Raw genomic sequence first — 72,089 nt, forward strand, 5'->3', positions numbered from 1 at the left:
TGGCGGTAATAACAAAAAGTGTTCTTTGCATATAGTGATATAAGGCACAGTTTGAGCACTAATGTGTTAGCTAGATGTCCATACTGAACAGTTTGGACAATGGGAAATTCTGTTATTGAAAGAATGTTGTGTGCTCATCTAAAAGCAGACTTTGACTGAGATGTTTCAATTGGGTAGCTACTGTGCAGTACATGTTTCCCCCATTTTCAACAGGGCCCTCAACTTTCTCAACTTGGACAGTGTGTCCAATATAACGCAACATTGCAGAGATATGTGCTTCCTTTCAAGCACACCCTTCTCATTAAGCTGTGGTGAGCTATTCACAATTGTTGATGAACAAATAAGGTTTTATATGTAAGATGGCTAAATAAAGAGCAAAATTATTGATTATTATTATATTATTATTTGTGCTCTGATACTGTAAGAGCTCTTTGTCACTTCCCACGAGCAGGGTTGTGACAAAAACTCATAATTTGAGAGTGCGCTGACCCTGGTGCTAGAGGGGGTACGCAGCTGGAGGTTGAATGTTTGAAGGAGTTCGGGACTATAAAAGGTTTGGGAACCACTGTTCTGTATTATGTCATGTTTCATGTTTTGGGTGGACCCCAGGAAGAGTAGCTGCTGCTTTTGCAACAGCTAATGGGGATCCTAATAACATACCAAAAATGCTCATCTGCCCCCTCAAAAAGAAGCTCCAAGCTGTAACCAGCGCCTTCAATCTGGTTCAAGTCATCAGTCTACCTACCAAGGCATTTACAAACAGAACAGGAACGAATTCATTCACGTGTATTGATCACATCTTTACTAATGCTGCAGAAATCTGCTCTAAAGCAGTATCCACACCCATCGGATTTAGTGATCCTAATATAATAGCCAAATCTAGAAAACCCAAAGTTCCAAAGTCTGCAATTAAAATTGTGTATAAACAATCATACAAGAGCATTGATTCCTTTGTCGAAGATGTGAAAAATATTTGTTGGTCTGATGTGTGTAATGAGGAAGATCCGGACGCTGCACTTGAAGAATCTATGAAACGGCTTCTTCCGGTTGCTGATAGACATGCACCCATCAAAAAACTGACTGTTAGAACTGCCAAATCCCCATGGATAAATGATGAATTGAAAAACGGTATGGCTGAGATGGATGAGGCAAAGGGAATAGCAAATTAGTCTGACAACACAGCAGACTGGCAAACATAGAGATAATTGAGATATCACATAACTAAACTAAACAAAAAGAAGAAACAAAGATACATAAATAATTATAGTAAAAAGCTCTGGAGTATTTTAAATGAAATTCTCGGCAAGAAAGCAAACTCGGATCCATCTTTCATTGAGGCAGATGGCTTGCTCATAACAAAACCCTTTGATATTGCCAACCACTTTAATAACTTTTTTGTTGACAAGATTAGCCAATTTTGGCATGGCATGCAAACAACAAATGCTGAGCCTTCATATTCATGCATAATGGACCAAATAATGAAAGACAAGCACTGTAGATTTGAGAGGTGAAAAAATTGTTGCTATCTATAAATAAGGACAAACCACCTCGTACCGACAACCTTGATGGTAAATTGCTGAGGTTTGTAGCGGAAAACATTGTGATTCCTGTTTGCCACATCTTAAATTTAAGCCTAGAAGACGGCGTGTGCCCTCAGACATGGGGGAGGCAAAGGTTTTTCTGCTACCCAAGAATAGGCTGACCAATCAGACTTTTACAAGTGCTAAGCAAAGTTTGGGAAAAATTGTGTTTGATCAAATACATAGTTATTTCACAGAAAACTAAGACTTTCAGCATGCTTATTTTTATTTTTTTATTGAACCTTTATTTAACTAGTTAAGTCAGTTAAGAACATATTCATATTTACAATGACAGCCTACCCAGGCCAACCCTCCACTAACCCGGACGACGCTTGTGCTCCGCCCTATGGGACTCCCAATCTTGGCCGGTTGTGATACAGCCCGGGTCTGTAGTGACGCCTCTAGCGCTGCAATGCAGTGACTTAGACCGCTGCGCCACTCGGGAGCTTATAGGGAAGGGCACTCAACATGCTCGCCACTGACACAAATGACTGATGATTGGATGAAAGAAATTGAAAGTAAGTAGATTGTGGGAGCTGTTTCGTGAGACTTCAGTGCAGCTTGTGATGTCATTAATCATAACCCATATGCCTTATTATGGATTGAGAGTTACCTATCTAAAAGAACACAGAGGGTTTTCGTTAATGGAAGACTCTCATGCAAATTCAGTTGAGTGTGGTGTACCGCAGGGCAGCGGGCTAGTGCAATAATTTGTTTTCTGTTTTTACAAACTAACCTTGAATTAAGCCTGTCTGTCTATGTACGCTGACGACTCAACAGATTACACGTCGGCTGCAACAGTAAAATAAATAACTGAGACACCTAACATAGAGCTCCAGTCAGTTTTAGAATGGGTAACTAGCAAAAAGCTAGTGATAAATATTTAAAGAAACAAAAATGTTGGTACAAATCACTCGCTCAACGCTAAACCTTATTTAGATCTATTATTGAATAATGTTGCTGATAAGAGACTAAACTGCTGGGTGTAACCGTAGATAGAAAGCTTTCATGGTCAAAACCTATAGACTCAATGGTTGCTAAAATGGGAAGAGGTATTTTCCATGATAGGGCATTGCTCTGCCTTCTTGACATCTCAGTCAACCAGACACGTCCTACAGGCCCTAGTTTTGTCACACCTGGACTACTGCCCAGCTGTGTAGTCATGTGTGGCAAAGGAGGACATAGGTAAATTGCAGTTGGTCCAAAACAAAGCAGCACGTATCTCACTTAGATGTACATGGAGGGAAAGTGTCAGCAACATGCATGGCTCAAAGTTGAGGAGAGATTGACTGCATCACTATTGGTCTTTGTGCGAGGTATTGATGTGTTGAAGGTACCGAACTGTCTGTTCAACCAGTTGGCACACAGTTCGGACACTCATCGGTACAGCACAAGACATGCAACCAGAGGTCTCTTCACAGTCCACAGGTGTCTGGGAAACACACTGTATTAAATAGAGCCATGACTACATGGAACTCTCTGCCACCCCAGGTAAAGCAAGCTAGCAATAAAACCAATAAAAAAACAGATAAAAGAACACCTTACTGCACAAAGGGGACTGTGAAAAGCACAGCTATTTTATATATGTTGTATTGCAATTTGCACTGTATTAGACCTAGATATTGTGTGTATGTACTGATATGTGTGACATTTCACATTTATGTATTTCAGTCCCTGACTAATACTGTTCTGTACTATGTATTATGTCATGTTTCATGTGGACCCCAGGAAGAGTAGTTGATGCTTTTACAGCGGCTAATGGGGATCCTAATAAATACCAAATATTTGGCAGAGCAACTTGTACAGAAAAAAGAAAAGCAGATAAAGAAAATAGGTTTGTAAAAACGGCAATAGCAGTTTGTCATGCATAGGCATCACATGAAGAAGTTGACAGAAGTATGCTGACATACAGTACAGAATGTATTTACTAGTAAACAACTGTTACACAACACTTTAGCAAATGTACCTAGAAAGACAGATGAATACAGATTCAGCCCTTTAATTGACCCGGTATGCCTTGTGGTGCATTATGACAACGCTGTTGCAATATAAATCAAACAACTTGTGTACATTCTTGAAAAATAGAACTTATAAATGTCTCATGAGTGTAGTTCAACTGTCGTACCCCATCAGAACCCAAAATATGAACTTGTTTTACTCCAATGTTTGTAAACAAAGTAAATGTTAACACTATATAACCTCAAAACATGGTTAAAACTATAATTTTTATATCATGGATGGTCAGTCCTTGCATCCATAGCTCTGTCTATGAATTTGAGCGTGGTTACATTTCTCCAGCCCCATCCCTCAGATTTTTACAGAAACAGGGCGTGCAGAACTCTGTTATTGTTTCTATTGCTGATTGCCGCTTTAAAGCTAGTACCCTGGTAAAACTGCCACATCGGTTTTTGGATATTACAACAACAAAGAAGTTACTGCAAACAACAAACAGTTTTTCCCCCACTCTGACGTCATTGCATGCGGGATTAACAGAAGAATATGTACTGCAATGTTTTTTGCACCATTCTGCCAGACGCTACTCTGAACAAAAATAATAACAGGCGCTGTGGTGAACAGTTGCGCTGTTTACCCAAATGCGGTATGATCTTTAAGAGAAGGATGATTAGAAAACTTATAACATCTTTTTTAAGTGCAGAACACCTTACACTGCATTTTCAAAATACATTTATTAAGCAATGTTCCTCCACCCACTTTATAGACTATTTTCAATGCAAGGCACCATTTAAAACACATGGTGGAGTATCAATTTACATGTAGCATAGCAACCAATTATCACAATTACCATGTTCATGTTTCAAGACAGATTCAATTAATTGCACTGATTACTTTCAATTTGATTTGATTGAAATCTGTAATATGAATAATTTTGACTAATCTGTCATTGCAACATGAACTCAGGTTAAACATGGTTTGTTATGATAAAACAATTACTCCCAGAACATCAATAATATCAGGATACATAAACATAAAGTTACAAACACCACTCCCACTACAAATAGAAAACACAAACAGTAATCTGACAATCATAAGATGTAATGGGTTAATTAAATTGATCCTGCATTAGTATATACAAGTGGGTCTTATCCCATCGTTAAATAAAATACACAAAATGCCATTTGGGTATTGTAAAAAACCTTCTACTACAACCTGGTAGGCTTCCCTCACAGGAGAGGCTTCCAGTTGTCAGAACTATACCTGTGTCAGCAGGCAGTAAGTAGCCTTCTGTCTGTGTCAACATAGAATCATGTCTACTGCATAAACACTTCCATTACAGATTGGGTCAATAAAATTTCCAATTTAATTCAGGAGGTAAACTGAAAATCCAATATTCCTCAAGGCTTTCCAGTGAGATGTGATCTCCAAAGTGCAAAGGGCATGAGGACTTAAGGTTGACATTAGGATTGGGCCAGAGCTTATCTGGTGCCATGCCACTGCCTAAACAAAGCTACCCTGTCTTCTGTTTTCCTCTGTTTCTTTCTCAGGAGGATCATGGTGAAGACAGGCCTGAGACCTCAGCCATGCTACTGCCTGTCTGGCCAGCACCTAATCCAGTTTGGACATCCTTTGTTGTTCTGACAAGAAGCTTTTTTCAGTTTTTGTCCAATGTTTATTAAATTTACTGAGGGACTCAGCAGATCCTTGTTTTTATCTGTTATTTCTACTCTGGTCCTGCTGGCACTGTTTTTTACTCCCACACATCACCACAGAGGAAATGTCATTTGACCAAACTGACACATTTGAAATAAACCCAAACCCTGCTTCCTTTAAACAAACAACAGCTGCATGCATTTCCAGTCTGTAAATGGTAGAATCTGAAAAGCCGTTGATGCCATGCTTTCTCCTTTCGCCCCATCCCCTCCTGCCCACCACAAAATAAACCACATAATACAATATACTGTACACAACACAAATGTGGAGGCTTGCAGTACACCAAAGCAGCATAACGCCATAGCAACCATACTGTGTAAAGACTAACACAAACATTATTCAGCAGATATTTTTGCAAGCAAGCCGCTTTGATATTTAAACAGTTTTAAATGAGGCTGTTATCTTTTGTTAGATTGTATTTGTCTTATCAGGTTATGGTTTGTTAACTTGTGTTCTATAAAATAATATTGAGTTTTGTAAGGATTTGCCAGATGATTAGCATTAAAACTATATTAGTAGTCAATTAATAGGATCTCTATGGGTACAGTAACCATAACGACATTGCTTAACAATGACATATGGAATAGAAAAATAGCAATTTTTATGTGTCATATCTCTGACCTGAGCGTGCTTTTCAGTTGAATTAGTGCTCTGTCTTTTCAGCACCCGAGTAAGTCTACCCAATGATGTACGGTGGGGTTGAAATTATTGACACCTTTCAAAATAACAGTATAAAATAAACAATTAAAATACTAAGTTATATTGTATGCTGGAAGAAATTTGGAAATTATATTATTTTATACTAATTCAGAGAAAGAGATTGTTTAATAACAAGTAATACTTTTTTATAAAAAAAGGTAGGGGTCAAAATTATTGACACCCACATTTTCAATACCTTTCAATACCTCACCTTGCAAGGATAATGGCACTGAGCCTTTTTCTAAAACATTTTATGAGTTGGAGAACACATTGGGAGGGATCTTAGACCATTCCTACATACAGAATCCTTCCAGATCCTTGATATCCTTTCTCTGCGCTTATGGACTACCTTCTTAAATTTAAACCACAGGTTTTCAATGGGTTTCATGTCCGGAGACTGAGCTGGCCATTGCAAAATGTTGATTTTGTGTCCAAATAACCATTTCTTTGTGGATGTTGATGTTTTATGTTTTGTATTAAAATGTTTATGTTAAGTTCAAAGTATGCATTAAGGTGTCTGTAATAAAATGTTGTTCGCAAAACTAATGTACACATGAATAAATATTTTTTTTACAATAGTGGAGGAATACAAAAATGGCTGCGTAGTGGCTTCAAAACAGCAGCCCCTGTCAGTCCTCTAGTGTTTATACTAATGATGTATATAAACTCTAGATTGCTGATGCTATATATTGGCCAATGAGAGGCTTTGAAGTCACTGGTCGACCATATTGATTCTCCTTAGAAGAAGCAGTCCTCCAAAGGAATAAATGGAATTCTACAGGATTTCAATTAAATGTTTCAAGCACACAATGACATGTATTTAAGTATTTTTGTCATAGTGGGGACAGTAACATTAGGTACTGTCTAGAAATTATACTTTAAGAAAAATGTTTTTACATATTTTTGTATTTTTTATTTGTATGTTTAGCTCACATAATATAATGTAAAGGTAGCCTCAGTGATATGATATAGATGCATAAAGTAAACATTGTAGTGGGTAAAGAGCGTTGATGTGCGAGGCTCAACTTTTCCGTTTTTTTGTTGCCCTGGCTACTACGCTGTGAACAGCATGAATGGCACCCCCCTGTCAGTCATCTAGTGTATATATAAATCATTGCTTTATACCAGGGGTTCTTAAACTTTTTCAGTTTGAAACCAAAATTAGAAATGTAACGTCCTCCCATGACCCAAATCTTCCTCCAATGACCCAAATTTAGAATAAATAATGTGTGATTAGAGATGTATTCTCATAACTCGTGACCCACCTCTCACATGCCCAGGGCCCACTTAGGGTCACGATCTATAGTTTAAGAAACCCTGGTTTATACACATACATCTAGGCAAGGCATATTAATATTTCCCTAGTTAGAAAAACTGTCTGACTAGCCCTTAGCAATATTTGTGAACGTTTGTTTTGTTTGACTCAGCCCCTTTTGGCGTTTTCATCAGTCCTATAGAGTAAGGGCATTCTCAGAAAACTTTAATAAAACCTTACATAAAAATACATCTTTCTCACTCCTTATTAAACTGATATGTTTGTTCAGTAACATGTACAAATGTATTAATCAATAAATAGTTTGGTCCCTGTTTTCACTATTTATTTTTATTTTATTTAACCTTTATTTAACCAGGTAGGCAAATTGAGAACACGTTCTCATTTACAATTGCGACCTGGCCAAGATAAAGCAAAGCAGTTCGACACATACAACAACACATAGTTACACATGGAGTAAAACAAACATATAGTCAATAATACAGTGAAAAAAAAAAAAAAAAAAATAAGTCTATATACAATGTGAGCAAGTGAGGTGAGATAAGGGAGGTGAAGGCAAACAAATATATGTATAAATAAATAAAAATATAAAAGGCCATGGAGGCGAAGTGAGTACAACACAGCAAGTAAAATAAAAACTAAAAAAAAAAAAAAAAAAAAAAAATATATATATATATATATATATAAAAAAACAAAAATAAATAAATAAATAAAAAAAAAAAAAAACAATGGAATGGTTGGTTTGCAGTGGAAGAAAGTGCAAAGTAGAGACAGAAATAATGGGTGCAAAGGAGCAAAATACATTAATAAATAAATACAGTAGGTAAAGAGGTAGTTGTTTGGGCTAAATTGTAGATGGGTTATGTACAGGTGCAGTAATCTATGAGCTGCTCTGACAGCTGGTGCTTAAAGCTAGTGAGGGAGATAGGTGTTTCCAGTTTCAGAGATTTTTGTAGTTCGTTCCAGTCATTGGCAGCAGAGAACTGGAAGGAGAGGCGTCCAAAGGAAGAATTGGTTTTGGGGGTGACTAGAGAGATATACCTGCTGGAGCGCGTGCTACAGGTAGGTGCTGCTATGGTGACCAGCGAGCTGAGATAAGGGGGGACTTTACCTAGCAGGGTCTTGTAGATGACCTGGAACCAGTGGGTTTGGCGACGAGTATGAAGCGAGGGCCAGCCAACGAGAGTGTACAGGTCGCAGTGGTGGGTAGTATATGGGGCTTTGGTGACAAAACGGATGGCACTGTGATAGACTGCATCCAATTTATTGAGTAGGGTTTTGGAGGCTATTTTGTAAATGACATCACCGAAGTCGAGGATTGGTAGGATGGTCAGTTTTACAAGGGTATGTTTGGCAGCATGAGTAAAGGATGCTTTGTTGCGGAATAGGAAGCCAATTCTAGATTTGACTTTGGATTGGAGATGATTGATGTGAGTCTGGAAGGAGAGTTTACAGTCTAACCAGACACCTAGGTATTTGTAGGTGTTCACATATTCTAAGTCAGAGCCGTCCAAAGTAGTGATGTTGGACAGGCGGGCAGGAGCAGGCAGTGATCGGTTGAAGAGCATGCATTTGGTTTTACTTGTATTTAAGAGCAGTTGGAGGCCACGGAAGGAGAGTTGTATGGCATTGAAGCTCGCCTGGAGGGTTGTTAACACAGTGTCAAAAGAAGGGCCAGAAGTATACAGAATAGTGTCGTCTGCGTAGAGGTGGATCAGAGAATCACCAGCAGCAAGAGCGACATCATTGATGTAAACAGAGAAGAGAGTCGGTCCAAGAATTGAACCCTGTGGCACCCCCATAGAGACTGCCAGAGGCCCGGACAACAGACCCTCCGATTTGACACACTGAACTCGATCAGAGAAGTAGTTGGTGAACCAGGCGAGGCAATCATTAGAGAAACCAAGGCTGTCGAGTCTGCCAATGAGGATGTGGTGATTGACAGAGTCAAAGGCCTTGGCCAGGTCAATGAATACGGCTGCACAGTATTGTTTCCTATCGATGGCGGTTACGATATCGTTTATGACCTTGAGCGTGGCTGAGGTGCACCCATGACCAGCTCTGAAACCAGATTGCATTGCGGAGAAGGTGTGGTGGGATTCGAAATGGTCGGTAATCTGTTTGTTGACTTGGCTTTCGAAGACCTTAGAAAGGCAGGGTAGGATAGATATAGGTCTGTAGCAGTTAGGGTCAAGGGTGTCCCCCCCTTTGAAGAGGGGGATAACCGCAGCTGCTTTCCAATCTTTGGGGATCTCAGACGACACGAAAGAGAGGTTGAAGAGGCTAGTAATAGGGGTGGCAACAATTTCAGCAGATAGTTTTAGAAAGAAAGGGTCCAGATTATCTAGCCCGGCTGATTTGTAAGGGTCCAGATTTTGCAGCTCATTTAGAACATCAGCTGACTGTATTTGGGAGAAAGAGAAATGGGGAAGGCTTGGGCGAGTAGCAGAGGGGAGGGCAGTGCTGTTGTCCGGGGTAGGGGTAGCCAGCTAGCGACAGGGACTAGATTTCAGTCCAATACTGCTTCTCCAAAACAGTTATTTTCCACCCGTATACTTTTTAATAGTTGTTTAAAACGTATAACTTATTGTGTTATTGTCATTACTCTTATTTAGATTTTTAAAAATATTTCACTGCAATGTTGAGGTAGGTCGCAAGTAAGTATTTAATTGCACCATTTACCTGTGTATACGATGAATAACCTTTGATTTAATTAGATACCATTTGATTTGTTGTGCTCTGCAGTATCAGATAATGCACTTCCCCTCTGTGCTGCAATTTCTTTTGCTTCAAGTTTCAAAATTGAATTGAACCAAACTGCCTTTTTCTGAGGCATTATGTTCTTTGAGAAATTTTAAATGTTGATTGCTTATATTTATTGGTTTCTCATCTGTATTGTTGACAGTGTTCAGATTGAGACTACTTTAGGGCTAAAACGTTGACATTAAACAGTCTCAACTATATCCCCTCTCGTTGTTTTGCTGACAATGTTCAAAGAAATCTTCACTGAGCAAAACAGAATTCATATTCCACTAATTCATATTACAAGCAAAAACAGACTAAGGGCATCACCATGATTGATGTCTTTGCTTTGATTTGCTTTGTTCTCTTTCTTTTCAAATCTATCTTTGGTGTTTGGAGAGTACTTAGTGGCTCTTAGATTATAGTTTGTCAGACATTTTCAAACCCCTATACGATCTAATCTAATGTTGAGATGAGTCCACTTCCCTCGCAATTTGAGTCCACACATGCCATGCCATCTGAAAGAAAAGAAAATAAGATGGTGCCTATCTTTTCTATGCATTAAGTATGCATTTAGATTGTAAATGTAATGTACATCTAAACGTAAAATATTATTAGGGATGCTGAAAGCACCTCCACGGTTTACATCCCCACTAATGATCCCAGGCCTGACAAACTCCCATTGGGCTGGTCTGCTCGTCAACCTGTAGCCCCTTTTTGTTCATCCCATTTCCATTCCCTATTCCTCCACCTGCACCAGTCCCCCCAACCTCAACATGGACCGTGTTGCTTCCCACCTTAGAATTCTTCTTCAACTCCAGCTCAAGGTGGACAGAGTGCATTACATTACCGTCGGTATACACTTTGTTTCTAGCCCCAAATGGGAGAGGATTGGGGTTGCTTGTCGGCTCCCTCAGGCCGACTCCACCCTCTCCACCATTACCCCCACCCCCTGCTCTGCCTTCCCGGTTTCCCCTCCCTGCTACCTCAACCCTATTTCCTGGGCGGCAGCAGGAGTTGGTCTGGTAGACTGCCTGGAAGCCCCTCTTGAAGTTCTCATTGAAGTATCCGTAGATGATGGGGTTGACAGAGGAGTTGGAGAAAGCCAGCCAGTGGGCGAAGGGGAAGATGTATCCGGTCAGGAGCTCCAGCTGCTCCTCGTCCAGCCCTGCGTAGTCTGTCAGCAGCATCAGAGTCCACAGGGGCAGCCAAGACAGCATGAACAGCAGGGCTACTACGATCAGCATCTTGATCACCTTGATCTTCTTCTGTGAGATCAGATGCCTGCCCCCCTCATGCCTGGCTGGAGGAGCAGGATGTGCTGCATCCTGAGGCTCTCTTCTTGACACCACGGAGGTGTAGAGCTTCACCCCGATGCGTCCGTACATGACAGTGATGAGAGCCAGGGGCACCAAGTAGATGTGGGCGAACAGCACTGTGGTGTAGACCTTCCGCATCTTCGGGTCGGCAAAGTTCTCGTAGCAGGAGTACAGGGGGTAAGTCTTGTTGTAGTCCTGGTTATACACCATGTAGTGATCGGCCACTTCCACCACGGTCAGGGCAGCTGCTGAGGGGCACATGATTACCACAGCCAGGACCCAGATCATCGCTATGGTCACCTTGGCAACTATTAGGGTGAGTTTGGGCTGAAAAGGGAACACAATGCAGCGGAACCTGTGGAGAGCGGAAATAGACAGAGGAAAAGGAAGAACACTTGCTGTTTGTTTTTTGGGGCAAGGCAAATCAATTCCAAATCTGTGTGAACTTCCATATTTTATCAACAGCTCTGCAAATCTTTCTCTATCCTTCCTGTCTCTTCTATCTATCCAGCCATCCAATCAACAAGTTTAAACAAGGTTAAATACTGAAGCAAATAAACTGTAAAATAGGTAGAGGAAGAGGCATTGGCATACCTAAAAAGAAAAACAGTAGGTAATTTATGGATCAAATCTACTATTCTCCATTCACCACCACCACCTCTCCTTCACACTACACGCCCCTGCCTCTCTGTAGATCTCCATCATACCAACCTGTCTACTGCGATGGCCACCAGGGTGAAGACTGAGGCAGCTACAGACATCCCCTGCACCAGACCACTCATTTTACACACAGTGTTGGTAAACGGCCAGCCTGTCAACAAAATAAATGACAATTACCAACAACATCATCTTGTAAAATAATTGTAAATAAAGAAATATAGACTTTCCCAGCAGCAATTTGTATAACCTGAGTGTGTACAGTACTAGGCCATATACAGCACAGTGGTGAACACGTGTGTGTTGAGTGGTTAGATTCTGCACAAATGGGAGTATAGATTTGACCCTTCTTCATAGAAGATCTGTGTTCAGTGAAATTAATGACCTTAATGAATGATCTGGCTTATAACCTGGCCTAAACGCCAATTGAGTATAGTATTAACATACTCCCAATTAATTTGCATCCAGTTATTTATTTAAAAAAAATCTTTAACCTTTATTTAACTAGGCAAGTCAGTTAAGAACAAATTCTTATTTACAATGACGGACTGCTCCAGCCAAACCCTAACCTGGACGACTCTGGGCCAATTGTGTGCCGCCATATGGGACTCCCAATCACAGCCGGTTGTGATACAGCCTGGAATCTAACCAGGGTCTGTAGTGACACCTCTAGGACTGAGATGCAGTGCCTTAGACCGCTGTGCCACTCCGGAGCCCAAGTTAGTATGGCTGCAGGCCAGGGAAACATTATAACTGCAGAAACTGCTTTAAAGGCCCAGAGCAGTCAAAATTCAGTTTTTACTGTGCTTTGTATCATATTGTACAACAGCTAATGAAACTAACACTGTAAAAGTGGGATTGTTTTTTTTATCAGTGTTATTTCCTCATAGTTGATGTTTAAAAATAAAATTCACACAGGCCGTTCTAAATCAGCAGGTTTTGCATGGGTGGAGTTTTGGTTCCCTGGTGACATCACCAGGCGGTATAGTCCAGCGGCTAAACATCAAATTTTTTGAAAATTGTGGCTTTTGTGATAGAGGCATCACATTTTACACAGCTAGGAGAAGTCCTTATACGTATTTTAAGCTATAGTGCCATCACATATGTTTTCATATTACCCCAGCTCCCTGGGGCCATATTAGACAGGAGTCACATGGCTATATCATCATACATTATACAGTGCCTTAAGAAAGTATTAATACCACATTTTGTTGTTACAGCCTGAATTCAAAATTGAATACAATACCCCATAATGACAATTTGAAAACATGTTTTTAGACATTTTTGAAAATATATTGAAAATGAAATACCGAAATATCTCATTCACATGAATATTCACACCCCTGAGGCCATACATATATGTTAAAATCACCTTTGGCAGCGATTACAGCTGTGATTCTTTCTGGGTATCTAAGAGCTTTGCCCACCTGGATTGGTTGTCAATCATTGCAAGAGAACCATTTTCAAGTTTTGTCATAGATTTTCAAACTGATTTAAGTCAACATTGTAACTCGGCCACTCAGGAACATTCACTGTCTACTTGGTAAGCAACTTCAGTGTAGATTTGGCCTTGTGTTTTAGGTTATTGTCCTGCTGAAAGATGAATTCATCTCCCAGTGTCTGGTGGAAAGCAGACTGAACCAGGTTTTCCTATAGGAATTTGCGTGAGCTTAGAGCCTTTTCGTTTCTTTTTTATAGTAAAAAACTCCCCAGTCCTGAACAATTACAAGCTTACCCATAACATGATGCAGCCAACACTATGCTTGAAAAAATAGAGAGTAAAACTCAGTAATGTGGTATTATATTTGCCCCAAACATAACTGTATGTCCTGAAAACAAAGCGTTAATTGTTTTGCCACATTTTTGGTAGTATTACTTTAGTGCTTTGTTGCAAACAGGATGCATGTTTTGGAATATATTTTTATTCTGTACAGGCTTCCTTCTTTTGACTCTGTCAATTAGGTTAGTATTGTGGAGTAACTACAATGTTGTTGATCCATCCTTAGACTGGTTTCCTTCCTCTCCTGCAACTGGGTTAGGAAGGACGCCTCTATATTTGTGGTGACTGGGTGTATTGAGACACCATATAAAGTGTCATTAATAATTCACCATGCTCAAAGGGATATTCATTGTCTTTTTTTTACCCTTCGACCAACAGGTACCCTTCTTTGTGAGGCATTGGAAAACCTCTATGTTCTTTGTGGTTGAAACTGTGTTTGAAATTCACTGCCTGACAGAAGGACCTTACAAATAATTGTGTGTGGGGTACAGAGATGAGGTAGTCACTATTATTGCACACAGAGTGAGTCCATGCAACTCGTTAAGCAAAATGTTTACTCCTGAACTTATTTAGACTTGCCATAACAAAGGGGTTGAATAATTATTGATTTAAGTCATTTCAGCTTTTCATTTTGTATTCATTTGTAAAAATTTCAAAAAACATAAATCCACTTTGACATTATGGGTTATTGTGTGTAGGCCATTGAGAGAATGTCCCAACTGATTCCATACATTGAAACTAGTTCAGTGGAGTTTACTCTTTCCCTCTTTCTCCCTGTAGCAAGCCTCGCTCTTCTCCGCTGTGAGGAAATGGGTGTTTCAGAAATCTGTGATTCATGGAAAAATACAATGTTTTACTGAAAGCTTACCGCCAAATTGGCTATTTTTATCAAAAGTACTATCGGTTTTGTCATGCCTACTCACGCTCCCTCTCTCCGGCGCTCGATGTCGCCGGTCTACTAACCACAGGCCCTGGCAACCATTATTACGCACACCTGCTCCCCATCATTACGCACACCTGGACTTCATCATCACCTTGATTACCTTCCCTCTATTTAGTTCTCAGTAATAAGGCAGTATTGGTGTGTTTTCATGTTCAGTACGCATCCCCTGTTTTGTTCATTTGCCTTGCATCATTGTTATTAACCTCTCCTTCTGCACCTACTTCCTGAGTCTCTGCGTATATGTGAAAACTTGAGTCAGGAAATGTGTACTTTTCCACCTATAACATTTGAAATTATTTTATAGCATTATTTTATGTGACCATCTGACAAGACCAGAGACGGGTAACAGCTGCGCATATGCGCTTGTTGGGGAATCCCTGCTATGTAAAAGGACACTACATCCCCTTACTTTTTGGTGGGAGAAGGAACTGGTTTATGAGAAAAGAATAACCTGCACACTCCTCTTGCTAGTATCACTGCTCTTTATTAAACTTTACGTACTGGCCTCAAGGCCGTCGTCAAAGCTTAATAAAGAGCAGTGTGCGGGTTTGTTCTTTTTTCTCGTGTTATTCAACTGTTACCATGCACCTGCAACAAAGATAGCTCAGCTGTGCAAGTGCCTTTTGAACGAACTGGTTCAAAAGTTTAGAGAGTTATCAAAGGTAAAGTTTGATCTGAAATGTGGAAATCTGAAGAGCTGGTGTTCGGTCCCTGGCTGCAATTTATATATGCAATCTAGGGAAGGCACAAAATGTCACAGATGCAGAAAATTGTTCATAGCAATTAGAAACAAATACGATGTAAATATTACGTTGCTAGGTGTCTGTAGTAAGTACTTAAACGCCGATGACTATGAAATAGATCAAAAATGATGGGGACAGATCCCCGAAGAATACTCAAAGATACAGCTGTTCCTTCTGTATTACCATGGACTGGATCTGGTGCAGGGCCAAAATACAGAGCCGTGTTTGAGAAGAAAAAGCAGCAAAGTGATCGTGTGGAGGTTCAGGTGCGGCCAAAAATATTGGCACCCTTACAATTTTCTTAAATAATTCCCTCTTTATTCTAAAATAAGTTGAAATTGAAAATAAATGTTGGTCTCCACACCTTGGTATTGGATTCCCAACATGACAGAACCAATTTTATTTTTGTAAATTTAAGTTAAATAAAGACAAAGGGCATGGTCAAAATGATTGGCAACCCAGAGCTAGTACCTGGTTGCACAGCTTTTAGCCAAGACAAATGCTGCTTGTAGCCATCAATTAGCTTGTTGCATATTTCTACTGGCAATTTGGCAGCAAACTGCTCTAATTCTTTCATGTTTGAGGGATGCCCTCCACGAACTGCTGTTTCTAGATCTCACCATAGCTTATAGATGTGATTCAGATCTGGACTCTTCGCTGGCCACTCTAGAACAGTCCAGCATTTCTTCTTGAACTATTCCAGGGTGCTTTTGTGTGTTTGGGGTCGTTGTCCTGCTGGCAGGTCAACAACCTTCAACAGAGACAGTTTTTGGACACTGGGTTGAACATTGCACTCCAAAACACCTTGATAATCTGCTGATAAACTAATTTGGGTCACTATACAAACATGATTTCAGTCTTGGAGGTGTGTTTACTGATCGATTCCACAATTGATTAATGATGTTTGTCCCCCATGAGACATTGTAGATGCAGAAGCATATTTCACTTTCTCAAAATAACCAAAATTAATCTAAGATAACGCAAGAAACGTGTAATAAATTGACATTTTTGCATAGGATGTTTTAGCAATTTTATATCTAACTACGGTGTTTGGTGCAGTATTTCTCAAGTTCAAAAATGCGCAAAATGTTGTCTTCTGTAAACAAAGTCAGAGCTGATGGGAAGGTCTGTCTCACTGTATGTTATTGGATAGAGAGCAATCACTGCAGTTGTTCACCCCATGTTAGTGGGCAAATGGACATTTTCAAATCAAAATCCAAACTTAATTTGCCCATTGTGACGCATGGACGTTGCAAACTCTGTTTTAGACAAGACTGACTTCATGACCAACATTATCTTATTACACTTTGTACACAATTTTGAAACTAGAATAGGGATTTGTTTCAAAGGGGTTGTTGCTTTTTAAAGGCAGTCACTCTTTAAAGTAGACCAATATACGGCATATTTGTGTTCTCCACATCACCCCACACATTTTAAGGTATCATTGGGCTTTATTTACCTTTTATTTATGGAGATATGACATGTGCCTACTGTCCAATATTGCCCCATGGAGCTGGTTGGTGGCCATATTGGAAACGGTTGCCAGGGGGGGGGGGGGGGGTAATGGACAAACTCTGTGATGGCACTATAGCCCAACGTAATCATTTAGACATGCCCTAGCGGTGTGTAAAATTTGGTGCCTCTTATTACAAACTTGTCCCTTACAATCAGACCACTCCCAGACAGTCCAAGCCAGGCCTAATTACAGTTTTCACTTAAATCGGCTTGAAAATCTGTGGCAATACTTGAAAATGTCTGTCGAGCAATGATCAACAACCAAACGGACAGAGCTTGCAGACTTTTACATTTACATTACATTTAAGTCATTTAGCAGACGCTCTTATCCAGAGCGACTTACAAATTGGTGCATTCACCTTATGATATCCAGTGGAACAACCACTTTACAATAGTGCATCTAACTCTTTTAAGGGGGGGGGGGGGGGGTTAGAAGGATTACTTTATCCTATCCTAGGTATTCCTTAAAGAGGTGGGGTTTCAGGTGTCTCCGGAAGGTGGTGATTGACTCCGCTGACCTGGCGTCGTGAGGGAGTTTGTTCCACCATTGGGGTGCCAGAGCAGCGAACAGTTTTGACTGGGCTGAGCGGGAACTGTACTTCCTCAGAGGTAGGGAGGCGAGCAGGCCAGAGGTGGATGAACGCAGTGCCCTTGTTTGGGTGTAGGGCCTGATCAGAGCCTGAAGGTACGGAGGTGCCGTTCCCCTCACAGCTCCGTAGGCAAGCACCATGGTCTTGTAGCGGATGCGAGCTTCAACTGGAAGCCAGTGGAGAGAGCGGAGGAGCGGGGTGACGTGAGAGAACTTGGGAAAGTTGAACACCAGACGGGCTGCGGCGTTCTGGATGAGTTGTAGGGGTTTAATGGCACAGGCAGGGAGCCCAGCCAACAGCGAGTTGCAGTAATCCAGACGGGAGATGACAAGTGCCTGGATTAGGACCTGCGCCGCTTCCTGCGTGAGGCAGGGTCGTACTCTGCGAATGTTGTAGAGCATGAACCTACAGGAACGGGTCACCGCCTTGATGTGAGTTGAGAACGACAGGGTGTTGTCCAGGATCACGCCAAGGTTCTTAGCACTCTGGGAGGAGGACACAATGGAGTTGTCAACCGTGATGGCGAGATCATGGAACGGGCAGTCCTTCCCCGGGAGGAAGAGCAGCTCCGTCTTGCCGAGGTTCAGCTTGAGGTGGTGATCCGTCATCCACACTGATATGTCTGCCAGACATGCAGAGATGCGATTCACCACCTGGTTATCAGAGGGGGGAAAGGAGAAGATTAATTGTGTGTCGTCTGCATAGCAATGATAGGAGAGACCATGTGAGGATATGACAGAGCCAAGTGACTTGGTGTATAGCGAGAATAGGAGAGGGCCTAGAACAGAACCCTGGGGGACACCAGTGGTGAGAGCACGTGGTGCGGAGACAGATTCTCGCCACGCCACCTGGTAGGAGCGACCTGTCAGGTAGGACGCAATCCAAGCGTGGACCTTGCCGGAGATGCCCAGCTCGGAGAGGGTGGAGAGGAGGATCTGATGGTTCACAGTATCAAAGGCAGCCGATAGGTCTAGAAGGATGAGAGCAGAGGAGAGAGAGTTAGCTTTAGCAGTGCGGAGCGCCTCCGTGACACAGAGAAGAGCAGTCTCAGTTGAATGACTAGTCTTGAAACCTGACTGATTTGGATCAAGAAGGTCATTCTGAGAGAGATAGCAGGAGAGCTGGCCAAGGACGGCACGTTCAAGAGTTTTGGAGAGAAAAGAAAGAAGGGATACTGGTCTGTAGTTATTGACATCGGAGGGATCGAGTGTAGGTTTTTTCAGAAGGGGTGCAACTCTCGCTCTCTTGAAGACGGAAGGGACGTAGCCAGCGGTCAAGGATGAGTTGATGAGCGAGGTGAGGTAAGGGAGAAGGTCTCCGGAAATGGTCTGGAGAAGAGAGGAGGGGATAGGGTCAAGCGGGCAGGTTGTTGGGCGGCCGGCCGTCACAAGACGCGAGATTTCATCTGGAGAGAGAGGGGAGAAAGAGGTCAAAGCACAGGGTAGGGCAGTGTGAGCAGAACCAGCGGTGTCGTTTGACTTAGCAAACGAGGATCGGATGTCGTCGACCTTATTTTCAAAATGGTTGACGAAGTCATCCGCAGAGAGGGAGGAGGGGGGAGGAGGGGGAGGAGGATTCAGGAGGGAGGAGAAGGTGGCAAAGAGCTTCCTAGGGTTAGAGGCAGATGCTTGGAATTTAGAGTGGTAGAAATTGGCTTTAGCAGCAGAGACAGAAGAGGAGAATGTAGAGAGGAGGGAGTGAAAGGATGCCAGGTCCGCAGGGAGGCGAGTTTTCCTCCATTTCCGCTCGGCTGCCCGGAGCCCTGTTCTGTGAGCTCGCAATGAGTCGTCGAGCCACGGAGCAGGAGGGGAGGACCGAGCCGGCCTGGAGGATAGGGGACATAGAGAGTCAAAGGATGCAGAAAGGGAGGAGAGGAGGGTTGAGGAGGCAGAATCAGGAGATAGGTTGGAGAAGGTTTGAGCAGAGGGAAGAGATGATAGGATGGAAGAGGAGAGAGTAGCGGGGGAGAGAGAGCGAAGGTTGGGACGGCGCGATACCATCCGAGTAGGGGCAGTGTGGGAAGTGTTGGATGAGAGCGAGAGGGAAAAGGATACAAGGTAGTGGTCGGAGACTTGGAGGGGAGTTGCAATGAGATTAGTGGAAGAACAGCATCTAGTAAAGATGAGGTCAAGCGTATTGCCTGCCTTGTGAGTAGGGGGGGAAGGTGAGAGGGTGAGGTCAAAAGAGGAGAGGAGTGGAAAGAAGGAGGCAGAGAGGAATGAGTCAAAGGTAGACGTGGGGAGGTTAAAGTCACCCAGAACTGTGAGAGGTGAGCCATCCTCAGGAAAGGAACTTATCAGGGCGTCAAGCTCATTGATGAACTCTCCAAGGGAACCTGGAGGGCGATAAATGATAAGGATGTTAAGCTTGAAAGGGCTGGTAACTGTGACAGCATGGAATTCAAAGGAGGCGATAGACAGATGGGTCAGGGGAGAAAGAGAAAATGTCCACTTGGGAGAGATGAGGATCCCAGTGCCACCACCCCGCTGACCAGAAGCTCTCGGGGTGTGCGAGAACACGTGGGCAGACGAGGAGAGAGCAGTAGGAGTAGCAGTGTTATCATTGGTAATCCATGTTTCCGTCAGTGCCAAGAAGTCGAGGGACTGGAGGGAAGCATAGGCTGAGATGAACTCTGCCTTGTTGGCCGCAGATCGGCAGTTCCAGAGGCTGCCTGAGACCTGGAACTCCACGTGGGTCGTGCGCGCTGGTACCACCAGGTTAGAGTAGCAGCGGCCACGCGGTGTGAAGCATTTGTATGGTCTGTGCAGAGAGGAGAGAACAGGGATAGACAGACACATAGTTGACAGGCTACAGAAGAGGCTACGCTAATGCAAAGGAGATTGGAATGACAAGTGGACTACACGTCTCGAATGTTCAGAAAGTTAAGCTTACGTTGCAAAAAATCTTATTGACTAAAATGATATAGTACTGCTGGCTGGTGAAATAGGCTAGCTAGCAGTGGCTGCGTTGTTGACTTTGTTTGAAAGTGTAGCTGGCTAGGTAACCTCGACAATTACTCTAGACTACACAATTATCTTGGATACAAAGACGGCTATGTAGCCAGCTAAGATCAAACAAATCAAACTGTTGTACTGTAATGAAATGAAATGTAATACTACCTCTGGAGCGAAGCGGAATGCAACTACTCGCTCCAACCCGGAAGTGCGTATCGTAGAGGGAGAGGCAATAGAAGTGTTGTTTCTTGTATTATTGTCTTTTGTGTCTTTAGAGGACTGCTTCACCTTAATGTCCCCTTTCCCTTTTCTTCTGTCCTTATTTTGTCCCACTTTGTCCCTTCTTTGTCCCTTCTGCCAACTAGACACTCCTTGTTAGCTAGCTAGCTTCTTCCAGGAATGTCCCTAGCAACTGCCTAGCAACAGGTAAACAACTTAGCTAGCTAAGAAAACGGTATAATTTTATGAAAAATTGTTACTTTTTCAAAAGCCTTTCTTCTTTGTTAGCTGCTTGTTTGGTCTCCTATTCAGTTTGCAGTTTTCTTTTGATTTTTTTTCGATGTACTTTACTCTAAAAAAACATTTAAATTTCAATATTTGTAGGAGCTCATCTTTTCAGCTGCTGCTGCTTAATTTGGAACTCCGGAACAAAATTTTAAATAGAATAATGTGCAAAAAATGGTCAAAGTCATAGACTGTTAGGGTATAGACTGTTAGGGTCATTTGAAGTCACAATGAATATAGGAATACACACCCACACTCCGTCTCTGAAGCGTTGTAGATGAGTGTGTGGCGACGGCAGTGGGGATAAGTGACAGGGCTTAAGACACCCATTAGCTAATGGATCTCTGAGAGAAGAGAAACTTCCTCTCTCTCTCCTCCCTGCCACACATCACACCCCCACTGCACTTAACCCCACCGGTCTCATCCCGTCCCTCCCCTCCTCCCTCTCTCCCCTTCCCGTCCCCCTTTCCGTCTATCAGGCTGTCAGGGGTTGGAATGGGTGGGGGGTGGGGTCCTGCCCTCCTCCTAATGCAGGCATGTGATTGATAGATGACTAAGTGAAGATATCATTTAGCAATCAGGGCTGCTGGGCTATTTATCCTGGCTGACAAGGGGGCCGTTAAGCATAGAGCATGCTTGACCTGTGCCTGTGAGGAGGCTGTCGCGGGGTAATGAGAGGGAGGAGGTCTAAATATAATACACTTATAGCTGCCATTCAAACAACACACACTCTGCACCAGACAAGGTGCACTGATGGCCCTAGGATCACTAGTCTAACCATGCTTTCAGTGTGTATGACAGTTCTCTCAATTCTTCTCTCGTCCCCTCTTTTTTCTATTCCACCTCTTTCTCAATGATAGTGTGGGACTATGGTTACCCACAATGCTGTCGGGGGTACGCCAAATAAAAATGTGATTCACATTTTCAAAACTGGAAAATATAAATGTACTGTTTTGAAAATGTGATTCACATTTTCAAAACAGTACATTTATATTTTCCAACGGGGCTATACATTTGGGTGACATTTTTTTCTCGCCTGAGTAGCCTTGTTTCCCTGCTAAAAATAAAATTAAACCATCTAGTGTTCAGCGAAATAACACCACAATGTCAAATACAGGTAGCCTAGTCAAATAATTAACATCTAATCACATTAACTGTCACGTTCTGACCTTAGTTCTTTTGTATTTTCTTTGTTTTAGTATGGTCAGGGCGTGAGTTGGGTGGGTTATCTATGTTTTGTGTTTCTATGTGGGGTTTTTCGTTTGGCCTGATATGGTTCTCAATCAGAGGCAGGTGTTAGTCATTGTCTCTGATTGGGAACCATATTTAGGTAGCCTGTTTTCTGTGGTGTTTTGTAGGTGGTTGTCTTCCGTGTTTGTGTGTTCCACACGGAACTGTTTCGGTTTTCTTATTCTATTCACTTTGTTATTTTTGTCGTGTTCAGTATTATTAAATATAATGGACACTTACCACGCTGCGCATTGGTCCGACCTTTCTTACTCCTCGTCAGATGAGGAGGACGAATTCCGTTACATTAACCATTACTCTCTCGCGGGAAACTTTCACTCTTGCGCAGACATTTTGAAATTAAACATAACAATTTGAAAAATAAGCCACAGCAGTTTTTTGAGCGAGAATAAAGACGACTTGAGTAGTAAGACATGTATAAAAGCAACAGATACCATTAATAAGAAGGGGCTAGAAGCATCTTATATGGTGAGCTACCGAGTGGCTCGGACAGGCAAGCCCCAAACTATTGTGGAAGACTTCATTCTTCCTGCTACCGTGGATATGACTGGGACAATACTGGGGGAAAAGGGCCAGAAAATTATACAGACAATGCCTTCATCAAACAACACTGTTTCACAACGCATTAGTGACATGGGCAGGAGATGTTTTGAAACAATTACTGCTTTGCGTACAAGCCAGTGAATTATATGCGTTACAGCTGGAACTGTAATTCTCTGGGATTCTCTGCCTCTAACCCTATTACAGGGGCTGAGTCACTGGCTTACTGGTGCTCTTTCATGCCGTCCCTGGGAGGGGTGCGTCACTTGAGTGGGTTGAGTTACTGACGTGATCTTCCTGTCTGGGTTGGCGCCCCCCCTTGGTTTGTGCTGTGGTGGAGATCTTTGTGGGCTATACTCGGCCTTGTCTCAGGATTGTAAGTTGGTGGTTGAAGATATCCCTCTAGTGGTGTGGGGGCTGTGCTCTGGCAAAGTGGGTGGGGTTATATCCTTCCTGTTTGGCCCTGTCCGGGGGTTTCTTCTGATGGGGCCACAGTGTCTCCTGACCCCTCCTGTCTCAGCCTCCAGTATTTATGCTGCAGTAGTTTGTGTCGGGGGGCTAGGGTCAGTTGGTTATACCTGGAGTACTTCTCCTATCTTATCCAGTGTCCTGTGTGAATTTAAGTATGCGCTCTCTAATTCTCTCGTTCTCTCTTTCTTTCTCTCTCTCGGAGAACCTGAGCCCTAGGACCATACGTCACGGCAAACCGGGCATGATGACTCCTTGCTGTCCCCAGTCCGCCTGGCCGTGCTGCTATTCCAGTTTCAGCTGTTCTGCCTGCGGTTATGGAACCCCTACCTGTCCCAGACCTGCTGTTTTCAACTCTTAATGATCGGCTATGAAAAGCCAACTGATATTTATTCCTGATTATTATTTGACCATGCTTGTCATTTATGAACATTTTGAAAATCTTGGCTCTCTCTAATTCTCTCCTTCTCTCTTTCTTTTTTTTGTGAGCAAATTAATATTATCTTACGGACAATGTCAAATGTTATATAGCGAAGCACCTGAATGAGCTGAGTGTGCAATTACACAGGTACTTTCCCGAAACGGACGACACAAGAGAGCCTCATCGAAATTGCAACAATCGATTCTGTGAAAATATAATTTAAATCAGAAGCCACTGCCAGATTTCTGGATAGGACTGCACTCAGAGTTGCCTTGGCAAATCACGCTGTTAAGACACTGATGCCCTTTGCAACCACGTACCTACAGTTGAAGTCGGAAGTTTACATACACCTTAGCCAAATACATTTAAACTCAGTTTTAAACAATTCCTTACATTTAATCCAAGTAAACATTCCCTGTCTTAGGTCAGTTAGGATCACCACTATATTATTAGAATGTGAAATGTCAGAATAATAGTAGAGAAATGTATTTATTTCAGCTTTTATTTCTTTCATCACATTCCCAGTGGTTCAGAAGTTTACATGCTACCAAATACTAATTGAGTGTATTGCCTTTAAATTGTTTAACTTAAGTCAAACGTTTCGGAGAGCCTTCCACAAGCTTCCCACAATAAGTTGGGTGAATTTTGGCCCATTCCTCCTGACAAAGCTGGTGTAACTGAGTCAGGTTTGTAGGCCTCCTTGCTCACACACACTTTTTCAGTTCTGCCCACAAATTGTCTATAGGATTGAGGTCAGGGCTTTGTGATGGCCACTCCAATACCTTGACTTTGTTGTCCTTAAGCCATTTTGTCACACATCTGGAAGTATGCTTGGGGTCATTATCCATTTAGAAGACCCATTTGCGACCAAGCATTAACTTCCTGACTGATGTCTTGAGATGTTGCTTCAATATATCTACATAATTTTCCTCCCTCATGATGTCATCTATTTTGTGAACTGTACCAGTCCCTGCTACAGCAAAGCACCCCCACAACATGATGTTGCCACCCCCATGCCCCATGGTTGGGATGGTGTTCTTCAGCTTACAAGCCTCCCCCTTTTTCCTCCAAACATAACGATGGTCATTATGGACAAACAGTTCTATTTTTGTTTCATCAGACCAGAAGACATTTCTCCAAAAAGTACGATCTTTGTCCCTGTGTGCAGTTGCAAACCGTAGTCTGGCTTTTTTTATGGCGGTTTTGGAGCAGTGGCTTCTTCCTTGCTGAGAGTCCTTTCAGGTTGTCGATATAGGACTCGTTTTACTGTGGATATAGATACTTTTGTACCTGTTTCCTCCAGCATCTTCACAAGGTCCTTTGCTGTTGTTCTGGGATTGATTTGCACTTTTCACACCAAAGTACGCTCATCTCTAGGAGACAGAACACATATCCTTCCTGAGCGGTATGACGGATGCGTGGTCCCATGGTGTTTATACTTGCGTACAATTGTTTGTACAGACGGACTTGGTACTTTCAGGAGTTTGGAAATTGCTCCCAAGGATGAACCAGACTTGTGGAGGTCTACAATTTCTTTTCTGAGGTCTTGGCCTATTTCTTTTGATTTTCCCATGATGTCAAGCAAAGAGGCACTGAGTTTGAAGGTAGGCCTTGAAATACATCCACGGGTACACCTCCAATTGACTCAAATGTTGTCAATTAGCCTATCAGAAGCTTCTAAAGCCATTACATCATTTTCTGGAATTTTCCAAGCTGTTTAAAGGCACAGTCAACTTGGTGTATGTAAACTTCTGACCCACTGGAATTGTGATAAGGTGAGTTATACGTGAAATAATCTGTAAACAATTGATGGAAAAATGAATTGTGTCATGCACAAAGTAGATGTCCTAACCGACTTTCCAAAACTATAGTTTGTTAAGAAATTTGTGGAGTGGTTGAAAAACAAGTTTTAATGACTCCAACCTAAGTGTATGTAAACTTCCGACTTCAACTATGTGAGAGTGGATTCTCGGCCCTCACTAGCATGAAAATTAAATACAGGCACAGATTGTGTGTGGAAAATGATTTAAGACAGATTCTCTCCAATCTAACCCAACATTGCAGAGTTACGTGCATGTTTTCAAGCACACCCTTCTCATTAACCTGTGGTGAGTTATTCACAATTTTTGATGAACAAATAAGGTTTTATATGTAAGATGGCTAAATAAAGAGCAAAATTATTGATTATATTATTATTGGTACCCTGGTCCTATAAGAGCTCTTTGTCACTTACCACGAGCCGGGTTGTGACAAAAACTAACACTCATTCTTATGTTTAATAAATGTATCATATAGTGTGTGGCAGGCTTACAATGATGGCAAAAAACAACATTTGAGAGTGCGCTGACCCTGGTGCTAGAGGGAGTACGCAGCTGGAGGTTGAATGTTTGAAGGGGTACAGGACTATAAAAGGTTTGGGAACCACTGCTCTAGAAAATCTCCCACGACAACAGGTGGGTTTTAGTCTTCCATAGTTTTTTTAATTTTAATTTAATTTAACCTTTATTTTACTAGGCAAGTCAGTTAAGAACATATTCTTAATTACAATGATGGCCTACACCAGCCAAACCCGGACGACACTGGGCCAAATGTGCGCTGCCCTATGGGACTCCCAATCATGGCCGGTTGTGATACAGGTTGGAATCGAACCAGGGTCTGTAGTGACGCCTCTAGCAATGAGATGCAGTACCTTTGACCGCTGCGCCACTTAGTTACCTGTCCTCTCTTTATAATATAAAAAACAAACATGTACAAACATTTTAAATGTATAACGTATTTGATTCATACATATTTCTTCGGCTCGTATCACCAAAAGAAGCCAGATTCTTCAGGTCTGGGATGGACTAATTACCGGAATCTGTGTCATCCCTGTCGTAGCTGAATCAGAATTAGTTAGGTAACATAGATAAATAAGATGTTTTATTTACTTTCATAATATGCTTATGTGAGATACTTGTCATTAGAATGTTTCTTTTTGGACTATACTGTCAGCAGTTGCATTTTTCCTTTCTTCTCTAGGGAAAAGTCACTTGGGGCCCAGAGAAGGGAGAGGTGAGGCTTGTCTTTTACATGTCTGGTAATATGCAGAATATCAGAATGGAACATTGTCTTCATATGTGAACAGAATGGAACATTGTCTTCATATGTGAATGTATCTGTTAAACCATGTGAAGGGATGATTAAGGGGGAACCAATTATCTCTTGGCTCCACAATGTCTGTGCACAAGTCACTCCCCTCAGTGAGCTTGTCCAGGAGGGGAGAGAAGAGGTGGTGTATTTGAGATGGGAGTATCTAAAATTGACAATTGATATATGCCATTGGATGAGGTAATGTTTTGGTACTATGAAGTACCAAGAACGAGAAGTAGAACCTCGTTTTAGAGACCAAACTGAACGATAATTTATAGCTAATGCTATCTGGCTATGGGATACTCCTCTCTCAAGTAAAAGGCCATTTGTGAAGTTTCTGAGATCTGTGGTTCGTCATGTAAGTTGAGAGTGGTGTATCTTGGCTATAAAAGATACTAGAATTATTTTGTAAGCACTCTCAGAATTCCTTTATAGACACTGAATTGATCTGAGAGTCAAAGGGCTATGGTGAAGCTCATATAATTAAAGATGAAGTTTAAAATATAACTCTGACTTGTGTGTGGTTTGTAAACTCTCCTCATTTAGTAATACAGGAAATTACCACGACATCCCCCATTCAAGGAACATGTTATTCAACGTTGCTCAGTGACCTCCCACCTTTTAAGTGAAATGTTATCCTACAGGTTGCTGTTGTCCACTAAGGAAGAACAGCTCCACTCCAAGGTAGGTCACCATGTAACACTACAGCCTTTGTGTTCTGTCGAGGGGTCAGGCGTAACTAACCAAGTGTGTAGTGGTGCTGGGCCCTAATGGGGTCAGGAGAAATACTGAAGGACAAAGTTGTCATTGTATAACATTGCTGGGAAAATTGCTGCATCTCTATTGGTTTTCTTCTCTCTGTTCTCTGCTTATCTACATTCTACCCCTGGCATGTTGTGTAACAAAGCTTTACACAGGACAATACATATGCGTTGATCACGGATGCTCAACAATTGTGTTTACTGGCAGTTTATTTGCATGTTTAGACATGAAGCGCAGCGAACCTATTATTGTACTGTATACCTTTTACATCCAGTCATGGTGGTTACATCTTTACCTGCCTCCCACCCTCCTCCTCTATCCATAGCGTGGATCTCATTATGGAGGAAGTTTGCAGCACTGATGTTGCCATGTCCCTGGTCCATTCATTATTCATACATCAACAGACTGAGACTGGCCTGACCCACAGAGATAAAGGCTGGGGAGGAAGGAGGGATGAGTGGTGAAGAGGGATGAGTGGAGGAGAAGAGGAAGGCAGACCCAAGTCATAGACTGTTCTCTCTGCTACCGCACGGCAAGCGGTACCGGAGCGCCAAGTCTAGGTCCAAAAGGCTCCTTAACAGCATTTATACCCCCAAGCCGTAAGACTGCTGAACAATTAATCAAATGGCCACCTGGACTATTTAAATTGACACCCCCCTCCCCCTTTTGTTTTTACTCTGCTGCTACTCGCCCTTTATTATCTATGCATAGTCACTTTACCCCTACCTACATGTACAAATTACCTCGACTAACCTGTACCCCCGCACATTGACTCGGTAACAGTACCCCCTGTATATACAGTAGCCTCGTTATTGTTATTTTATTGTGTAACTTTTTATTTAGCAAATATTTTCATAACTCTATTTATTGAACTGCATTGTTGGTTTAGAGCGTTTAAGTAAGCATTTCACTGCTGTATTTGGCGCATGTGACATAACGTTTGATTTGATTTAAAATGGGCAAATGTTCTTAGAGACTTACCCAGAAAACTCACAGTTGTAATCACTGCCAAAGGTGATTCTAACATGTATTGACTCAGGGTTGTGAATACTAATGTAAATTAGATATTTCTGTATTTCATTTTCAAAAATTTGAATTCAGACCGTAAAACAACAAAATATGGAATAAGTCAAGTGGTGTGCATACTTTCTGAAGACAGTGTACTTAATTGTGACCCAGAAATGATTTAATATTGAGACTAATATTGGGCTTTTAATAGTATTTTATTCATTATTATTCTGTTCTTTTTTCAAATGGTAATAGTTCATTGCAAAACTTAATTGTGCATTCATTTAATACAGTACATTAAGTGAAGCGCATGCTAAGCTTTGTGCAAAATGTTCTCACAAACTCAAGACCAGGCTGTTGTTTCATATGCACCAAAAAGTTAATTTTGCACAATCTGGACATTTGCATAGACACATAATCATCACTCACAGATGGTGATAGAAATACTGAGTAAACTTATTTTATGTTTGCTTTGAAGGATTTGATGAATAAGACATAAGCAGTTAATGAAAAATTCAAATGTGTTTGTATAATGGGGAATCATAACACAAGTGTCATTTTCTATGTCAAATCAAATCCAATTTTATTGGTCACATACACATATTTAGCAGATGTTATTGCAGGTGTAGTGAAATGCTTGTGTTCCTAGTTCCAACAGTGCAGTAGTATCAAACAATTCACAACAATACACACAAATCTCAAAGTAAAAGAAAGGAATTAATAAAGTGACCAGTGATGCCATGTCTATGTACATAGGGCAGCAGCCTCTAAGGTGCAGTGTTGAGTAACCGGGTGGTAGCCGGCTAGTGATGGCTATTTAACAATCTGATGCACCTGTACTGAACTCACCTTCTGGATAATAGCAGGGTGAACAGGCCGTGGCTCGGATGGTTGATGTCGGATGGTTGATGTCCTTGAGAATTATTTTGGCCTTCCTGTGACATCGGGTGCTGTAGGTGTCCTGAAGGGCAGGCAGTGTGCATCTGGTGATGCGTTGGGCAGACTGCACCACCCTCTGGCAAGCCCTGCAGTTGCAGGCGGTTCAGTTGCCATACCTAGCGGTGATATAGCCTGACATTGAGGCTCTCAATGGTGCATCTGTAAAAGTTTGTGAGGGTCTTAGGGGCCAAGCCGCATTTCTTCAGCCTCCAGAGGTTGAAGAGGCACTGTTGCGCCATCTTCCCCACACTGTCTGTGTGGGTGGACTATTTCAGATTGTGTACGCAGAGGAACTTGAAGCTTTTCACCTTCTCCATTGCAGTTCCGTCGATGTGGATGGGGCGTGCTCCCTCTGCTGTCTCCTGAAGTCCACGAACAGTTCCTTCGTTTTGTTGACATTGAGGGAGAGGTTATTTTCCTGGCACCACTCTGCCACGGCCCACACCTCTTTGTAGACCAGGCCTGGGCAATTCCAGTCCTTGGGGGCCTGATTGGAGTCACTTTTCCCCCATCCCTAGCAAACACAATTAAACTAATTGCATTTTTACCTGAAGATCATGATTAGTTGATTATTGGAGTCCAGTGTGTTAGCTGGGGCTGGGGGAAAAGTGTGACACCAATCAGGCCCCTGAGGACTGGAGTTGCCCAGGCCTGCTATAGACTGTCTCGTCATTGTTGGTAATCAGGCCTACTACTGTTGTGTCGTCTGCATACTTGATGATTGAGTTGGCGGCATGGGAGGCCACGCAGTCAAGGGGTGAACACGGAGTACAGGAGGGGGCTGAGCACGCACCCTTGTGGGGCCCCTGAGTTGAGAATCAGCGGAGTGGAGGTGTTGTTTCCTACCTTCACCTCCTGGGGGTGGTCCGTCAGGAAGTCCAGGACCCAGTTGCACAGGGCGGGGTTCAGACCCAGGGGCCCGAGCTTAATGATGAGCTTGGAGGGTACTATGGTGTTGAAGGCTGAGCTGTAGTCAATGAACAGCATTCTTACATAGGTATTCCTCTTGTCCAGATGGGATGGGTCAGTGTGCACTGCGATTGCATCGTCTGTGGATCTATTGGGGCGGTATGCAAATTTAAGTGGGTCTAGGATGTCAGGTAAGGTGGAGGTGATATGATCCTTGACAAGTCTCTCAAAGCACTTCATGATGACAGAATGTAATTAGTTCACGGACAAGTTCTGGCCTGGTTTAGATCTTATCTGTCAGAAAGATATCAATTTGGCTCTGTGGATGGTTTGTCTTCTGACAAATCAACTATACATTTCGGTGTTCATCAAAGTCCCGTTTTAGGACCACTATTGTTTTCACAATATGTTTAACCTCTTGGTGATGTCATTCGGAAACATAATGTTAACTTTCACTGCTATACATTGCGACGAAACATGGTGAAGCCCCAAAATTTCCCTCCCTGGAAGCCTGTGTTTCAGACATAAGGAAGTTGATGGCGGCAAATGTTTTACTTTTAAACTCGGACAAAACATTGATGCTTGTTCTAGGTACCAAGAAACAAAGCGATCTTCTGTTGGATCTGACAATTAATCATGATGGCTGTACAGTCATCGCAAATAAAACTGAAGGACCTCCGCATTACTCTGGACCCTGATCTCTCTTTTGACGAACATATCAAGAATATTTCAAGGACAGCTTATTTCCATCTTCGTAACATTGCAAAATTTAGAAACTTTCTTTCCAAAAATGATTCATTGCTTTGTCGCTTCTAGATTAGACTACTGCAATGCTCTACTTTCCGGCTAAACGGATAAAGCACTAAATAAACTTCAGTTAGTGCTAAACACGGCTGCTAGAAACTTGACTAGAGACAAAAAATGTGACCATATTACTCCAGCACTGGCCTCTCTACACTAGCTTCCTGTTAAGGCTAGGGCAGATTTCAAGGTTTTACTACTTACCTACAAAGCATTACATGGGCTTGCTCCTACTGTAACTATCTTTCCGATTTGGTCCTGCCGTACATACCTAAACGTACGCTACGCGTACGCTACGGTCACAGGACGCAGGCGTCCTTACTGTCCCTAGAATTTCTAAGCAAACAGCTGGAGGCAGGGCTTTCTCCCATAGAGCTCCATTTTTATGGAATGGTCTGCCTATCCATGTGAGAGACGCAGACTCGGTCTCGACCTTTAAGTCTTTACTGAAGACTCATCTCTTCAGTAGGTCCTATAGTGTGTGTAGTCTGGCCCAGGTGTGTGAAGGTGAACGGAAAGGCACTGGAGCAACGGACCACCCTTGCTGTCTCTGCCTGGCCGGTTCCCCTCTCTCCACTGGGATTCTCTGCCTCGAACCCTATTACGGGGGCTGAGTCACTGGCTTACTGGTGCTCTTCCATGCCGTCCCTAGGAGGGGTGCATCACTTGAGTGGGTTGAGTCACTGATGTGATCTTCCTGTCCGTGTTGGCGCCCCCCTCGGGGTCGTGCCGTGGGGGAGATCTTCATGGGCTATACTCGGCCTTGTCTCTGGGTAGTAGGTTGGAGGTTGAAGAAATCCCTCTAGTGGTGTGGGGTCTGTGCTTTGGCAAAGTGAGTGGGGTTATATCCTGCCTGTTTGGCCCTGTCCAGGTTATTGTCGGACAGGGCCCACATTCTCTCCCGACCCCTCCTGTCTCAGCCTCCAGTATTTATGCTGCAATAGTTTGTGTCGGGGGGCTAGGGTCAGTATGTTATATCTCGAATATTTCTACTGTCTTATCCGGTGTCCTTTGTGAATATAAGTATGCTCCCTCTAATTCGCTCTCTTTTTATTCTCTCTTTCTCTTCTCTCGGAGGACCTGAGCCCTAGGACAACGTCTCAGGACTACCTGGCCTGATGACTCCTTGCTGTCTCCAGTCCACCTGGTCATGCTGCTGGTCCAATTTCAACTGTTCTGCCTGCGGCTATGGAACCCTGACCTGTTCACTGGACATGCTACCTTGTCCCGGACCTGTTGTTTTGAACTCTCTCTCTACCGCACCTGCTGTCTGTAACTCTGAATGATCGGCTATGAAAAACCAACTGACATTTACTCTTGAGGTGCTGGCCTGTTGCACCCTCTACAACCACTGTGATTACTATTATCTGACCCTGCTGGTCATCTATGAACTTTTGAACATCTTGGCCATGTTATGTTATAATCTCCACCTGGCACAGCCAGAAGAGGACTGGCCACCCCTCAGAGCCTGGTCCCTCTCTAGGTTTCTTCCTAGGTGCTGGCCTTTCTAGGGAGTTTTTCCTAGCCACCATGCTTCTACATCTTCATTGCTTGCTGTTTGGGGTTTTAGGCTGGGTTTCTGTACAGCACTTTGTGATATCGGCTGATGTAAAAAGGGCTTTATAAATACATTTCATTGATTGACTCAGTTACCTTTGCTTTCTTGGGTACAGGAACAATGGTGGACATATTGAAGCAAGTAGGGACAGAAGACTGGGATAGGGAGAGATTGAATATGTCCGTAAACACTCCAGCCAGCTGGTCTGCCCACGATCTGAGAATGTGGCTAGGGGTGCCGTCTGGGCTGGTAGCCTTGCAAGGGTTAACACGCTTAAATTTCTTACATCGGCCATGAAGAACGAGAGCCCACAGTCCTCGGGAACGGGCCGTATCGGTGGCACAGTGTTATCCTCAAAACGTGCGAAGAAGGCGTTTAGCTTGTCCGGGAGCAAGACGTCGGTGTTGCTCCCGGGCTGTATGTGGGCTGTAATGTCCTATTATGAAGTTATTCAACTATAGATTAGCCATTCTGTGTAGGTACAGATTGACAGTGTACAGTCGTGGCCAAAAGTTTTGAGAATGACACAAATATTAATTTCCACCAAGTTTGCTGCTTCGGTGTCTTTAGATATTTTTGTCAGATGTTACTATGGAATACTGAAGTATAATTACAAGCATTTCATAAGTGTCAAAGGCTTTTATTGACTATTACATGAAGTTGATGCAAAGAGTCAATATTTGCAGTGTTGACCCTTCTTTTTCAAGACCTCTGCAATCCGCCCTGGCATGCTGTCAATTAACTTCTGGGCCACATCCTGACTGATGGCAGCCTATTCTTGCATAATCAATGCTTGGAGTTTGTCAGAATTTGTGGGTTTTTGTTTGTCCACCCGCCTCTTGAGGATTGACCACAAGTTCTCAATGGGATTAAGGTCTGGGGAGTTTCCTGGCCATGGACCCAAAATATACATGTTTTGTTCCCCGAGCCACTTAGTTATCACTTTTGCCTTATGGCAAGGTGCTCCATCATGCTGGAAAAGGCATTGTTCGTCACCAAACTGTCCCGGATGGTTGGGAGAAGTTGCTCTCGGAGGATGTGTTGGTACCATTCTTTATTCATGGCTGTGTTCTTAGGCAAAATTGTGAGTGAGCCCACTCCCTTGGCTGAGAAGCAATCCCACACATGAATGTTCTCAGGATGCTTTACTGTTGGCATGACACAGGACTGATGGTAGCGCTCACCTTGTCTCCTCCGGACAAGCTTTTTTCCGGATGCCCCAAACAATCGGAAAGGGGATTCATCAGAGAAAATGACTTTACCCCAGTCCTCAGCAGTCCAATCCCTGTACCTTTTGCAGAATATCAGTCTGTCCCTGATGTTTTTCCTGGAGAGAAGTGGCTTCTTTGCTGCCCTTCTTGACACGAGGCCATCCTCCAAAAGTCTTTGCCTCACATTGCGTGCAGATGCACTCACACCTGCCTGCTGCCATTCCTGAGCAAGCGCTGTACTGGTGGTGCCCTGATCCAGCAGCTGAATCAACTTTAGGAGACGGTCCTGGCGCTTGCTGGACTTTCTTGGGCGCCCTCAAGCCTTCTTCACAACAATTGAACCGCTCTCCTTGAAGTTCTTGATGATCCGATAAATGGTTGATTTAGGTGCAATCTTACTGCCAGCAATATCCTTGCCTGTGAAGCCCTTTTTATGCAAAGCAATGATGACGGCACGTGAAAGCAATGATGATAGAACGTGGGGAATGGTGAGAGGTAACCTAAAATAACACTGATATTGGTTTGGTTGTTATTTGTGATGTCATTAAAAATGTTATAAAGGAAATATTGTAATTCGAAAAGTATACACACTACATGTACAAAGTTTCCATCCTCTACGTTGTGCATGCTATATGAACAATGATGAAAGTGTTTTTGTTAAGAGAGGGATGTGATTTTAGAAACTATAATTGGAAATTGTGTCTATAACTGAACAGTAAGTAGTCACCGCCACCTTGAGTGAGGTCAGAGAGTGTGTCAGCCTGACGGAACAGCCCTTTTGAATGAACTGTATAAAATGATGAGTTAAGAATTAACATATTAGACCAGAGAGACGTTGAGCTGCAGCTCACGTTTAAAGTGGTTTGAACTCAGAATCTCAACACGAGGTAGAGACAATAAACTCACCTCCCCGACAATCACTGGTACGGCTGATTAGCTGTCCTAAGTAAAGTATCTAGAAACGCGAATTTAAGCGGGACCATTCTACTACTCTCTTCAAACCATTATATTCCACTACTCTCATCACCCCACTGGAAACCATCGACATGGCTGGCTGGCCTATCTTCAAAGAAGCATCTTCTTTGGGAGGAGAATAAACTTGTAGTTCTGTTCAGGACTACACAACAAGTCACCGGATACCGGACGACTGCAGAGAACAACATTAGAAGATGTGTGGGGACACCTTTTGGACAATCAAGGTCTTAGAAGCGTGCTGCGAAAAGGCCCAACCCCCTTTCCAAGGTTGCCCGGTTCAGAAAGATACACAGCGAACAACACGGGAAACAAAAGGCATTTTTCACGTGAATACATTCATGATTTTTCTCCAAGCAGGTGGTGAGTAGTTTATAAATGTAGCAACGTTAAGCGTCTCTGTCCCTCTCTTCCTTTCTCTCCATGTCTTTTGTAACAAGCAGCCATATTGTTGTCAGTTCACTAGGGACCTGTTTCTAATGTATTAAGTGTGTATGTTTATCCTGTGTTACTACTTAGTTAGCTAGTAAATAAATAATTAAACCAAGTTGTGTAGTACTGAATCATCAGTAAGGCTCAGGTTTTTGCAGATGCAAGGATACAACTGTTCAGAATGATGATATGATACGAGGTTATGATTAATAAGTTGACTGTTTATGGATGTGATAGGTTTTTTATTTGTATTTTATTTAACTTATATTTAACTAGGCAAGTCAGTTAAGAACAAATCCTCATTTACAATGACAGCCTAGGAACAGAACGAGGATTTGATCTAACAACCTTTCGGTTACTGGCCCAATGCTCTAACCACTAGGCTACCTGCCACCCCATAGGTAAAGACCTTTAATTCGGGAGAAGGTAACTCTAGAACTGCTCTCGTGGTGCCCCAAATCCTAATGAGTTAATTGTTACATGATTAATTCAATTGGGTAACAATTAAACATAGTTAGTTAATTAGATAAATAACAGTCATCAGATTAATGAAAGTAAATTCACGACAAACATGTAAAAATACTAAATTTTGGCACTTTAGCTAAAGGCACCAATTTCGTGGAACGACCCTGGTACATCCATTTTTGGACTGAATAATGAATGATGTACGCATTGATTCTTGAAGAATATAACTTATAAATGTCTCATGAGCTTAGTTCAACTGCCGTACCACATCGGTATATGTATATGTACACAAACACTAACCTCAAAACATGGTCACACCTGAAATTCTGATGAATCTCTGTTGCCTCTACAATAAATGTCTAAATTGATAATTGTACATTGGCCTATGTCTAATATGATGAGTGTACAGTAGGGTAATGTGGGGTAAATGCCCCCCCCCCCCCCCCATTTGAATTTTCCAACACTTTCCCTGGCTGATTCATAATGATGTGGCATCAACTATGCATGGACATTTTAATATGAGGATTAATTAATTAATCATATTATCCTAATTCACTTTCTAGCAATGTCATGTTAATTATATGCACAGGCAGGATTTGAATTGGCCTTCACATTGGTCTTGGGTTGACAAAAAGATATAAGAGTCCACCAAGTATAACATTTTTAATGCTTATGGGCATCCATTGGTCCCTCCAAAATCCAAACCCAGTCTATGAACGATAACATTAACAGTTATGCAAATTGAGTTCTGAAATAATAGAGTTTAAAAAAATTATAATAATCTGCTTTTGGAAGATAATGTATGAAGAAAATGTCTGGTAGTAAAAGTAGAAAGTCATGAAAGACAATCAGAAGGAAGGATTTTTGATAATATTCCCTCTGTTCGTGTCTCCTTTAATCATTTAATGTTACCTGATATACTTTGTTTACGTTAATTATAATTGTTTGCTTATGTGCTTTCTTTTTGATGAGTCATTCAATTCACAAATGACTTTAACATCTACATACCAGACCTGAGTGGAAATGGATCTGACTCAATCTTTAGAAATTCAATATGGAGTTTTTGATTCTGTGAAAATGATGTGTCACGGATATTACACTATTCATGGATTGTTTCTAGAGTGGAATTAAGTTTGTAATTAAATTCACATTGATCAACACATTCACCTTGATATGGAGTTAAATTAATGGGATGTAATCAGTGGTGTAAAGTACTTAAGTAAAAATACTTTAAAATACAACTTAAGTAGTTTTCGGGGTATCAGTACTTTTCTTTACTATTTATATTTTTGACCATTTTAACTTTTACTTCACTACATTCCTAAAGAAAATAATGTACTTTTTACTCCATACATTTTCCCTGACACCCAAAAGGACTCGTTACATTTTGAATGCTTAACAGGACAGGAAAATTGACAAATTCACACATGCTTTGTTTGTAAATGATGTCTGAGTGTTAGTAGTGGCTATCCATTAAAATAACAAGAACATGCTTTGCTTAATATAAGGAATTTGAAATTATTTATACTTTTACTTTCGATACTTAAGTATATTTAAACCAAATACTTTTATACAAGTAGTATTTTACTGGGTGACTTTCACTTTCACGAGTCATTTTCGATTAAAGTATCTTTACTTTTACTCAAGTTTGACAATTGGGTACTTTTTCCACCACTGGATGTAATAGAGTTGATGATGCTGAGTTGTATTATCCTGCTCAGTTGCATTCGCCAAACTCAGACAGAGTTGCGTTAGCCAGCTCAGACAGAGTTGCGTTCACCAGCTTAGTTAAACCAAGTTGTTTTACCTACCTGTGATGAGGTTGTCCACAAGCGTTGTGGGGATGCAGAAGATGCCCACCAGCAGATCGCTGACTGCCAGGTTGAGGATGAAGAGGTTGGTGACGGTTCTCATGCGACGGTTCCCCAGCACGATCAGACACACCAGTACATTACCCACCATGCACAGCAGGAAGATGAACAGGTAGGCCAGGATGAAGCTAGCAGCCACAGGGAGGGAGTGTTGGTAGTAAGGGAAGTAGGTGATGTTGTTGGTGGTGGTGTAGTTGGAGTCGTTAATAGCTCTGTGGTGGAGGAGGAGGTGATTGGAGGTGGTCAGGGCTGTCATGGTGTCTGAGGAGCCCTCCAGTTCAGTCAGACCCTCCTCTTCACCACTGTTCCACACCTCCATCACTTCTTCCTTCTTCAGGATGGATTGGTCTGATAACACACCACACCTTGTGACACAAACAAAAACATACAATCAGGAACTATTGTGAAACTATAATGTATTCATTCACTGCGTATCCATACAGTGTGTGACAGTGCTGGCCGTACCCTGTGCACGTCAACAAGTTAAAATAACTGGACTGATAAAAATTGTCAAAATCAAATAAATATTTATTAGGCTATAAAACAGATGGTTTTAAAGAAGTTAAAACACACCATGCTAAAAGCTTATTAAACACAACAAAAACTGTTGCTGCAGAGCATATACACTGCTCAAAAAAATAAAGGGAACACTTAAACAACACAATGTAACTCCAAGTCAATCACACTTCTGTGAAATCAAACTGTCCACTTAGGAAGCAACACTGATTGACAATAAATTTCACATGCTGTTGTGCAAATGGAATAGACAAAAGGTGGAAATTATAGGCAATTAGCAAGACACCCCCAATAAAGGAGTGGTTCTGCAGGTGGTGACCACAGACCACTTCTCAGTTCCTATGCTTCCTGGCTGATGTTTTGGTCACTTTTGAATGCTGGCGGTGCTTTCACTCTAGTGGTAGCATGAGACGGAGTCTACAACCCACACAAGTGGCTCAGGTAGTGCAGCTCATCCAGGATGGCACATCAATGCGAGCTGTGGCAAGAAGGTTTGCTGTGTCTGTCAGCGTAGTGTCCAGAGCATGGAGGCGCTACCAGGAGACAGGCCAGTACATCAGGAGACGTGGAGGAGGCCGTAGGAGGGCAACAACCCAGCAGCAGGACCGCTACCTCCGCCTTTGTGCAAGGAGGATTAGGAGGAGCACTGCCAGAGCCCTGCAAAATGACCTCCAGCATGCCACAAATGTGCATGTGTCTGCTCAAACGGTCAGAAACAGACTCCATGAGGGTGGTATGAGGGCCCGACGTCCCCAGGTGGGGGTTGTGCTTTCAGCCCAACACCGTGCAGGACGTTTGGCATTTGCCAGAGAACACCAAGATTGGCAAATTCGCCACTGGCGCCCTGTGCTCTTCACAGATGAAAGCACGCACATGTGACAGACATGACAGAGTCTGGAGACGCCGTGGAGAACGTTCTGCTGCCTGCAACATCCTCCAGCATGACCGGTTTGGCGGTGGGTCAGTCATGGTGTGGGGTGGCATTTCTTTGGGGGGCCGCACAGCCCTCCATGTGCTCGCCAGAGGTAGCCTGACTGCCATTAGGTACCGAGATGAGATCCTCAGACCCCTTGTGAGACCATATGCTGGTGCGGTTGGCCCTGGGTTCTTTCTAATGCAAGACAATGCTAGACCTCATGTGGCTGGAGTGTCAGCAGTTCCTGCAAGAGGAAGGCATTGATGCTATGGACTGGCCCGCCCGTTCCCCAGACCTGAATCCAATTGAGCACATCTGGGACAACATGTCTCGCTCCATCCACCAACGGCACGTTGCACCACAGACTGTCCAGGAGTTGGCGGATGCTTTAGTCCAGGTCTGGGAGGAGATCCCTCAGGAGACCATCCGCCACCTCATCAGGAGCATGCCCAGGCGTTGTAGGGAGGTCATACAGGCACGTGGAGGCCACACACACTACTGAGCCTCATTTTGACTTGTTTTAAGGACATTACATCAAAGTTGGATCAGCCTGTAGTGTGGTTTTCCACTTTAATTTTGAGTGACTCCAAATCCAGACCTCCATGGGTTGATAAATTTGATTTCCATTGATAATTTTTGTGTGATTTTGTAGTCAGCACATTCAACTATGTAAAGAAAAAAGTATTTAATAAGAATGTTTCATTCATTCAGATCTAGGATGTGTTATTTTAGTGTTCCCTTTATTTTTTTGAGCAGTGTATAATGTCTACATCTCCCTCCCACTGTTCAGATAGACCACCTTAAAAGAAACAAACCAATTAACACACTCAAAGATCAACACACCTGAACACACTCAAATTGACAACACAAACGACTGACTGTTGAAGATGAAGTTGATGGTAAATGTTTAAATATATGTAATGGTTTGAACAATGAAACCGTTTTGGGCCCAATTAACACACAAGTAACAGAAACGCACATTTAAAAGGTCTAAATGAAGATGCATTGAATGCAATCAAATTCATCTTCACACAGTGTATCTCCAGTACTTTGAATTGTTCTGTAATTTGTGTAGGAATTTTCATAGCCTACTTATACTGAACCAAAATATAAATGCAACATGTAAAGGGTTGGTCCCATGTTTCCTGAGCTGAAATAAAAGATCCCAGAAATGTTCCATACTGTATGCACAAAAAGTTGTGTTCACAAATTTGTTAGTAAGCATATCTCCTTTGCCAAGATAATTCATCTACCTGACAGGTGTGGCATATCAAGAAACTGATTAAACAGCATGATCATTACACAGGTGCAGTTTGTGCTGGGGAGAATAAAAGTCCACTCTAAAATGGAGACTTAAATACCCTGACCAAGTGAGATATACATGGCGGAGCCTTAATCAAGCTAGTCGTCTTGACTACTTTCTTATGCCATTCTCTCAGGCACTAAAAGTTTAAAAAGTGTTGATAGGGGACAGAATGCAGTCGGATCATCACATAATTGGCATATATATTACAGGATTTCCACGTGGGCGAAGATATTGGAAATGTAATCAAAGCCTACTAGATGATAAATTGTTTAGAACTAGGACAGAAGAATTTATAACAGACTTTTTCCAGACATAACATAGGTACAGCAGATCCCCTTATTGTACAGCAGATCCCCTTATTGTACGGGACACTTTTAAGTGTGCCTTTAGAGGCCATGCAATTCAGTACTCATCTAAAAAACAAAAGCAATTTAGATCAAAAGAGTCCATATTAACTTCTCTAGGATAGGGGGCAGCATTTTCACGTTTGGATGAAAAGCATACCCAAATTCAACTGCCAGCTACTCATCCCCAGAAGATAAGATATGCATGTTATTAGTAGATTTGGATAGAAAACACTCTGAAGTTTCTAAAACTATTTGAATCATGTCTGTGAGTATAACAGAACTTATTTAGCAGGACAAACCATTCAGATTGTTTTTTTTTAAGAATATTTTTTCATTTCAGTCTCCTCCATCTCCACTAACAAACTAATTGTATGGATTTTTTTCCTAATAATAATTTAAAATTAACATCTGTACAGAAAGACTCATGTGAAGGCCAAATTACAGAGGAGGAACTTCTTGATGCAATTAAAGCCTTTAAGGATGGGAAAACTTCAGGGCTGGATGGCATACCAGCGGAAGTATACCAAACTTTTTTTTATATACTCAGAGGACCATTATTAGCATGTTTTAACCACTCCTATATAAATGGTAGATTATCAGACACGCAACAAGAAGGTCTGATATGATTATTACTGAAACAGGACCCAAATGGTATATATAAAGATCCAGTCCATTTAAAAAATTGGAGACCTCTTACACTTCAGTGTTGTGATGCAAAAATCCTAGCAAAATGCTTGGCGCATAGAATTAAAAAACTATGGTCAGATATTATTCATCCTAAATCAGATTTTTTTTTTACACGGATGATACATTGTAGATAATATAAGACAAGTACTGGAAACAATAGAATACTATGAAATTTCGGGGACACCAGGCCTGGTTTTCATTGCTGATTTTGAAAAGACTTTTGATAAAGTATGACTGGAGTTTATATATAAATGCCTAGAATATTTCAATTTTGGGGAATCTCTTATAAAATGGGTTCAAATTATGTATAGTAACCCTAGGTGTAAAATAGTAAATAATGGCTACATCTCAGAAAGTTTTAAACTATCTAGAGGAGTAAAACAAGGTTGTCCACTATCGGCATATCTATTTATTATTGCCATCGAAATGTTAGCAGATAAATTAGATCAAACAATAATATTAATAGAAAGAGGAGGAAGGGAAGCGCTACTAAGGTACACTATAGTAGATTTTGGTAGATAGAAGGTGCTCTTTGGTAAAAGGGGTAAATTGGTCATCAAAAAGAAAGGAGGACCAAGGCACTCTTCATATAATTAATTAAAATGCCTTTATTAGTATGGCATGTTCAATAGAAACAAAGTTTTTTTTAAACCGACGTGTTTCGGCTGCATGGCCTTCGTCAGGGAGTACTTTAAAAAAACTTTGTTTCTATTGAACATGCCATACTAATAAAGGCATTTTAATTAATTATATGAAGAGTGCCTTGGTCCTCCTTTCTTTTTGATAATATTAAGGGATTAGAAATCCATGGCTTAAAAACTAAGGTGTCATTGTACGCTGATGAGTCAAGTTTTCTTTTAAAACCACAATGAGAATCTCTCCACGGCCTCATAGAGGATCTAGATACTTCTGCTATCCTCTCTGGATTAAAACCAAATTATGATAAGTGTACTATATTACGTATTGGATCACAAAAAAATGCTAATTTCACATTACCATGTAGTTTACCAATTAAATGGTCTGACGGAGATGTGGACATACTCGGTATACAAATCCCAAAAGAAAGAAATGATCTCACTCCAATAAATTTCTATAGAAAGTTAGCAAAAATAGATAAGATCTTGCTACCATGGAAAGGAAAACACCTGTTGATTTATGGAAAAATCACCCTGATTAACTCTTTAGTCATATCACAGTTTACCTATTTGCTTATGGTTTTGCCTACACCTAGTGACCTGCTTTTTAAATTATATGAACAAACAATATTACATTTTATTTGGAACGGCAAGCCAGATAAAATTAAAAGGACCGATTTGTATAACGAATATGAATTCGGAGGGCAGAAATCATTAAATATTAAAGCATTAGACCTCCCACTAAAGGCATCAGTCATATAAAAGTTATACTTAAATCCAAACTGGTTCTCTAGTAAATTGGTAAGAATGTCTCATCCTGTGTTCAAGAAGGGACATTTTCCCTTTATTCAGATTACACCTGCTCACTTTCGGTTGTTTGAAAAGAAAATAATCTCCAAAATATTGTTCTTTTTTTAAACAAGCCTTAGAAAGTTGGTTGCAATTTCAGTTTAATCCACCTGAAAAGACAGAACAAATAATACCACAAATTTGGGGGATTCAACTGAAATATACTAATTGATTTTAAAAAAAGTATTTTTTGAAGAAATGTTTTTAAAAAAGGTATAATTTTTGTGAATGATATCATAAATAGGACTGGTGGAGTTGTCACACATACAGCTAATACAGACATATGGAAATGTCTGCTCTACCCAAAATTACAACCAATTAATTGCAGCATTACCAAAAAAATGGAAGAGGCAAGTAGAAGGGGAAAAAGTAAGGAACTTGTATGTCGGCCCTGTATTAAAGAACCTGAATGGTTAAAGAAAAGTGTGATAAATAAAAACATTTACCAATTTCATTTAACTTCTTCGGGGTAGGTGGCAGTATTCGGAAGTTTGGATGACTGAGGTGCCCAAAGTAAACTGCCTGCTAACTCAGGCCTAGAAGCTAGGATATGCATATACTTGGTAGTATTTGATAGAAAACACTCTGAAGTTTCTAAAACTGTTTGAATGATGTCTGTGAGTATAACAGAACTTATTTGGCAGGCGAAACCCCGAGCACAATCCATCCAGGGATTTGTTTTGTTGTTGAGGTCAATCTGTTTTCCATTAGTTTTCTATGGCAAGCCCGTTTTAATAGAAATTAGCTTGCAGTTCCTATCGCTTCCACTGGATGTCAACAGCCTGTAGAAATGAGAAAGAAGTCAATTAATAATTATGTTAGCAAAAATGTTTATTTTTAATTTACAATCTGTAGAAGCTATGAGAATAGAAAGTTTCAAAACTTTTGTGAAGCATCACTGCACAGTTGAAAAATATATGGCAAATAAAAATCCAAAATGAGATGGGAGGGGTTGAATGGAGCTGAAGGGTGGGACTAATAACACAATAACCAATGTAAAACATACAGGGTCTGTAAAATGTATATAGGTTCAGAACTTTTGTGAAATAGCACAGTTACAAATAGAAATCAAACTGGATGGACATCAGAAATAGAGGAAGGACTAAAAACAAACAAAATATAACTATTGTAAAATAGATTGTATCTGTAAAATGTGTATAAGATACATAAACTGAAGGTAGAAGCGTAAGTGTTTATTGGTTTACTCCAATTGGGTGGTGATAGGGTTTGCCGGGAATAATAAAGGTATATTCTAAAAAAAGTATGTATGTCTATATAGGTATGTGTATGTACAGTGGGGCAAAAAAGTATTTAGTCACCCACCAATTGTGCAAGTTCTCCCACTTAAAAATCGTGAGATTTTGAGTGAAAACCTCCTTCCATCAGCAAGGGCATTGAAGATGAAACGTGGCTGGGTCTTTCAGCAAGACAATGATCCCAAACACACCGCCCGGGCAACGAAGGAGTGGCTTCGTAAGAAGCATTTCAAGGTCCTGGAGTGGCCTAGCCAGTCTCCAGATGTCAACCCCATAGAAAATCTTTGGAGGGAGTTGAAAGTCCGTGTTGCCCAGCAACAGTCCCAAAACATCACTGCTCTAGAGGAGATCTGCATGGAGGAATGGGCCAAAATACCAGCAACAGTGTGTGAAAACCTTGTGAAGACTTACAGAAAACGTTTGACCTCTGTCTTTGCCAACAAAGGGTATATAACAAAGTATTGAGATAAACATTTGTTATTGACCAAATACTTATTTTCCACCATAATTTGCAAATAAATTCATAAAAAATCCTACAATGTGATTTTCTGGATTTTCTTTTCTAATTTTGTCTGTCATAGTTTAAGTGTACCTATGATGAAAATTACAGGCCTCTCTCATCTTTTTAAGTGGGAGAACTTGCACAATTGGTGGCTGACTAAATACTTTTTTGCTCCACTGTATATATGTGTATATGTATGCATGCGTGTATGCATCTGGATATATATTTACCCCAAAAATATATGGGGGATTGGAAATGATGCAGACAATTACATTGATGGAAGCAACATTCTTTCCACAATATTAAGCTGATCCACAAAAAATCTGAAAAAGATGTGCAGTTTTGTCACACAACCCAATGCCACAGAAGTATCAAGTTGAGGGATCGTGCAATTGGCATGCTGACTGCAGGAATGTCCACCAGAGCTGTCGCAAGGGAATTAGTTAATTTCTCTACCATAAGCCACCTCCAACGTCACAGGGGCCCACCCAGGGATGCGTCCCTGCCCAGTCATGTTAAATCCATAAATTAGGACTTAATACATTTATTTCAATTGACTGATTTCCTTCTATGAACTGTAATTCAATACAATCTTCGAAATTGTTGCATGTTGTGTTTATATTTCTGTTCAGTATACTTTGGTCAATACATCACTTCATACTTGGTAGTGCACAAGTTTGCACAAGTTTGGCTAATGTACTCTAACCTCAGACGCACTGAGATGAAGCACAAGGATGCAATTATGTGCACATAAAACTCAAATCCACATGTACAAACTAGAGTGATGACTATTTTTACAGTATATTCAGAAAATAATATAAAACAAGTACTATAATTTAGAACAAATCCATATTTTACAATTGGTAGTAATTGGCTCAGCTGGACTGGACACCTCAACCACTCAACCTGTCCTGGCAGGAATGAAATATTGGTAATGATTCATATTTGTTTCATGACTAATCTTGAGGCTGGTGAAATAATGAAAAATGGAAGCTCTTCAAAATATGAGGCAGAACAATACATTATGTTACCTTTTGTATAATGTAAAAATTACTGCAAACATCACTGAAGCCCTTTTGACCAATAAGCAAGCAGTTCTAAGTGACGCCTCGAAATGTACTGTAAATATACCTTTTTTAAGTAACAAAATGCCCACAACCTCCCCCTCATAGAACTCACTCAAAATTATGTTTATGCCCACGAATAACAATTACTCTAGCGACTATAATGGAGAGGTGTGACACTCTACATTATTGTCTTTATAAACATAGATAATGACTTTGCCACTTAGTAACTGCCACGCAGGGCTACATTCCAGAAGGTTTAGGGTTGCTGACCACCACAGACGAGCTCACTCTCCCTGCCTGTAGGCCTACCATACGATCAGAGCTGGCTGCAGACAATGATCAGCTAGGGGGAAATCAGATTTAACATTTTGATGCCATATTTATAGTTCTAGAAAATATATGCAACAAATTTTCCACCAACAGGTTTGTGTGCCAATGTACCACACAACCAATAAACAAAGCATACCGACTTTGGGTGTTTCAATATTATGGTTTGCGTTTTCAACACCTAAATAAATATACTATGACTATGTCTATCTTGACAAACAGAAAATACATCCATCCCTACCTTATAGGCCTACCCAGTATTGAAGGCTTGGCTTGTCATGAAACTTTTTGGTGTTTTGTAACGATGTCTCTTTCCATTCATCAAATGGCCGCTGCACAGTTTGGATTTTGTCAGTTAAAAACAATGACTTTCAGAAAGTATTCATACACCTGGACTTATTACACATTTTGTTGTGTTACAGCCTGAATAAAAAATGTATTACATAAAAATAATTATCTCACCCCTCTACACACAATAAATACCCCATAATGACGAAGTGAAAACATGTTTTTATTAAATGTTGCTAATTTATTGAAAGTTATTGTAGTATCCTTAAAGGCTTCTTAGAGTTACGACTCATGAGACTTAAGTACGGTTTAGTATTTAATTGTAACTTAGAATTACATTCTCTAATGCACCTGGCTTAAACTACCTGAAGCTTTCTTAAATCATAGTTATATAGGCAGACATAGGAAATAGCTACGGATAGCAGGAAGCAAACCCCCGTCTTGAGTCAATACTGCCATCTATTGGTAAACATAAATATACCAGGTTACTACAGTTATATACAGAAATATCTCACTTAAATAGGTATTCACACCCCTGAGTCAATACGTTGTAAAAGCATATTTGGCAGCAATTACAGCTGAGTCTTTCTGGGTAAGTCTCTAAGAGCTTTCCACACCTGGATTGTGCAAAATTTGCCCATTATTCTTTCAAAAATTCCTCAAGCTCTGTCAAATTGGTTGTTGATCATTGCAAGACAACTCAGCCACTCAGGAACATTCACTCTATTCTTGGTAAGTAACTCCAGTGTATATTTCACCTTGGGTTGTAGGTTACTGCCCTGCTGAAAGGTAAATTATTCTCCCAGTGTATGCTGGAAAGCAGACTGAACCAGGTTTTCCCTTTAGGATTTTGCCTGTGATTTGCTCCATTCCATTTATTTTTATCCTGAAAAACTTCTCAGTCCTGAACAATTACAAGCATACACATAACATGATGCAGTCACAACTATTCTTGAAAATATGGAGAATGGTACCCAGTAATGTGTTTTATTGGATTTGCCCAAAACATAACACTTTGTATTCAGGACAAAAAGTTAATTTCTTTGCCACATTATTTTAGTGCAAACAGGATGCACGTTTTAGAATATTTTTTATTCTGTACAGGCTTCCTTCTTTTCACTCTGTCAATTAGGTTAGTATTGTGAAGTAACTACAATGTTGTTGATCCATCCTCAGTGTTCTCCTATCACAGCCATGAATTAAACTCTGTAATGGTTTTAAATTCCCCATTGGCCTCATGGTGAAATCCCTGAGCGGTTTCCTTCCTCTCCGGCAACTGAATTAGGAAGGACGCTTGTATCTTTGTAGTGACAGGGTGTTTTAATTCTCCATCCAAAGTGTAATTAATAACTTCACCATGATCAAAATGATATTTTTTTTACCCATCTACCAATAGGTGATCTTCTTTGTGAGGCATTGGAAAACCTCCCTGGTCTAAGTCGTTTAATCTGTGTTTGAAATGCACTGCTCGATTGAGGGACCTTACAGATAATAATTGTATGTGATTTTTAAAAGTGACCGGGATTGCACAATAAAGTCAGGGACTTATTTCCATTGTAGTCCCTATTTTTTACATAAATACATATGCAATTACATAGATAACCACTTTATTTCTGTAATGTGTCTATGGTTGGTATGGCTTTGAGTTGCTATGGTAGTTTTGTTCCACTCAACAGTGCCTGTAGATAAAAACTATTTCTTACCAGATAAAGTCTTATATTTAAAAGAGTGAATATTAGAGTCTCTGGCTCTGGTATTATGCTGGTGGACATCGCTAACAAATTTAAAATAGTTAGATAGGTACCTGGGGGCTGAGTCCATGATAATTCTGTGGACCAGACCATGTTAATTAATGCTACTTTTTTCACCCCACAGATAGCCAGCTTAGCTGCATAAATTGCTCGACCTCCAGATGAGTATGAGGGGGTGGGGGCATAATCAAAGTGACAATGGACTAGTGCACAGTCTTTAGGGTGTCTATAGCTAGGTTTTCATCCAATTGGTGACACATTTCATACGAATGTCTAAAATCAGCATAAAAACAATATGCACATTTTCCCATCAGAGTTGTTTCCACCAAATTGAGTTGGAGATAAAAGTCTGTGCCTAAATACATAGTGCATTTAAAAATAACTTGTGTTTAAAAAATAATAAAATACAAGTTAAATGGGTTTGTGATGGAACATTTTATGTTTGTGCTTTTATAATAACCAATGTCTTTGTTCAATGTTTGTGCTTTTCTAATAACATATTTCTGTGTCCATGCGAGTGACTGACGAATAGTGGGGATTCGTTCAGTGTTTTCAATTTGGCAGTAAGCCCAGAACCTTGTTTTGAGAACAAAATTCTCTCCGTTTCAAGGTCTCAGCTTGGAGAGAAGAAGCCTCGTGAGGTATTGGTCGGTCACATGCATGAACCAAGCGTTAATGATGAATTAATTATGAATGATGAATAAGCTAAATCACGCCTGTAAGCAGTATAAGAGATATAACGGGACTGCCCCGAGAGAGCTCCTGACAGACATGTGCTATGGTGCATCAAGTCTGTTGGAACCTCTACAGTTAACCATTAATAAACAATTATTAATTGAAGATTGATTTCGAGTGTCCCTGTGTAGAATTTCCATGACAGGTTTCCATCGCATTTTGAGCGCTAGGCCTACTGGTGGTTTTGTCACCAAAAAATGTTGCGTAGGTATAGCAAATGTGCCCACTAGTGTTGGCACATGCGTTCTAGTCAATAGCTCGCAGAACCAGTGCGGTATAGACTAAATTATGTGATAACTATGGGTAAGAACAAAAATATATGTATTAGTCAAATGGCAGCCAAGCATCGACCATCATGTCACCAAAGTCAGACCCTCGATATTTATTGGAAAGGTGCATCAAGATCACTGTGCAATTTCACCACCCTGTGAAGTTCATAAGTTATTTCATCTGTAGCCTAATAAACTACATGGTTTCCCAAGTCGTAGTGGGAGGACCACACCATACTGTATCATCACATGGCTCCCAAGTGTACTTCAATATGATGGTTATTAAATCAATATTTGCCCATAAAGGCATTTCCACCTCCATTTCTTTAAAAAAAAATAAAAAATTACAGACAGGAAAAAGATCTGACCATGTCAAACAAACAAAGTATCTGTTGGCATTTATAAATTGTACTGAAACTTCCTGTTTCCATCACAGGTGTCGTGATTTTGATTTTATACGTAATGAGTTTACCCACATAACTATAGATGGAAAAGTGGTCATTAACTAGGTTTCCATCCAATTGGCGACAGATTTTTATGCGAATATTCTAAAATCCGCATCAAAACAATACGCACATTTTCCCACCAGAGATGTGTTTCCTTCAAATTGACCTGTAGTGGATAAAAGGCTGTGGGTGATGACATAGTGATTATATAATATATATATTATATAATCACTATATACACATACAGTTGAAGTCGGAAGTTTACATACACTTAGGTTGGAGTCATTAAAACTATTTTTTCAACCACTCCACAAATTTCTTGTGAAGAAACTATAGTTTTGGCAAGTCGGTTAGGACATCTACTTTGTGCATGACAAGTAATTTTTCGAACAATTGTTTACAGATTATTTCACGTATATCTCACTGTATCACAATTCCAGTTAGTCAGAAGTTTACATACACTAAGTTGACTGTGCCTTTAAACAGCTTGGAAAATTCCAGAAAATTATGACATGGCTTTAGAAGCTTCTAATAGGCTAATTGACATCATTTGAGTCAATTGGAGGTGTACCCGTGGATGTATTTCAAGGCCTACCTTCAAACTCAGTGCCTCTTTGCTTGACATCATGGGAAAATCAAAAGAAATCAGCCAAGACTTCCGCAAAAAAAATCCACAAGTCTGGTTCATCCTCGGGAGCAATTTCCAAACACCTGAACGTACTACGTTCATCTGTACAAACAATAGTAGGCAAGTATAAACACGCAGCCGTCATACCGCTCAGGAAGGAGACGTGGTCTGTCTCCTAGAGATGAACGTACTTTGGTGCGAAACGTGCAAATCAATCCCAGAACAGCAAAGGACCTTGTGAAGATGCTGGAGGAAACAGGTACAAAATTATCTATATCCACAATCAACATAACCTGAAAGGCCGCTCAGCTAGGAAGGCACTTCTCCAAAACCGGCATAAAAAAGACAGACTACGGGTTGCAACTGCGCATGGGGACAAAGATAGTACTTTTTGGAGAAATGTCCTCTGGTCTGATTAAACAAAAATAGAACTGTTTGGCCATAATGACCATCGTTATGTTTGGAGGAAAATGGGGTAGGCTTGCAAGCCGAAGAACACCATCCCAACCATGGGGCACGGGGGTGGAAGCATCATGTTGTGGGGGTGCTTTGCTGTAGGAGGGACTGGTGCACTTCACAAAATAGATGGCATCATGAGGGAGGAAAATTATGTGGATATATTGAAGCAACATCTCAAGACATCAGTCAGGAAGTTAAAGCTTGGTCGCAAATGGATCTTCCAAATGGAGAATGACCCCAAGCATACATCCAAACTTGTGGCAAAATGGCTTAAGGACAACAAAGTCAAGGTGTTGGAGTGGCCATCACAAAGCCCTGACCTCATCCTATAGAAAATTTGTGGACAGAACTGGAAAAGCGTGTGCGAGCAAGGAGACCTACAAACCTGACTCAGTTACACCAGCTCTGTCAGGAGGAATGGGCCAAAATTCACCCAACTTATTGTGGAAGGCTACCCGAAACATTTGACCCAAGTTAAACAATTTAAAGGCAATGCTACCGAATACTAATTGAGTGCATGTGTTACGCCTAGGCCATAGAGAGGTTTTTATTCTCTATTTTGTTTAGGCCAGGGTGTGACTAGGGTGGGAATTCTAGTTTCTTTATTTCTATGTTGGTGTGGTTCCCAATCAGAAGCAGCTGTCTATCGTTGTCGCTGATTGGGGATCATATATAAGTTGTCCTTTTTGTTTGGGTTTTGTGGGTAGTTGTTTTCTGATTAGTGTCTGCACCTGACAGGACTGTTTCGGTTTTCCCTCTTATTTTGTTCTAGTGTTTTGAGTAATAAATGTATCATGAACCCTTACCACGCTGCGCTTTGATCCACTCATTCCGACAAGAGCCATGACAGTATGTAAACTTCTGACCCACTTGGAATGTGATAAAATAAATTAAAGCTGAAATAAATAATTCTCTCTACTATTATTCTGACATTTCACATTCTTAAAATAAAGTGGTGATCCTAACTGACCTAAGAGAGGGCATTTTTACTCGGATTAAATGTCAGGAATTGTGAGTTTAAATGCATTTAGCTGAGGTGTATGTAAACTTCCAACTTCAACTGTATATATACACACACACAAATAATTGTTTCCAATTTAATTTAATACATCTTTTGGTTCAACCATAATGCATAATAAGCATCATCAATAGGGGAACATATTGGGTGTACGCTGATAAGCTGTACAAATAATATTTTCATTTATAAAACCTTTTCTTAAAAATTCATTATTCATAATAAACGGCCTGAGATCAAAGTCAATATTCAGACCACTAGGGGTCAATGTTTTTAAATAGGATATCCAGTAGGCCTCCCTCTGTAGTAGTAAGATGTCGATGTTATCTCCTCTCCTTGGTAGATTAACATGCTCAATGCCTGTGTATTTGTGGGAGGACATAGGATGGTTAGCTTCAACAAAGTGAGCTGCTACTGGCTGAACAATGTTCTTACACCTGATTGAGCTGCGGTGTTCAGCTATGCATTGTTTTAATTGTCTTTTTGTTTGTCCTACGTAGGCTTTCCCAGATGAACAGGTGATGAGATAGATTACTCCATTTGTCTTGCAAGAAATGATACCCCTAACAGGAATTTTTCGACCTATATGTGGGTGTCTGAAGAAGGATGTGTTTATAGTGCTATTACACTGTGCACATGAGCCACATTTGTAGTTCCCATTTGGAATGAGTGTCTGAGTGGGCTCAGGGGGCAGGTCAGATCTTACTAAGCTATTCCTAATATGACATAGTGCACATAAAAATAACTTTTGTGATTAAATGCCCATGTACCGAATAAGGAATACAAGTTAAAGATGCTATATGCAAAAATCGCTCCGCCATTTCCTGGCTGCAAAAATTCTAACAGTTCGCCTAATTTCAGTGTGACACAAAACAAGCAGTCATTGTACCATCTAAACCTCGGTGAAATATATTTTCCATGAGCAAAAATATAGAATTTTCAGCTGTTTGAAGCTGTTGTATAGAACCTAAAGTAAAAGAAAACTAAACTTAAAAACGGGAAGCATAGAAATAGCACACATAGAACAGATCCCAAAAAGTTACATATTGCCACTTTAAAATGGGTTTACATCACATTTTCAACTCTACTGATGGTTTTGTAAAACAATACCTGTCTTATTGCGAATGTGTCCACTCTGGTCTTTCTAGCCAACAGCTCGCAGATACAGTGCGGGTAAATCAACCTAAATGATGAGCGAGATTATTTTTATTTGTCAAAAGGCTTCAAAGCATTGATCATCATGTCTCCAGAATAAGACTCTTGATATATATTGGAAAGGAGCATCCATCACCGTGTGCATTTTCACCGCCTTCATAATTCATTTTATCTGTAGCCTAATAAAAGTGCCTTCTTTCCTGAGTCGTAGTGGGAGAACAACACAACATATCACGACTCCAAGTTTACTTCAATAAGATGGTTATTTTGTCAATATGAGGCTAAAGGCATTTCCATCACCATTTCTCACATACTTAATTGTACAGACACAAAAAGATCCCACCTTGTCTTAGCGGATTTTATTTTGTCGACATTTGGAAAATATACCAACAAATTTTGTTTCCATCAGGCCTGTTGTGACATTGTTCATCCAACATACTTTACTCGCATAAAAAGGTTGGATGGAAACCTGGTTACTGTCTATGTTTAACATGGTATACCATCCATGGTTTAAAGGCTTCCTATTGTTGAATGTGAGGTTATTCTAAGACAGCAGGACAGCAGCCAAGTCAATAACCACCATCATGGGACCAGCCTTAACACAGTTAAGTTAGTCCAGGGTCTAAAAGTGGCCGATCATCTTGAGTTCAGTTGTAGCCTACGTTTCTTTAATCAATTTATTAGAGTTATCCGAAATTAATCTCTTCTAGTTCAGCGTCAGTTTGACATCCTCTTGATTGTTATGTTCATTGGCTTTCTGAATTACCGTCTGTCTCTCAGTTGACAAATACTCAGTTCATTTCTGTAATATCTCTTGGGAAATGTGAAGATAGTGATTCAATCATAGCAAATTGTGTGCTAAGTGGTTTGTGATAATATTGTTAAGTAAATGTGTACTGTACAGTAGACACGTCAATCTATTTTACAATCCATCTCCAATTAAATGAGACATTCAGTTGGAATCATTCTAATTATGTCACCATGACTTTGTTTCTTCACGCAATATCGGTACATTTAAATGTTTTCATGCCATCTATTTTAAAAAATATATATTTTACTTGGTACTTATTTTAGACATGATGCTGTAGAATTGAGTTCACTCAGAAAAAGATAATCCAAGCCAGTGGGCACTCATAGGAAAGGACATGGTGGGTATAATGGAGCAGTAATGCCATGCCCATTTTCAATAAAACATTAGATAAGGCAAGAACAATGTTACAGTAAAGTTTGCCACAATTTTTTAACTTTTTAAACCCATTTACTGAGGCAGCTTTATGGTTACATTTGACATCTGGGAAAGTTTACTTTTCAAAACGATTTCCAAGACCACAACCACTTCCCCTTAGACTCTTCGATCCTTTAGTTCACATTGCATCCTTGACGGAGTCATGTACAATGATCATTACATGCTCTCTATGGCTGCGTTTACACAGGCAGCCCAATTATGCTATTTTTTCCCCCCGATAATTGCTATTTTGACAATAATTGGGCAAAATATCAGAATTTGGCTGTCTTTGTTAACACAGCCATTCTATGCTCTCAAAGAATTGTACAATAAGAGACATTTACAATAAGTGACCTTAACCTGACATTTTTTCTGTCATTGCCTTTTTCACAGATACATACTGTACCTTCCTGAAACAGCATACTAGAAGGCCACGGAAAACAGTGAACATATTGTTTGTGTTCCCCTGCTCTGACGTTGATGCCACATGCCAGATCTTACAACACCTGGATAGGTGTTTTACCTATCCGCTAACCACATCATATGCTGTAGCAATCTGGTGCCAGACTGCACAGTCGATGATATGGCACGCAACCATTGGTAGACACATGCAACGTCAGACCAGAAGAACACAAGCATTGCTGACCCTGGCCTGACATATATAGAGGTTGTGTCCGTAATCAAATACCCATACTTGCATTCTAAATAGTAGGCATTTAGGGTATGCGAAAATATAACCTTTTGTAGTATGTGAAATGTAAAAAAAATGTAATATGGTTTAAATGCCAGGATGTCATACTAATTTGTCCAGATCTGCAATAGGCTAAATAGCAATTATATCACACAAAAACATTCTAAGCTGCATACACTTTTTATCTGAATCGACAAGAACAAATAGAAATAGCTGATAGGGCCACCCGGCTCTGCCGCTGCCTATACGCTCACTACGCAAGTTGCGTAGGGCCCCGCAAATTACGAAAGGGCCCCGCCTACCCCTCGTGTCAAAGCAGGTGTCAATGTTTACAACTTCGATGAGAGGATGAAGCGGAACCATCCTTCTGGCCACAAAAAGAGAGAAAAAAAACACCATGAAAGTGAATTGTGGGAACAGCAATCATGTTAACTTGTGTTCTCTTCAAGTTTGATGTCAGCAAATAACAGTAACATTGATGTGCTAGCTTGCAGTGCATCTCTCTCTAGTCTGTCTGTCTTGATAACCTAGCTAGGCAGTGCATCACTCTCTAGTCTGTCTTGCTAACCTAGCTGGGTAGTGCACCTCTCTCTAGTCTGTCTGTCTTGGTAACCTAGCTGGGCAGTGCATCTCTTGGTCTGTCTGTGTCTTGCTAGTTTGCCAGCCACTTTCAGGACTGTGTTCAGTGACTTGGTGCCTGACAAAAGTGAGAGGGAAACAACTATTTGTTACATTTGATAAACGCCAATGGGCAACGGTGTTTATAAACTGCAGCTCGGAAAAGAACCGCATTGCGCGTGAACATGTGTTCATATGCACGTGCACAAAATGAAACTCGAGCTTTCCAACAGCAACCTCTGTGGGGACCAGTCCAGACAATATACGGGCGTGATGACACTCCTCATAGGCGCACAATTTTAAAACAAGACAATGATTATCTAGTCTCTCAGTCAAGGTTTAGTTACAACTCTGGACTAATGCAAGATGGAAAGCAATGGATTGACATTGACTATTGATTTATATATTGAATTTGAAATGTTGATTAGCTGGGCATATGGATGCAGATCTCTCAGTAAATAACCATCAAGTATTCAGCCAAGCCATAGTATAAATAGTATTTTATATTTGAAAATGTATAAAAGGACATCTGGGGGAGCCAGTTTGAATGGCCTAATGCAGCTGATAAAATTAATAATAGTATTGTTATCTATAATTTACAGGTGCTGTGCTTAAGTTTGTCAGTAGAGGAGATGCTGGATCATCAGCCAGCACAAGCACATACTCAGTTGATCCACATCCAGCCAGTACTAACACAGACTCAGTTGATCCACATCCAGCCAGTACTAACACAGACTCAGTTGATCCACATCCAGCCAGTACTAACACAGACTCAGTTGATCCACATCCAGCCAGTACTAACACAGACTCAGTTGATCCACATCCAGCCAGTACTAACACAGACTCAGTTGATCCACATCCAGCCTCAGCCAGTACTAACACAGACTCAGTTGATCCACATCCAGCCAGTACTAACACAGACTCAGTTGATCCACATCCAGCCTCAGCCAGTACTAACACAGACTCAGTTGATCCACATCCAGCCAGTACTAACACAGACCCAGTTGATCCACATCCAGCCAGTACTAACACAGACTCAGTTGATCCACATCCAGCCAGTACTAACACAGACTCAGTTGATCCACATCCAGCCAGTACTAACACAGACCCAGTTGATCCACATCCAGCCAGTACTAACACAGACTCAGTTGATCCACATCCAGCCAGTACTAACACAGACTCAGTTGATCCACATCCAGCCAGTACTAACACAGACTCAGTTGATCCACATCCAGCCTCAGCCAGTACTAACACAGACTCAGTTGATCCACATCCAGCCAGTACTAACACAGACTCAGTTGATCCACATCCAGCCTCAGCCAGTACTAACACAGACTCAGTTGATCCACATCCAGCCAGTACTAACACAGACCCAGTTGATCCACATCCAGCCAGTACTAACACAGACTCAGTTGATCCACATCCAGCCAGTACTAACACAGACTCAGTTGATCCACATCCAGCCAGTACTAACACAGACCCAGTTGATCCACATCCAGCCAGTACTAACACAGACTCAGTTGATCCACATCCAGCCAGTACTAACACAGACTCAGTTGATCCACATCCAGCCAGTACTAACACAGACTCAGTTGATCCACATCCAGCCAGTACTAACACAGACTCAGTTGATCCACATCCAGCCAGTACTAACACAGACTCAGTTGATCCACATCCAGACAGTACTAACACAGACTCAGTTGATCCACATCCAGCCAGTACTAACACAGACTCAGTTGATCCACATCCAGCCAGTACTAACACAGACCCAGTTGATCCACATCCAGCCAGTACTAACACAGACTCAGTTGATCCACATCCAGCCAGTACTAACACAGACTCAGTTGATCCACATCCAGCCAGTACTAACACAGACCCAGTTGATCCACATCCAGCCAGTACTAACACAGACTCAGTTGATCCACATCCAGCCAGTACTAACACAGACTCAGTTGATCCACATCCAGCCAGTACTAACACAGACTCAGTTGATCCACATCCAGCCAGTACTAACACAGACTCAGTTGATCCACATCCAGCCAGTACTAACACAGACCCAGTTGATCCACATCCAGCCAGTACTAACACAGACTCAGTTGATCCACATCCAGCCAGTACTAACACAGACTCAGTTGATCCACATCCAGCCAGTACTAACACAGACCCAGTTGATCCACATCCAGCCAGTACTAACACAGACTCAGTTGATCCACATCCAGCCAGTACTAACACAGACTCAGTTGATCCACATCCAGCCAGTACTAACACAGACTCAGTTGATCCACATCCAGCCAGTACTAACACAGACTCAGTTGATCCACATCCAGCCAGTACTAACACAGACTCAGTTGATCCACATCCAGCCTCAGCCAGTACTAACACAGACTCAGTTGATCCACATCCAGCCTCAGCCAGTACTAACACAGACTCAGTTGATCCACATCCAGCCTCAGCCAGTACTAACACAGACTCAGTTGATCCACATCCAGCCAGTACTAACACAGACCCAGTTGATCCACATCCAGCCAGTACTAACACAGACTCAGTTGATCCACATCCAGCCAGTACTAACACAGACTCAGTTGATCCACATCCAGCCTCAGCCAGTACTAACACAGACCCAGTTGATCCACATCCAGCCAGTACTAACACAGACTCAGTTGATCCACATCCAGCCAGTACTAACACAGACCCAGTTGATCCACATCCAGCCAGTACTAACACAGACTCAGTTGATCCACATCCAGCCAGTACTAACACAGACTCAGTTGATCCACATCCAGCCAGTACTAACACAGACCCAGTACAAAATGGCTTGACATTAACCAGGTTTCCATCCAACCTTTTTATGCGAGTAAAGTAGCCTACATATCTGAAAATATGTCAACACATCAAAGAATGCAGTTTATTAGTCTACAGATTAAATAAATGATGATGAACTTCACATGATGGTGAAAGTGCACAGTGATGAGGTTGATGCTCCTGTCAATAAATATTGAGGGTCATATTCTGGTGACATGATGATCGATGCTTGGCTGCCATTTGACAAATAAAAATAATCTTGTGACAAAACCATCAGTATGCCTAGAGTTGAAAATGCGATGGAAATCCATTTAAGTTGCATTTGTTATTCGGGATTTGGGAATTTAACTGCAAACTGTATTTTTATGTGCACTACATATTTACACACAGTCAATTTGATGGAAAGATAACTCTGATTGGAAAATGCTCCAGGGTTTCCCTTAGCTGGTAATTGTCGGCATTTGGCCAATATTTTTTGTTTTAAGCCCATAAATCAAATTGTATCAGGCCAACTTGTCCAAGAGAGGCTGTCTATCATAGCCTACACCCCGAATTCGCACTTCAGCAGCATTTTCTCACGCCTTGCGTGCACCTGATGCTGAGGAGAGAGCAAAAGAGGAGCCTTGACCAAGGCTACTTTTGATTGCGAAGATGGAGGCTTTTGTCATTGAAGTAAAACAAAAAGTTAGAGGAAAAAAAGTATGCATGGCAGGTGAAAAGCTTACATGGGGAATTTAATCTAAGTTTTAATGGATGTAGTGGAATAACCTGAGAAGAATGCAGGCTACTATGCAACTCCCTATCATTATTGTATATCATTGTTATTATTGTAGGCCTATTTATTAATCTAAACCAGTTCTTTCAATATGCAAATCCTGTTTTGTTTAATTCTGTTGAGACATTTTCATTGGCTAAATTAAATTAGTCTTTTTAATTGTGTGCTCCATATTTAGTTTGAGGTCTGTTGTAAAATAAATAACAGCCTATTTCTGTCATTTGTTGGGTATGGTAGGCACATGCCTTTGTCGGTAATTGCTGCAATATAGCCTGTTCAAAAGTTTTGTGAAGGTTTAAACCAGTTTGCAAGTGTTTGGTTTCATTCTGTTGAGCCATGTTCTTTGGCCAAATTAAGTTCCAACTGTAATGGTGTGTTTGCCTCAATATTGCTTGTATTTTCCCTATAAACAATGGCTTGACTTACTTTTGATATTACCCTAATAAAAGTGTAAAAACTTTTGTGAAGGTTTGGTGTGGCTATTATTCATCTTTAGCTACTGCAAGCCTATGATATTAAGGCAATGTGACCGACGCTCCAACTAACTCTTGAACTTGAAGTGAGGAAGAATGTTTCAGGCCTACCAGAGTTAGTCCTATAATCTAACAATGTAATGCTTATCTCTATACAAAATATTCTGATTGAAAATGTATGAATTAGCCTCCTTCTGTACATCTGTATAGCAGACGGAGTAGCCATCTGACTTTTTAAAAAATGCATCTTGGTGTCATGGCATGCCGCAGGCATATATCCATCTCTCTCTCACTCTCTCTGGGGCTAGGCTTAAGCTTCTCTTCCTTTTATATAGGCAATAACTTTTTTTCAATTAATATCATACAGTGGACACCTAAGCCTATAGGCCAATGCATGCAATGCCCTGATACATTTAGTACTCAAACCTCCAACACCATACGATATGTGGATGTTTTAGGAAGATTAAGCTCAACATTTCTCCACGTTTTCACCATCATTGTAAAACCCTGGTTATTATTTTTGATTTGACAGTCATTTCTGAATATTAGTATGTATTTAATGTGATTAGTGATTCATTTGAAGGTAATAATAAGAAAAAATAATTGTCCCTCATTTTAAGGTTTAAGATAGCTAGGTGAGAGATTTAGTAAGCAAAAATGTTTCTCAATAAGTAGCTATCAGAAAAGTCAAATGCGAGTGTTCGTTCAAGAAGACAATAGACTGAAGGTAGGGAGGGGCATCACTTAGTCATACACACTGTCAATCTGTACCTACACAGTATGCTTGTTACATCCCTTTAACCTGAATCACACTGTAAGAGCCTGCAGTATAATGCCTATCTGAAGGAAGCAGCTGGTATTCAGAATGAAATACAAATTGTATTGTTACCGGGATGGGGTCTGATAAATTGCCTACAGGTGGAGAGGCTGACTTTCACAGCAGTTTGTATCAGAGGGCTGTCTACAACAGAGAGAAGCAATGTTTTCTTATCAACTTCTTATCAGACCCTACTGGGCATTTCCATGTAAAAGGATCCATGAGCACCAACATGTGATAGGAGCATAACAAATTGGATGTCAAATGAAAGCTAAGAATCTATATTTTTGGGAAAATGAAGGCATAGATACATTTCAACTATTTTCCATCTTTGAAATTAGGAATAAGTAAAGGCTTTGATTTCTGGTCAAACAGATGGTAAAGATGTATTAGGAAACATCTACCAGAAGAATTCTTAAAAGCTACCAGAAATACATTAGAACACAATGTTGATGTAAAGACTCCTGCCAACTAACATCAACACTTTTAGGGGGGGCAGAAATTCTTTACCTTCTGTAAGTCTAAGAAATATTGCCTGGTAGACATTTCCTAAGACCCCTTGTGTAATTCCATTACCAAAAACCCACATATCTAAGATATTTTCACATTTGTCTCCCTAATGTGGAGGGAGGGTAATGAAAGTTCACAGAAGTAACAAGTAATGAAAAACCTACCAATTAGTTAGTGATTTTACTGATATAATTTTTTTGTTAATGAATTATTAAGTGGTAAAAATCTGTAAGCGATTTCCTGCAGCTGAATTGGCAAAAATTAGAAATCATATGTCACAAGCTACAGTTGTCACCTGCTAAAATCCTCCCTTCCACCGGCATACTGTTATGTTCAGCGGAAAGCTGTTTCTTTCTCTTTCTGTCAGCTGGTGGTCAAACCAAGAATGTAACAAATCTGGACAATCCCTCCCTCCCGGTCTCGCTCTCTTCCTTTCTCTCCCTCTCTCCACTTACTGTCACCTCTCCCAGCTCTTACTGACACCTACCCATGAGTCCCCTCACTTTCCATTTACTTTAACCAGCATCCTCACCCACTGAACACCAACCGACACCGGACATCCATGGATGTTGAAAAGTGGTTGAAATTTGGTCAGTCCACCATGGCCTTGATGTTAATGTACACAGACGGACCAGACTGGACCAATCTGAACCTATCATAGATGTATGTTTCATAAGTTTGGATAGCACAGTACAGTGAGTAGAGCACAGTAGAGTAAAGTCCAATGCAATACAGTAAAAGAGAGTATAGCAAAGAAAAGTAGAGTATAGTACAGTAGAGTATATTGTACTGTACTCTAGTGTACTGCTATGCTTTACTGTACTCTGCTGTGCTGCACTGTCCAAACTTGTGAGACATGAGAGGAATGACATTCATATCCATAATTATGCATTTCTGTGTAGTACAGATCAGGCACCCATTGATGTAATTATGTTACCGGGTGTAAATCCACTTCACTTACTGTAACCAAAATAGATTTGTTCAAACTTAAGGTGTCATGCCATTGCTGACACCCCAGTCTTTCTGCAGACATCTTTGAATTGTAATTCGGGACAGATATTTAACAATGTCTCTGAAAAACGTGGTTGCATAAAAACCTGAGAGATTATCGTAATTCCTTTAACAAAGTTTGTGTCTGCACAGTTCTTCCATTAAATGTGTTTTTGTAAATTTTTTTGTGGACACAAGTAGTTCTTGTGCAAAGAATATGTTTTGTTCAACACTGAAATCAATGGATTTTGTTTGGCATACAGTACATTTTCAAGTGAATAAACTGAGTCAAAGCGTAATTCCATTTTAGTGGAATTGCCCTACTGCAATATACTGTACCTCTCATACAAAATACAGTGGTTGACTTGCTGCTGACCTCTGGAATGTAGTGTACTGTACTCCTGGAGAACATGGTGTCCACTCTAAAGACCCTGGGTCTCATAAAATAGGCCTATACAGTGAGTATCATAAGTATTCACCCACCTTAGATTGTTTTTTTTGTTTTTTTTAAATTTGCGTCAAAGGGATTGAAAGTAGTGATGCACCGATATGACATTTTTGGCCGATACCGATATCCAATATTTTCCTTGCCCTCCAAAAACCGATACTTAGAATTTTAGAAACCTTTTATGCATTCTAGTTCAGTTAAATAGTTACACACACACACAGATGCAGAGGTCTAAGGCACTGCATCTCAGTGCAAGAGGCATAACAGTCCCTGGTTCGAATCCAGGCTGTAACACATTCGGCCGTGATTGGGAGTCCCACAGGGCGGCGCACAATTGGCCCAGCATCGTCTGGGCCGTCATTGTAAATAAGAATTGGTTTTTAACTGACTTGTCTAGTTAAATAAAGGTCTCACACACACACACTGACCAAAAACGTATTTTGTTGCCATTTACGTATGTCCCCATTACCAGTAAAACATAATCAAAACCCATTTCTTTCACTTACTTGCTGTGCTGTTTTGTTATTCATTTGTTCAGTCATTTCATTCTCAACCAGGATTTCTATGGAACGCAGTTTGGGTCTTTGCATGTCAAAAAATATACACTATTTGACATGTCAAATAAGCTTGTTGACCTATCAGGACCTGAATATGACTGCACGTCATATAATTTAACGCATTCATACATTTTTTACGTAGTTATTAAACATTGTTTACACTAGCACTCCTATTTCATATGTCAAAACGATTCATTGATACGTATGCAATGATGCTGGTAAAGTTGTTTCGCGCACCTACAGTGCTGGTCATAAAAAAAAGCTAGCTAGCTCATGGATGCAAACAGTAGCGGCAGGTAGCCTAGTGGTTAGAGCGTTGGGCCAGTAACTGAAAGGTTGCTAGATCGAATCCCCGAGCTGACAAGGTAAAAATCTGTCATTCTGCCCCTGATCAAGGCAGTTAACCCACTGTTCCTAGGCCGTCATTGTAAATAAGAATTTGTTCTTAAAACTGACTTGCCTAGTTAAATACATTTAAAAAAACAATGTTCTTCCCCAAAAACATAGCAAAATGACAATCTGTGTCATCATAGCAAGGTGTCATCATCTAAAATAAACCTAATTTATAAGACAGTTCTTATTTGATTAATGGTGGTCGGACCCATCTATGTGAAGCTAGCCACAATAAGGATTAGCCACAATAGTGGACATTGCGGTTAGCCTTCAAAATAAGAGTATGGCATAGTTATACTATTTGTATTCATTTGCATCACTGGCAATGACAGTTTTATTTTGAAGGCAAACCGCAAATTCCGCAATTGTGCCTAATCCTTATTGTGGCTAGCTTCACAACACATAACCCAGTCCGGTCGAGCCTCACTAGCCAGACGAAGCTAGCTGGCTGCTTATAACGTTAGCTTTGGGCAACAGGGTCAAGTAGCTGGCTAGCTATTTATTTTCATGAACTGAAGTTCAATTTCAATAGGCGAACAACAAGTGGCAACCTAACTAATACTTACTCACAAGGACTCCTAAATCATTGCTGAGAATAATGAAAATGACTGCAGTTTCTACTGGTCATTGTTTTCAGACTGGTTGTATTGGTGCTAGCTAGGTACCAAGCTAAAGCTAGCTACCCCAGAAGTTGCGGTAGAACAAATTATGCTTTATTACCAACGCGGTATTGTAAACACATGTTTCGTGGTCGGTGTTTGCAGACTTTTTTGTACGGCTTTGACAGTGCTACTGTATAATTTTTGACACGCAAAGACCCAAACGGCGTTCCATAGTATGCATGTCATGAAGCTAACAGCAGTGACGCTATTACTGTGTAACTCCGGTAGTGCAACATCTGAAAAATAGCGCACTTGGTAGTGTGTACCAGTGCTCGACCAGTCGGCGAAAGCCAACATCACCCACGATGGAGAACAGCTGATTGTCAAGGGCAATGCATTCCATTATCTTTAATGGATTTCGCCTTTGAGTTGTCTCGCTGAAATTTCCTTACTCTTTCAAATGACTGCTCTGACTGCTCGAGCTACACAGCAGACATTGTGTGGGCTCGGTTAGGAATGCTGTGTTGCACGTGTAGCGCAAAATTTTACTTTATATAGGTATGCACGGTAGCTTTGACATTCATTTTTGACATCTGCGTTAAACTAGACATCGGCTGATACCGATGTTGGCATTTTTAGCTAATATCGGCCGATTCTGATATGTTCACCGATATATCGTGCATCCCTAATTTAAAGAGATTTAATAGGGATTTTTTTTGTCATTGACCTACACAAAACACTCCACATTGTCAAAGTGAAAAGAAAATTCATACATATTTTTACAAATTCATTAAAAATAAAAATAAATAACACAAAAAAGGATTCATCCCCTTTGTGAGGCGGCAGGTAGCCTAGTGGTTAGAGCGTTGGGCCAGTAACCGAAAGGTTGCTGAATCGAATCCCCGAGCTAACAAAGTAAAGATCTGTCGTTCTGCCCCTGAACAAGGTAGTTAACCCACTGTACCCAGGTAGGCCGGCATTGTAAATAAGAATTTGTTCTTAATTGACTTGCCTAGGTAAATAAAGGTTAAATAAAACATTTAATAAAAAATAGTTTAGGCAAGCCAAAATTAGTTCAGGAGTAAAATGTGGCTTAACAAATTACATAATTTGGACTCACCGTATCAAATAATAGGGGTTGACTATTTTTTAATGACTACCCCTTCCTCTGTCCCCCATACATACAACATTTGTATGATTCCTTGGTCAACCTACATGAAAAAAATACTACAGTTTACTAAAGAATACTAAAGTATAGAACTATATAGTCAACTGTAGTATACTGTAAAATAAAATACTACACACTAATATCCCTCGATCATGTGTAGTACTTACTATAGAATGTTGTAGTATACTGTAGAATTGACCAGTAAATACTACAGTAATATCTGAAAACAAAATACTGTATAAAAAAATGTCAGCAAAAACCCTAATACACCAAATCACTACTTTCTTAATCATTGTAAATACTACAGTATAAAAATGTAAAGATACCCTGATCATTCCCCTCCCCCATACACTTAATATGCACTAGTAATTTTGAGACAAGAAAACTTGTTCAACTTAATATTAAAAACGTGCTCTTTATGAAAGAATATTACAATTAGGTGATTTAAATGAATACAATATTCATCAAGTTACACTACTCAAGAGGCACCTAATTGGTGAAACTACCTAGACGCCCTTATCCAGAGGGACTTACAGTTAGTGCATCCATCTTAAGATAGCTTGGTGAGACAACCGCATATCACAGCCATAGTAAGCAAAACATGTTCCTCAGTAAGTAGCAACAGTATCACCAAAGTCAGTGCTAGTAAGAAAAGACAAATGTGAGTGTTCGTTCAAGAAGACAATAGACTGAAGGTAGGGAGGGGCATCACTTAGTCATATACAGTTGAAGTCGGAAATATACATACACTTAGGTTGGAGCATTAAAACTTGTTTTTCAACCACTCCACAAATTTCTCGTTAACAAACTATGTACATGACACAAGTAATTTTTCAAACAATTGTTTACAGACAGATTTCACTTATAATTCACTGTATCACAATTCCAGTGGGGCAGAAGTTTATATACACTAAGTTGACTGTGCTTTTAAAGAGCGTGGAAAATTCCAGAAAATGATGTCATGGCTTTAGAAGCTTCTGATAGGCTAATTGACATAATTTGAGTCAATTGGATGTATTTCAAGGCCTACCTTCAAACTCAGTGCCTCTTTGCTTGACATCATGGGAAAATCAAAAGAAATCAGCCAAGACCTCAGGAAAAAAAGTGTTGACCTCCACAAGTCTGGTTCACCCTTGGGAGCAATTTCCAAACGCCTGAAGGTACCACGTTCATCTGTACGAACAATAGTACGCAAGTATAAACACCATGGGACCACGCAGCCGTCATACCGCTCAGGAAGGAGATGCGTTCTGTCTCTTAGAGATGAACGTACTTGTGCGAAAATTGCAAATCAATTCCAGATCAACAGCAAAGGACCTTGTGAAGATGCTGGAGGAAACAGGTACAAAAGTATCTATATCCACAGTAAAACGAGTCCTATATCAACATAACCTGAAGGGCCGCTCAGCCATAAAAAAGCCAGACTATGTGTTGCAACTGCACATGGGGACAAAGATCGTACTTTTTGGAAAAACGTCCTCTGGTCTGGTGAAACAAAAATAGAACTGTGTGGCCATAATGACCATCGTTATGTTTAGAGGAAAAAGGGGTATGCTTGCAAGCCGAAGAACACCATCCCAACCGTGAAGCACGGGGGTGGCAGCATCATGTTGTGGGGGGTGCTTTGCTGCAGGAGGGACTGGTGTTCTTCACAAAATAGATGGCATCATGAGGGAGGAAAATTATGTGGATATATTGAAGCAACATCTCAAGACATCAGTCTGGAAGTTAAAGCTTGGACACAAATGGGTCTTCCAAATGGACAATGACCCCAAGCATACTTCCAAAGTTGTGGCAAATGGCTTAAGGACAACAAAGTCAAGGTATTGGAGTGGCCATCACAAAGCCCTGACCTCAAACCTAGAGAAAATGTGTGGGCAGAACTGAAAAAGCGTGTGCGAGCAAGGAGGCCTACAAACCTGACTCAGTTACACCAGTTCTGTCAGGAGGAATGGGCAAAGATTCACAACTTATTGTGGGAAGCTTGTGGAAGGCTCCCCGTAACGTTTGACCCAAGTTAAACAATTTAAAAGGTAATGCTACCAAATACTATTTGAGTGTATGTAAACTTCTGACCCACTGGGAATGGGATGAAAGAAATAAAAGCCGAAATAAATAATTCTCTACTATTTTTCTGGCATTTCACATTCTTAAAATAAAATGGTGATCCTAACTGACCTAAGACAGGGAATTTTTACTATGATGCAATGTCAAGAATTGTGAAAAACTTAGTTTAAATGTATTTGGCTAATGTGTATGTAAACTTCCAACTTCAACTGTACACTGTCAATCTGTGCCTACACAGTATGCTTGTTACATCCCTTTAACCTGAATCACACTAAGAGCCTGCAGTATGATGCCCAACTGAAGGAAGCAGCTGGTATTCAGAATGAAATACAAATTGTATTGTTGCCGAGATAGGGACTGATAAATAGCTGACAGGTGGAGAGGCTGGGTTTCACAGCAGTTTGTATCAGAGGGCTGTCTACAACAGAGAGAAGCAATGTTTTCTTATCAACTTAAAGACCCTACTGTAATATACCTCTCATACAGTTGTTGATTTGCTGCTGACCTCTGGAATGTACTGTACTCCTGGAGAATGAGTTCCACTCCAAAGACCCTGGGTCTTCTAAGGCCCATATATAATAAGTATTCACACCCCTTGGATCTTTAAAATTGTTTGTTGTATTACAAATTGGGATTGAAATAGATTTACTGGTCATTGATCTAAACAAAACTCCATAATGTCAAAGTGAAAATATATTTCTACACATTTTTACAAATGAATTGAAATTAAATAACTTAAATATAGTTGTTGCATAAGTATTCACCCCCTTTGTTTAGGTTAGGCTAAATTAGTTCAGGAGTAACATTTGGCTTAACAAATCACATAATAAGTTACATGAAATAATAGGGGTTGACAATATATTCCTCTGACCCCCATGCATATAACATCTGTAAGGTCCCTCAGTCAAATAATGGATTTCAAGCACAGATTCAACTTCAAAAGACCAGGGAGCTTTCCAAAAGCCTCAAAGAAGGGTAGTGATTGGTAGATGGGTAACAATAGCACATTAAGACATTGAATATCTCTTTAAGCATGGTCAAGCTAATGCTTATGCTATGGATAATGCAATAAACCACCCAGAAACATCAAAAAGATAGCCATCATTCATACAAATATACAGAATAGAAATATTCCAAAACATACACCTGTATGCAACAAGGCACTAACGTAATACTGAAAAAAAAGGCAAATGAATACACTTTCTGGCAAAGCCTTATATTCGGGGCAAATTCAACACAACACATGACTGAGTAGCTGCCTCCTTATTTTCAAATATGACTGTGGCTGCATCCTGGTATAGGTATGTGTGACATCACCAAAGACTGGGGAGTTTTTCAGGATAAAAATAAATGAGGTGGAGCTAAACACAGGCAAAATCATAGAGGAAAACTTGACTTAAATCTGCTTGAAAATCTATGGCAATACTTGGAAATTGTTGTCTAGCCATGATCCCCAACACCTTTTTAAAAGAATAATGTCCAAATATTGCACAATCCAGGTTTGCAAAGCTCTTACAGATTTATAGTAGAAAAGTCACAGCTGTAATAAATGCCAAATGTGTTTCTATCATGTATTGACTCAGGGGGGTGAATACTTATCTAATCAAGGTATATTAGTGTTTTGTCATTAATCTCTAATACGTTAGAAGTGTTCTTCCTGTAGATTATTGACAGAAAAGGAAAATTAAATCCATTTTAATCCCACTTTGTAACAATTAAATATTAAGAAATCCTTATGATACCCAATGTATATTTGTTGTTGTAGTTGAACTGTGGCGCCTACTGTGTGTTGACCTGGAGGATATGCTGTATGTATCTAGTCAACTCCAAAGACCCTACAGTGGGTATTATTTAAAAAATACAGTTGTGTAATTCTAAAGCATATGATGATTGTGGTTCACCTAGATAATATGCTGTCCAAGTAGTGAACTCCAAAAAATTCTGTGTTTCATAAAAAAATACAGTTGCTAAACTCTGGAATGTGCTGTATACAGCATAGATGGATGTTTACACTCAAATACCTGTAGGCTATGACTTTCTCTGGTGTCATTATGGAATGACTCAGGCTAGTCGAAACAGATTTCCTCTAGTCTGTTGTTTTGACAGTAGAATAAGTATAGAAAAGGTCAACTGCACTAACCTCTCAATCTCTGACCTGTTCACACTCGTTTACAGATTGTAAAACAAAGTATACCCAATCACAAAGTCATCACAGAAACAGTTATTCCTTAACAGTCATATCATATTTGGTCATCACCAAAAGATGGACATAGCCTGTGTTAATCTTTGTGCTTTATTATCTTCTGAAGAGTTCTGAAGTTATGTGCACAGAAAGCATCCCTTCAGTGCCTCTATTGTGTCCTCAATCCATAAATTGACAGTTTTGACAAGAGGTTTGCTGCTTTCAAATGCTTTACGTTAAGTTTGAAAGGGCTGGCTGAATTTGCTTTGCTGTCAAGGCATCATTGATATTTCCATGGTATTTAGCCAGGTCTCTGTTCTTTCCTGTGTGTCATTCAGAATGGTTAATCAATACAAAAGTGTAATTTGTGCAGCTCCCAAATATGAAATACAGTCAGATCTGACAATTAAAAAAGGTAATCTGTACTGTAGCACAGTAAAATAATCTTCGAAATTTATATAACTGAATGATCAGGGGTATATTTCAGAAATGTATTTCATTATTACATGAGTTATTATTACTTTAGATGATGGCTGATTAATTTGGCACCTGGCGTCACCCTGCAAGAGTTTGTCAAATTAAAGAACAGCTGAACTCACCACTTTTGTTGGTTGGCTGCTTATTAAGAAAAACAAGATTTGCGGCTTGGGGGTGTGGTTCGATGTGGGTGTTATATTGCAATATTATAAACTGGCTGGTTCGATGTGGGTGTTATATTGCAATATTATAAACTGGCTGGTTCGATGTGGGTGTTATATTGCAATATTATAAACTGGCTGGTTCGATGTGGGTGTTATATTGCAATATTATAAACTGGCTGGTTCGATGTGGGTGTTATATTGCAATATTATAAACTGGCTGGTTCGATGTGGGTGTTATATTGCAATATTATAAACTGGCTGGTTCGATGTGGGTGTTATATTGCAATATTATAAACTGGCTGGTTCGATGTGGGTGTTATATTGCAATATTATAAACTGGCTGGTTCGATGTGGGTGTTATATTGCAATATTATAAACTGGCTGGTTCGATGTGGGTGTTATATTGCAATATTATAAACTGGCTGGTTCGATGTGGGTGTTATATTGCAATATTATAAACTGGCTGGTTCGATGTGGGTGTTATATTGCAATATTATAAACTGGCTGGTTCGATGTGGGTGTTATATTGCAATATTATAAACTGGCTGGTTCGATGTGGGTGTTATATTGCAATATTATAAACTGGCTGGTTCGATGTGGGTGTTATATTGCAATATTATAAACTGGCTGGTTCGAGCACTGAATGCTGATTGTCTGAAAGTCGTGGTATAGCAGACCGTATACCACGGATATGACAAAACATGTATTTTTTTATGATCTAATTACATTGTTAACCAGTTTATAATAGCAATAAGGCACCTCACAGGGTTATGGTATATTGCCAATATACCACAGCTAAGGGCTGAATCCAGGCCCTCCATTGCATCGCGTCTAACAGCTCTTCGCCGTGGTATTTTGCCATAGACCCCACCCCTTATTGCTTAATTATAAACCGGATAGTTTTGGTCCTGGATGGTGATTGGCTGAAACAGCATTCTAGCCGTGTGTATATCAGACATTATACCTTGGGTATGACTTAAAACTACTTGTTGACTGTTATATTTATGTTGGTAAGTGGTTTATAACAGCAATAAGCAATGTTCCCTCTTAGCTGCGCCCATCAGCCTGTGCAGAGATGCTCGAGATTGAACTTCACTCAACTTTAGAGTTTTCACCATTAGTTAACACTATCAACATTTCGCTTTACTGTAGAAATTGTGATTGAATCACCGCAATATTAGCCACTTTAGAAGCAATATAACGAAACTAAATGAACTACTATGCACAATATCTATGCAAGAACGCATCGAAGTAGGATTCAATTGCATTGACAGGCACAACTCAGGTCCGTACTCTACACAGACCAGTGCGCCATAACCAATCAGAGCTGCAGTAGGCCTATATGCAAATAGACCATAGCCATATATGGATTTGTGCCATTAACTTTTAACTGGACAGTTTAACAGCATGAGCGGTTGCGATTACTATGTGCTTGTTTGTTTAGATGAAAGCGAGAGCTGCATGTAGCCACGTGTGCACATTTGTTCATATTCTCAAATCAAATCACATTTTATTTGTCACATGCGCCAAATACAACAGGTGTAAACCTTACAGTAAAATGCTTACTTACAATCCCTTAACTCTATTTTCTTATAACTGCATCGCTGGTTAAGAAAATATTTAATAAACACACTAAACTAAAAAAAAAAATATTTCACAATAAAATAACAATGAGGCTATATACACAGGGGGTCAGTACTGAGTCAATGTGCGGGGATGCAGGTTAGTCGAGGTAATTTGTACATGTAGGTAGGGGTAAAGTGACTATGTACAGATAATAATGTGCGGGGGGTTGTCAATGCAAAGAGTCCGGGTGGCCAGAGAGAGCAGTCTATGACTTGGGTAACTGGAGTCTTAGACAATTTTTTGGGCCTTCTGGATGGCAGGAAGCTTGACCCCAGTGATGTACTGGGCTGTACGCACTACCCTCTGTAGCACCTTACGGTCAGATGTCATCCCAGGCAGTGATGCAACCGGTCAGGATGCTACCGATGGTGCAGCTGTAGAACTTTGAGAATCTTTGAGAATCTTCAGTCTTAGTCTTGTATTGACGCTTTGCCTGTTTCATGGTTCGTCTGAGGGCATAGCAGGATTTCTTATAAGCGTCCGGATTAGTGTCCCACTCCTTGAAAGCAGCAGCTCTAGCCTTTAGCTCGGTGCAGATGTTGCCTGTAATCCATGGCTTCTGCTTGGAATATGTCCGTAGGGTCACTGTGGGGACGACATCGTTGATCCACTTATTGATGAAGTCGGTGACTGAGGTGGTATACTGCT

At 40.7% G+C, this 72,089-nt stretch overlaps 1 protein-coding gene across 1 annotated transcript; it reads right to left on the bottom strand.

Moving 5' to 3' along the window:
• Positions 1-9,272: 9,272 nt before the first annotated feature.
• Positions 9,273-38,061, bottom strand: npffr1l2 (neuropeptide FF receptor 1 like 2). Its single transcript, XM_071352672.1, has 3 exons — positions 37,643-38,061; positions 11,994-12,093; positions 9,273-11,637 (listed from the first exon to the last, which is right to left on the bottom strand). Exons 1-3 carry the CDS (start codon positions 38,019-38,021, stop codon positions 10,617-10,619), a joined length of 1,500 nt encoding a protein of 499 aa, XP_071208773.1. The 5' UTR covers positions 38,022-38,061; the 3' UTR covers positions 9,273-10,616.
• Positions 38,062-72,089: the final 34,028 nt, after the last annotated feature.

This window comes from Salvelinus alpinus, chromosome 19, assembly GCF_045679555.1.
Source record: "Salvelinus alpinus chromosome 19, SLU_Salpinus.1, whole genome shotgun sequence".
Classification (NCBI taxonomy): Eukaryota; Metazoa; Chordata; class Actinopteri; order Salmoniformes; family Salmonidae; genus Salvelinus; species Salvelinus alpinus.

Coding starts and splice junctions, on each gene's coding strand:
- npffr1l2 (XM_071352672.1), bottom strand. CDS start 38,021: ATGGAGGTGTGGAACAGTGGTGAAGAGGAGGGTCTGACTGAACTGGAG. Junction 12,094..37,642: donor TGTGGACAACCTCATCACAG/GTAGGTAAAACA, acceptor TTTTGTTGACAG/GCTGGCCGTTTACCAACACT. Junction 11,638..11,993: donor GTGGCCATCGCAGTAGACAG/GTTGGTATGATG, acceptor CGCTCTCCACAG/GTTCCGCTGCATTGTGTTCC.